Source organism: Suncus etruscus, chromosome 2 (genome assembly GCF_024139225.1).
Source record: "Suncus etruscus isolate mSunEtr1 chromosome 2, mSunEtr1.pri.cur, whole genome shotgun sequence".
Classification (NCBI taxonomy): domain Eukaryota; kingdom Metazoa; phylum Chordata; class Mammalia; order Eulipotyphla; family Soricidae; genus Suncus; species Suncus etruscus.
Window position 1 is genome coordinate 2,727,174 of NC_064849.1, and position 61,327 is coordinate 2,788,500.

The 61,327-nt window shown below is 46.9% G+C and overlaps 1 protein-coding gene across 1 annotated transcript; it reads right to left on the minus strand.

Annotated features, from left to right (window-relative positions):
* Window positions 1-497: 497 nt before the first annotated feature.
* On the minus strand, window positions 498-57,905 carry SBNO1 (strawberry notch homolog 1). The gene is made up of 32 exons (XM_049769186.1): window positions 57,855-57,905; window positions 46,838-46,969; window positions 44,306-44,410; window positions 41,531-41,840; window positions 40,269-40,369; window positions 38,831-38,927; window positions 34,863-35,023; window positions 32,776-32,909; window positions 32,517-32,607; window positions 28,885-29,046; window positions 27,489-27,624; window positions 26,338-26,443; window positions 26,068-26,221; window positions 24,451-24,633; window positions 22,566-22,663; window positions 19,974-20,125; window positions 15,426-15,623; window positions 14,953-15,120; window positions 14,606-14,781; window positions 13,594-13,725; window positions 12,978-13,113; window positions 12,174-12,286; window positions 11,867-11,938; window positions 11,464-11,563; window positions 9,909-9,983; window positions 7,706-7,852; window positions 7,399-7,493; window positions 7,217-7,309; window positions 5,601-5,738; window positions 4,501-4,577; window positions 1,473-1,666; window positions 498-733 (listed from the first exon to the last, which is right to left on the minus strand). Exons 2-32 carry the CDS (start codon window positions 46,967-46,969, stop codon window positions 591-593), a joined length of 4,179 nt encoding a protein of 1,392 aa, XP_049625143.1. The 5' UTR covers window positions 57,855-57,905; the 3' UTR covers window positions 498-590.
* Window positions 57,906-61,327: the final 3,422 nt, after the last annotated feature.

Here is a 61,327-nt window from a genome sequence, read left to right on the forward strand (position 1 = left end):
CATGCACGGTCAGAAAAAAAAAACTAGAAAAGAACCTGAACGCATGATATGCAACCTCTCATCTCATGCTGGAATAAATCTATTGTTTAATAAGTTGGAGAAAGAAACCAAAGGCGAGTCTCTAGTTGTTGACTCGGAACACATGCACTTGGGAGGATCCTCTCCGCCACGGCACAAATGGACTGCATTAACCCTGAGCACTGGAGAACATCAAAGTAAAGCCAGTTCTGGAAGGTCCACGCGATCTGACTGAGCCAATAGTGGTTTTTTAGCCTCAACGAACTCACAAACAGACAAACACACAAGCACACATGCGCGCTCGCACACACCCCCTCTGCTCACTCGAAGGAAAAACGTTAAGGGAAGTACCATGGAAAGCGAAAGGAAAGACAGATGTCCCTATGTCGGCACTGCTCCTTGTCGGCTCTGCCGTCTGCTCCAGACCTGTCCTCATCCCCTGCCCCAAATGAACGAGAGCACAACTGAAAAAAATAGAATTCTTTGGAAACAGTCCCTGATTTTTATGCGAATGATCGATTGACTGCCACAGCACTGGCGATGCATCCGCGCGGAAACCTGCCGCTCTAGGTCTAGGCGCTGCTCAGGCTGGCGATGCTCTGCGGGTGGCGCTGCTGCCACAGCTGCTTCTGCTGGACGGCGAGCTGCTGAGACTGGTCTGAAGTCGACAGGAGATTCACCAGAGGAGACACACAATTTGCTGGAATGATCAGACCTGCCAGTGAAACATCAACATTAAGACATGCTACACGCAGGAGAAACAACCGTGTACTATTTTTTGTTTTGTTATTTTTTTTTTCATTGTCCACAGCCAGTGTTATTGGGCTAAGGCCTGTGTTACAAACCAGTGGGACACTGGCCAAGTAGGGGCAGGTCAGGGTACTAGCAGCCTAGGCCAGGAGCCCTCTGGTGCTGAGGGTGCAGCTGTGAGGTGTGAAGGGTGTGTCCTTGGGCATGATCAGCCCCGCTGGCTCAGCTCCCACCCAAGCGAGATGCTCTCTAACACAGTGCTCCAGAGCTAGAAAGTAAGCAGTGTCTGGAGTTGACTTCTGGCAGTCCAGCAGTAGGTGAAAACGAGCACCTCCATGCCTGGGCTCTGCCAGAAGCACCTGGCCACCCAGCCGCTGGCACCAGGGAGAAAACATGGAAGTGAACGGGTTCTGGTGAGGGTCTTCAGTATACCCAAGAAAGGAAGATGGGAATCAATGGGTTCCCTAACTCCATAATATCAGTAGAGCTGAGCATGGCTGACAGTGGCAAGGAAGCAGGAAATCAATGGTACCCTTTGCCAAAGTAACTGCCAGAATTAACCACCCAAACTACTTTGATCCAGCTTTGAGAAGTGAGAGTGAGCTCTGGCTCACTTAGAGATTAGCTAAAGAGATTATAGGTTGTTGGAAGCAAACTAAGGGGAAAAACTGACTTTGCAACCGCATCTCGAGGCAAAGACTCACCTACTATTCGCTGTCCATCTTCTGTCCTCAGCCGCACTATCTGCATTTTCACATTTGTGCCGCTGACTGAGGCCAGCACACCTTCAACTTTAGTCCAGACGCTCAAGACGGAGCCACACAGCACATAGTACGTGCGGCAACGAAGGCCGATTTCACAAACTAATCCCAGGCTTGCTTTTTTGCAATTGCCGCGCCTACAACAAAAGGGTAGTGGAGAAACATGCACGCACACACTTAATTATTATATGTGTACACACATACACAAACCATAAAGTCCCACACTACAAATGAAAAAGTTGTGACATCATTCCTCTTCAATAATTTCTTAGAGAACAATGTTATACTTTTAGCTGTCCTTTCCAATTCAAATCATTTTAGCTACTTCTGGAACCAGAAATTCCTGTAAAATTAAAGCTAATTTAGGGATCTGGAATGATAGCATAGCACAGGGGTGGCGAACAGAATTTTTACCCTCACTCAAAATGGCAAAATACAGTATGTGTTTAATAGATTATTGGTACAATTAGATGCTTTTGTGTGAGTGTTTGTCTGTTTTGGCAGGTCACTGCATGGTGTGGCTCTCTGACTCTCACAGTTAAATATTTTGGCTCTTTGTGTTGAACTTGTTCGCCACCCCTGGCATAGCAGATAGGGCATTTTGCTTTACACAAGGCTGATCTGGGATTGCTCTCCTCATTGCCCCAAGGCTTCGAAGGGTGATCTAGAGTACAAAGGCAGGGTAAGTCTGGAGGACTGCAGGGTTAGGCCCAAAGGGGCCGGGCGGTGGCGCTAGCCTAGGACGGACCGCGGTTCGATCCCCCGGCGTCCCATATGGTCCCCCAAGAAGCCAGGAGCAACTTCTGAGCGCATAGCCAGGAGTAACCCCTGAGCGTCACAGGGTGTGGCCCAAAAACCCAAAAGAAAAAAAAAAATTCCATTTAGGCAATTATTTTATTATCCACTGGTATATTGTATTAAGTTTATCAATTTTACATTATGTAGAGATAATTCCTATATTCTTAAACAAACAACATTTAATAAGATAAGTGGGAAAGAACTTGACATAATTAAGTTGGCAGGCCATGCCTAGCACTTGCCTGACCAGGGGTCAATTTCTGGCATTACAAGACCCCCAGCACTGCTGTGTGGAGCTGGGGAATTCCCTCAGATCCAGAGGTGCCAAGGATACATGACCGTGGCACCACAGGACCCAAAGGGCACTGCCCTCGCAGGCATCAGAGGTCACTGCACCGTTTAGCTAAGAATCACTTGGGGGTGGGAGTGGGGTGCCGAATTCCTGACCACTAAGGGTAACACCATAGGTCAAATGCTTAAAATTTGTGATATAAAAAATGTTAACATTCAGGGCCAGAGAGCAGTAGTACAAATGGTAAGGCTGCCTTGCCCGTGCTAACCTAGGACAGACTGTAATTTGATTCCCTGGCATCCCATACGGTCCCCCAAGCCTGCCATGAGCGATTTCTGAGCACAAAGCCAGGAGTAACCCCTGCGTGTCACTGGGTGTGACCGAAAAACAAAAACAAAAAAAAGTCAACATTCATGGGGCCAGAGCAATAGTGCAGTGGTCGGGTATTTGCCTTGCACACGGCTGACCCAGGACAGACCTCAGTTCTAGCCTGGGCATTCCATAAGGTCTCCCAAGCCAGGAACAATTTCTGAGCACATAGCCAGGAGTAACCCCCTGACTGTCACAGGGTGTGGCCCAAAAGCCAAAATAAATAAATACATAAATAAATAAGAGTCAACATTCTATAATTAATTTACTTTCAGTTCAATAAAAATCTCAAGCATTCATTCAACAGGAATGTATTGTAATGTCAGGAGCCAGAGACATATGATAGCATACAGTATACAGCAGGTAAGATGCTCGACTTGCATGTAAGCCAAGTTTGATTTTCAGGACACATATGGTCCTCCAAGCAATATTAGAAGTAATCCCTGAACACAGAGCAGGAAGAAGTTAGCCCAGTGCACGAAGTGTGGCTCCCCAAATCCCCCTATGAAAGGCACTTTTTTCTTTTTGTTTTGGACTACACCCAGCAATGCTCAATCCTGTCTCTGTGCTCAGGCATCACTCCTGTTGATGGTGGTTGGGGGATATACTGGGAATCAAACTGGGTCAACCACAGATAAAAGCTCTGGCCACAAAAGCAGGTTTTTCTGCTAAAATGCAAAGCAAACGAAAAAAAAAGTTGACTGTGACACCATGAAAGTTTTGTTTTGCCTTTTAGCCCAAACCGGCATTCTGAGCCGACTCTTGGCTCTGTCCTAGGGGATCATTCCAGGCAGTTCTCACGACCCTATGTGGTGCCAAGGACGGAAACTGGTTTGGATATGTAAGAGCCTGTACCCCGTACTATCTCTTCAGCCCATACACGGCAAGCAAATTGGAAAATGCCCAATCCCAATGTGAGGATGCCAGGTAAATTCGAGCTGGAAGTCACAACAGATAGCTAGAAGTATAATGGAGAAGCAAAAGGACAGGCAACATTATCTTCTGACGGCCAGGAAGGTGTCTTACAATGGGAAGCCACTTTGGTTCTATTTTTGGCATCACATGTACGGTACCATGAAACTCTGCCAGGGGTGACCACCAATACTGTATGTACGGCCTATGGACCATTCTCCAAAGAAGTATGTGACTCACAGATGTGAGATAGACACTTGAAAACTTCACATAATGGTTAATCTGTCCACGTTAATTGTAAGCTCAGACAGATGCAGCAGGAATGATGGCATAGCGGGTAGAGAGAAGTGGTATTTATCTATCTTCGTTCCCTGGGGGAACAAGGGGTGTGTGTGTCACATCCAGCAATGCTCAGGGGTTACTCCTAGCCCTGCACTCAAAAATGACTCCCAGTGGTGATCAAGGGACCATATGGAATGCCGGGAATAGCTCCAGGGTCAGCCGCGTGCAGGGCAAGTAAGCCCCCAGCCCCAGCAGGTTTCTATCTAAGTGGATCTTGGATTACACTTGAATAAACTTAAAAAGCACAAAAATACTAACCAGTAAGCATGCGTGCAAGTATCTGCAGATGAATCATACTGATCTAACCAGTGGACCAGAGCATCATCAGAGACAACCTGTGAAAGTGAGACAAAATATTCCACTGAAACAGTACTTGAAGACAGGTGCTCAAACTGGACCCCAAATCCTTAGATCATCTCTACTCAGAAACGTCAACCTTGGCTTCCACTGGCTGCACCTGGGCGCTAGCCCTCTGCTTGGTCAGGACGAACCATGCTGGGGGCTGAAGTTTCCTAATAGCTAAATTTCAACAAGTGAAAATGACTGGTAAGAAAAATAAAGATAATACAACAAATAAAAATAACAGCTCACAGCTACCAGGAAAAAGTTATTCGCCATTGTGCTAGAAATTGTAGCAAAATAACACAATTCAAAATAAAACCAAGAGTCTCTTGAAAGAAATTTCAGCCTAACATATTTACCGTATTTAAAAAATTACATTTCAAAAACGTGCACACTGAAAGTCTTTTTTAACAATGGATTCAATTACCTCCTGCCAAGTTTCTTAATGGTTGACAACCAATAAAAAGACAAAAAATAAAATTTAATAAAACAGACTACCTTTTCTGAAAATAATTTTTTTTTTTTTTTTTTTTTTTGGTTTTTGGGTCACACCCGGCAGCACTCAGGGGTTACTCCTGGCTCCACGCTCAGAAATCGCTCCTGGCAGGCTCGGGGGATCATATGGGACGCCGGGATTCGAACCAATGACCTGCAATCAGGGGTCCTCAAACTTTTTAAACAGGGGGCCAGTTCACTGTCCCTCAGACCATTGGAGGGTCTGACTATAGTAAAAACAAAACTTATGAACGAATTCTTATGCACACTGCATATATCTTATTTTGCAATGAAGAAACAAAACAGATACAAATACAATATGTGGCCCTCGGGCCATAGTTTGAGGACCACTGTATCTGCATGAAAGGCAAATGCCTTACCTCCATGCTATCTCTCCGGCCCCTGAAAATAATTTTTGAAGAAATATACAAAGGTTGATAAAATTATCAATACAAAAAGGTCTCCTTGACAGTTTCAAGATTTTATAAAACACGTTCATGAAGTACAAATAAAAAAAATACCTTCTTATATTTCTTTTTCAGATCAGCGTAGATTTCTAATTTGAGTTGTTTCCCAGTATTAGGCCTATACACTAAGAAAAGCTTCTTCTTAGGATTCACTTCTTTCACTAAAATGGCAGTTTTCTTGTTATTTCTTATCTATGGGGAAAAATGGTAAGAAAATATAAAGATGTGGATACTGCACAATTTGTTATGCTTGTTTTTAAGGGGGGGGGGGGGACTGGGTTACACCCAGTGATACTCAGGGTTTCTTCCTGGCTCTGTGCTCAGAAATCACTCCTGGTAGGCTTGGGAGACCAAATAGGATGCCAGGAACAAAACTGGGGTCCATTCTGGGTTGGCCACAGGCAAGTCAAATGCTCTACAGCTGTGCTATGCTTTTCTTTTTTTTGTTTGGTTTTTGGGTCACATCCAGCAGTGCTCAGGGGTTCCTCCTGGTTCTCTGCTCAGAAATCGCTCCTGGCAGGCTCAGCGGACCCTAAGGGATGCTGGGATTTGAACCATGGTCCTTCTGCATGCAAGGCAAAGGCCCTACACCTCCAGACTATCTCTCCAGCCCCCAGTATGCTTGTTCTGTAAGTCCATCAGCAAACAAGACCAAGCACAAGGCCAGGTATATACGGAGCAGGAACTGAGAGATGAGTGGCTCCAGCAGAGTGGCTTAACCAAGTCCTGCCTCAGCCACAGAACCATCGAGGCCTGAGGATGATCTCTACCATGACTCAAGGGGGGAAATACCCAATTCAACAGTTGCTCCATGGGCTCTTAAGAGCCTACTGTGTTGGCCCGCAGGTAAGATATTTGGCTTACTCGTGGCCAATTGGTTCGATCCTGAATATTCCATATGGCCCCAAGGCCACCAGGAGTAATTACTGATCACAGACCCAGGAATAAACCTTGAATACCACCAGATGTGGCCTGAAAAGTCTATTTTGCTTAAGTGTTTAAGAGTACAAATGAATCAACTGGTACAAAGTTAAGCCTTTTGGTTTGTCCTGTTTGGCTGTTTGGGGGCCATACCTGGCAGTATCAGGGCTTGCTCTTGACTCAGCTGTGTGGTATTACCTTTCCAGCAATAAGATCACAAGATTGTACTTACAAGGCAAGTAGCCTCAGAGTCATATTATTATTATTATTATTATTATTATTATTATTATTATTATTATTATTATTATTATTTTAGCTTTTTGGGCCTGGGTCACACCCGCCAGTGCTCAGGGGTTCCTCCTGGCTCTGCGCTCAGAAATCGCTCCTGACAGCCTAGGGGACCATACAGAATGCCAGGAATCAAATCACCATTAGTCCTGGGTCGGCTGCATGCAAGCAAATGAACGCCCTACCACTGTACTGTCTCTTTGGCCCCTCACTATTATTTTTAAAACTAAATCCATTTACTAAGATTATATAATGATTCACCAATTATTAAAATAAGACTGCTCAATATACATTAAATGAAAATGTATATAAACAGACAAAAACCAACATACTAACAAACAGCCAAGATAGAAGTGATAACAAGATAACAAGTGAATAACTGGCCCTGGGTCAAATACAACGCTGACAATGACAGAGCATTCTAGAGCCAAACTGTATATACTGAAAGGAAGCAATGTTACCTGCAAAGATAAGTAAAAGCCATCATCAGGTCCAGTCAACTCAGCCCAAATCTTGGTAGCTTCCTCCCAAGACATCCCCCTCTCTACACTTATCTGTAAGAGAAACGGAAAGTGTAAATCACATTCGCACCATCAATGTTGAAATGGAAAGGATGCACTTTATTCAAGACTTTGGAACTCACAGTGTAAAGCTCGACATGGCCAGAGGTAGAGTATCCTGGAGTCAAAAACTTCTTAACGTCACTTTTTCTCACCTTCTCATCTCCAGAACCAAGATCTTAAACACAAAAAATAACATGTAAAAAGAACTTACTAGGAATACAACAAATTATTAAAAAAAGAAAATCTATTGGGCTCAGTCCATTCCCCACACCTCCAAACCAAAAGATCAGTTTGTTGTGCTGAGGGAATGAGTGGTGAATTAGTATGAGGAGAATGTCCCAGTACAGAAAACAGCCACCAAAAAACCTCCACAATCTTCCCACTTACCTAAGATTCCCATGTCATATCTCCCATTTTTTTTGGCATTTTGAACAACTGCAGTAAGCGTGTCTGCAAAATACTGAAATAACGCATTCTGTTGGTGCACCTCCATGCCCAAAATTCTATTTAAGAATTTCCCTATGTTGTTGTAATCTGCAACGATAAGAATATACTTATGACTTTACTCAAACAGTGACTAAAAAGATACTCATTTAAAATTGTAGTCAAACTCATGTTAACTTTCTCCTCCAGCTTCGCTCACAACTGCAGCACTTCTCTACACAGAGATCTACTTGGAACATTTTTTTTCTTTTGGTTTTTGGGCCACACCCGTTGGCACTCAGGGGCTACCCCTGAATGCTGTTGGGTGTGACTCAAAAACAAAAAACAAAAAACCACCAAAAACAAACAAAAAAGAAATCGCTCCAAGCTTGGGGACCATATGGGGCGCTGGGGGACAAACCAGTCTGTCCTAGACTAGCGCTTGCAAGGCAGACGCCTTACCTCTAGCGCCACCACTCTGGACCCTACTTGGAAAATTTCTATTCCAGGAATGAGCACAGCCATAGGAGATGGTCAAAATATATTCAGCCGGAATCAGGATGCAGCTCAAATTGTTGGAGCACATGACCTTGCCTTCTTGAAGCTCTAAATTCCATGTTTGTACCACACAGCCCCCAGTAACAACAGGTCTCACCTTGTTAAGCCCACAGCAGGGCTGTATGTGGTCTATGGCCCTTAAGCACTAGGATGCCCAAACACTGCTAGGAAGGCATTCTCTACCCCTCCCCATTAAAATGCTTGCACACCGATTAATCATTTGTAGCTTCTGGGGCCGGAAAGATAGCATGGAGATAAGGCATTTGCCTTTCATGCAGGAGGTCATCGGTTGGAATCCCGGTGCTCCATATGGTCCCCATATGGTCCCCCGTACCTGCCAGGAGCAATTTCTGAGCCTGGAGCCAGTAATAACCCCTGAGCACTGTCGGGTGTGACCCAAAAACCAAAAACCAAAAAAAAAACCACATTTGTAGCTTCAACCTCACTTACTAAACACGTGAATGCTAACTTGAGAATGTGTATGTGCCAACAGTGTCTTTGTCTTAAAGCTTGAGAGATAATCACATAAACAACCAGAGTTGATCAATGTTCAATCCACAAATTTTTCGGTTTTGCTTTGGCTTTGCATCCCAAGTGCTGCAAACGAAAGAGGCCTGACGGCCCTTGCAGCAATTCTACTGCTTGAGTCAAGTCTTCAGCTTAATTCAAGGCTCCCAGGGGGCAAGCTCAGCTTTGTAGCACTGGGCTAGTAGTACTCGAAAAACAATGGTCCCAGAAATAGAAAAGGGCTCGGCTGCATTCAAGGCATGTATGTGCCTTAATTTTATTAATTCTCCAGCCCCTTAACAGAGATTTACTGTCTTCCTCAGGGAGTGGCTCCTACTGAGTGCTGGGGGAATAGGGCCAGGGAGAACTTGAGGGAGTGATCCCCAAGCACCTCGCTTAGAGTAGTGAGCCAAAAACCAAAGAAAACATAATATTCGGGCGCGGTGAGCACAGCGGTGTTTGCCTTGCAAGCAGCCGATCCAGAACCTAAGGTGGTTGGTTCGAATCCCCGTGTCCCATATGGTCCTCGTGCCTGCCAGGAGCGATTTCTGAGCAGATAGCCAGGAGTAACCCCTGAGCACCGCCGGGTGTGACCCAAAAACCAAAAACCAAAAAAAAAGAACAAAAAGAAAACATAATATTCTAAAGAAGGGCTGGAACACACCAGTACAGCAAGTAAGGCACTTGCCTTTGCATATGGCCAACCTGGCTCCATTCTCTGAGATCCCATATGGTTCCCAAGTCCATCAAGAGTAATCAGGATGGGGCCGGGCGGTGGCGCTGGAGGTAAGGTGCCTGCCTTGCCTGCGCTAGCCTAGGACGGACCGCGGTTCGATCCCCCGGCGTCCCATATGGTCCCCCAAGAAGCCAGGAGCAACTTCTGAGCGCATAGCCAGGAGTAACCCCTGAGCGTCACAGGGTGTGGCCCAAAAACCAAAAAAAAAAAAAAAAAAAAAAAAAAAAAAAAAAAAAAAAAAAAGAGTAATCAGGAGTGCAGACAGAGATGACCCCAAAAAATCCCCAAAAATTCCACTAGTGCCGTTACTGACGAAATGAATTTGAATGACTTAGCTAGTTAAATATAAACAAACAAAAATAATACCTTTATCCAGAGTAAGAATTCCAGAGCGATCTTCTACATTTATGAGGCCAACTCCTATCAGTCCTAGTCGAACATCTATTAAAAAATTTATGAAAAATCTATTTAGAAGCCCAAAATTCAACAAGCTGTTACCTAACTGATGAAATGAGATCAGATTCTAGTGACGACACGCTATATCTATCTTTCAGAGGAAACGGGTCAATTCCACAGACCACAGATCTCAAAGGTCTTTCAGCATCATCAAAATCCCAGAATAATCAACACATTTTAAGTAAGAATTCGGAATTGAGATATTTGGACAAGTAGCTGCCACCCAGAGAATCTAAAAAGGTTAAATATATAACAGATACAGATGAAAATAATATATATAGCAGAGTAATTAACCTTTCCATATTGAGTACCAGTACTGATGAGAAGCTAGGGAATGCGGGTTGATGTCCAGCAGCACATGATTCTTTGTTTGTTTGTTTTTGGGTCATACTCAGGCGGCACTCATAAGTTGTTCCTGGCAGGGTCAGAGGACCATATGGGATGGCAGGATTCCATCCGGGGTCTGTCCTGGTTGGCCGTGTGCAAGGCAAATAAATGCCTTAGCGCTGTGCTAACACTCCAGCCCCCAGCACGATTCTGATCAGTGCCTGATCAGTCACCCCTGGAGCATGACTGGGTGTGCAACTCCCCCCCCCCCAAATAACCAAGGTGAGAACTAGGGATAGGGCTAAAGTCGTGGCTGGATTCCCGGCACTGCAGAGACAATGCCCGCCACCCCCTACCCTAATCGAGCCCAAAGCTGCATCTCTGACCCTACTCCCAAATTGGGAGAACCAGCTACCAAGCCAATCATTTACCTGCAGTGGCCTTTTAAGACTCACTGAAGGGGCCAGAGAGATAGCATGGAGGTAAGGCATTTGCCTTGCATGCAGAAGGATGGTGGTTCGAATCCTGGCATCCCATATGGTCCCCCGAGCTTGCCAGGACTGATTTCTAAGCATAGAGACAGGAGTAACCCCTGAGCACTGCTGGGTGTGACCCAAAAACCAAAACCAAAACTCCCCCCACCCCCCAAAAAAACACGACCTGGAGTGATAGGCCAAAGGGGAGGTTGTTATCTTTCACATAGCTACCTGACCCAGTTTCAATCCCTGGCATCCTGAGAGCAGAGCCAGGAGGAACCACTAAGCAACATCAGGTGTGGCACAAACACCTGCCCTGTAAATCGAAGTAAATAAAACAAGGGCAAGGCCTTGAACACTCTGACAGGAGCACTGGGGGAGAGAGACAGGGAGGATGTAGCCAGACTTGAGTATTGGTAACTGTCAACAGTGGCCATCAGTACTTCGAGTTACATCAATTAAAAACTGCAGACACAGCCAAATATGAGTATAATAAGAAACTCAATCTGTCCAAAAATGTGAAGTACTTCAAATAATCCTAGACCTAATTTTCAAAATTCAATAAACCAACTAAGTTGTGCTAAAACAAACACTAAAACAACATTGCATAGTAGGAAGAATTTAAGACTTCTCTTTCTTGGCTAGAACCATATTTCAATTACCTTTGAAGAATTCTCCAGGGTAGTCCGGAGGTGGTGATACCATGGGAGAATCTAGGTTTACAATGGATTTCATGACTATTTCTAAAGCATTTCTTCCATACTGGAACAAAAAAAATGTTTAACCAGTTAGAAGATGTGGACACAGTTCAATCACGCGATCAACCAACATGCTAAAAACTAACGAATAAAAAATGATGGACTCAGGCCTGGAGAGATAGCACAATGGCGTTTGCCTTGAAATCAGCCAATCCAGGACCAAAGTTGGTTGGTTTGAATCCCGGTGTCCCATATGGTCCCCCATGCCTGCCAGGAGCTATTTCTGAGCAGACAGCCAGGAGTAACCCCTGAGCACCACCGGTGTGGCCCAAAAACCAAAAAAAAAAAAAAAAAAGTTCAAATGTACCTTGTTGTCAAAGTTGAACCTGCTCAGGTCTCTTGATTCCGTTGCTCTTCTGTCACCATGCGTCAGTGCTCCCTGACAAAACATGCAAGTTCCATTAGGACACAAAAGGTTGATCCCACATGGGCCAGAGTGCAGTACATGTAGGATGTAGGTTTCTTGTCACTCTGTATGACCGGTCCTCTGAGCCCACCAGGAGACAGCCATCTCTGAGCACAGAGCCAGAGCAAGCCCTGAGCACTACCAGGTGTGATCCAAGAGAGACTGGTCACACATACCCTATAGACATATCCAGACAACTCAGACTTACCAAACTCTCCAACCTTTTAGCAACAATAGATGCAAATCTTTGCTCTCCTGCCAATTCTGATATCAGAAAGACATATTCCGGTGCAGTAACTTGATTGGATCTATGAGTTCGACCTATGAGTTGTAATGACAACACACAAAAAAAAAGGAATTAATAACTTTTTCCCCTCTGGAGATCACTCCTGGCAGTGCTTGAGGAACTCTATGATGGCGGGGATTGAACCGGGGTTGGCCACATGCAAGGAAAGAGCCCTCCTGCTGTACTACTGCTCTAGCCCCACTTTTATATATATATATTTTTTCGTTCGTTTGTTTGTTTTTGGGCCACACCCGGTGGTGCTCAGGGGTTACTCCTGGCTGTCTGCTCAGAAATAGCTCCTGGCAGGCACGGGGGACCATATGGGACACTGGGATTCGAACCAACCACCTTTGGTCCTGGATTGGCTGCTTGCAAGGCAAACGCCGCTGTGCTATCTCTCCGGGCCCCACTTTTATGTATTTTAAAGCAGGTAAAAAAAAAAGAATTAATGGACCTAGCATGAGGTTTATCTGTGTGATTCTGGCCCCACATGACTCCAAGCACTACCACACATGACCTTCATAACATTGACAAGTATAGAAGGGAAAACAGATGAATTCATGACACATTGACTACTCATGGGGCAGAGAAGGGGAGTAGGAGAAAAGAGGCAAGTTGGTTTGTTTTGTTTCTTGAGTGCCAGAAATCCAATCCAGGGAGTCATTCTTGCAACAAGTGCCCCAATGATTCCAGCTGAGCTAGAAGAAATTCAGAAGAGGAACCTACCAAACTGCTGGATTGCCCTATCAGCACTCCAGGGCAATTCCAAAGTCATATGAACTCTTCGCCTTTGATTTTTAGCTCTCCGATCTGCTTGCAAAGAAATACCTGAGCTGGCCGCTTCTGAGATGATGGCAATATTCTACATCAAACATTTGAAAGAAAAGAACCAAATAAGTTTTGCACAAAAATCGCAAGCAATACCCCAGATGAACTCCTTCATTAGACTATTCACAATTTACATCCTGTTCTTCCCATTTCATAATAGATATGAGTTTAATTAGATACATAGCTGCCCAGAATCAAGACTGCTTTCGTTTCTCCTCTGCAGCCAGTCAGTTTTAAGTGATTGTAAAAGCAGCCAGAAAAATATCCTTAATTGTGAAGAATACAGATGATCTAGGTCGACATGCTGAGTCTAGATTGAACAGAGAGGCATCTGATCCTCAAGCTGGGAAGGTGTGCGAATACCAAGCCCAAGCCCAGCCAGAAAAGAACCCTGACTAGACAGACGCTGAGCAGAGTCAAAATTAGACTCTGAGCAGAAATGACCCAAACACCCACCACCAATAAATGAATGGCATTATTTGTTTTCATTGAAGAGTATACCAGAAAAATGCACCTTTTCTCCATCCATAAATCTTTGTTTTTCTGTGATGTTTAGTATCTCCACAGGGACATCAACTTCAGACCTTGATTCGTAAGAAATGCTTCCATCGTCATTGCTTACGACCCTCCCTTTCCGGCCAGTCATCTAGAAAACAAAGAGTTTCACTGAAGTAGAAATACAGAACATAAGGCCTAGGTCTAGGATGACTTCGTCTGAGTGCTGTGTAGTTTGCATTGCACCTGGGCTTCGCAATAGCCTCTGATTTTAAAAGCTCGAATTCCAACTAGATACTAAAATAAAGATGAAAAATTTAGAAGGGTTGATAAATGGTTAAACATTCTGAGGCTGCACCTGATCAGGCACAGCAGGGAGCATACTGGCCTTGTTAGGCAGCTGACCTAGGTCAATCCTTAGCATCCCATATGGTCCACTGAACACTCCAGGAGTGACTCCTTAAGTGCAGAGCCAGGAGTAATCCTTGAGCATCAGGGGGTGTGGCCCCCACCCAAAAAGAGGGAAGACTTTAGTGCCAAGGCCACAGTGAGTGTGGTCCATGGGATAAGGTACGTGCATTTTAAGTGGTCAACCCAAGTTTGATGACCTGATACATGTATGATCTACAGAGCAGAGACAAAACATGAGAGCAGGAGGCTAATGAGATGCCAGTAGGTCCACTAGAGCCCAGAACACACAAAAGCTGTTCTGACCAGCCAAGAAAAGCTGAGTATAAATGGGTAAGTCAACACTTACCCAAAGAACAAACTGACTCCAGGATATTAAGAGAATAAAATAAGAGTCAGATTATGTGCATGTACTAGCACCCAAAACAACACTCACTCCCTAGCATTGAAAAGTAGCAAAATTGCAGGGTTCTGAGGTTTAAAAGGGTATATCATGCTCACCCCTTACACCACAGGTAACTCTGGTGGGTCCCAAGCACCACCTGGGAGCCTCCAACACCAAAACAAAACTCTATCAGCTAGATGCTATGAAGAGACAGAGCCCTAATAAAATCCCGTTTTACCTCAGCAACATTCTCAGGACCTCCGAGTTCATCGATAAGCTCATCCAGAGTGTTAGGTGGAAGGTCTTCAGCTAATTTTTCCAGCTTATCGAGTAGGTCCTTCTTCATTTGCTGGGCCCGTTCCACAGCGTCCTGACTCGTTATAAGGCTACTGTTACTATTGGAGTTACTGTTAGCTGAATAAAATAAATTTGTTAGAAGCAAATGTGATATAATTATATATTTATAATATACTGTTATATGTCTATGTATTATATAATCACACATAATATATATCTTATTTATTGTATTCCCCCCACCCCTATATTATTTATTTTTAACAGGAAAACAAGCTTTCGAATGGCTACCTGGTGCACTGTTAGGAGCAGGGGAAATAACTGGTGTGGATGAAAAACTGGGTCGCTTTGATCCAAGACCTGATGCTAATAAGGCACTTTGAATAGAATCTGGATCGATGCTTTTCTTTTTTTTTTTATCTTTGTTTTTCTTATGGTCTTTTCTGATCAACCAGGGATCTGAAAGTGAAAGAAATGCATCACGTCATTTCTTACAGTAATCAGCAATTTCAAAACCTGCATCAAGGCACTGCATCTAGGCCTGGGGGCACCACCAGGAGCAATCTCTAGGCAGTCGGGAGTAACCCAGAGCACAGCAGAGGCCACCCAAAAATCACCAAAAAGGGCAGTAGTTTTGAATGCAAGTGCAGTAACTCAGCACAAAAATTAAAAAGTAATAATAACTTGAACATAATTGTAAAATATTAATTCAATTTTAATGACATAACTTTCGATTTCCATTTAAAACACACCAGTAAACTGACCATCTTCATCATCCTCACTAGATTCATCTCTGAAGGGGTTGAAATCATCGTCATCCCCAGAACTCATGTTCTTGGAGCTCTCATAGTCACTTTCTTCGTTGTCAGAGGCATCAGATTCACTCCCACTATCATCAGAACTGCTACCAGCAAGGCCACCGACTTTCCGTGCTTTCTTAGATTCTCGCGTAATTTCTTCACCTACAATACATAAAACCCAAAGAGAGTTTTAGCCCAAACACACGATCTGATCCTAAAGACACAGGAAAATAATGCATCCGATCAGTTAATTCATCTGAGAAGCAGCATCCACCAAAAATACACAAAATTCACAAGCACTAAGGTATTTGGACTCCCGCAGAAATCTGATCATGTACATCAAACTTTAGTAAGAAATATGTGCGGGGGCCGGGAAGGTGGCGCTAGAGGTAAGGTGTCTGCCTTACAAGCGCTAGCCAAGGAACGGACCGCGGTTCGATCCCCCGGCGTCCCATATGGTCCCCCCAAGCCAGGGGCGATTTCTGAGCACATAGCTAGGAGTAACCCCTGAGCGTCAAACGGGTGTGGCCCAAAAACCAAAAAAAAAAAAAAAAAAAAAAAAAAAAAGGGGGCCGGGCGGTGGCGCTGGAGGTAAGGTGCCTGCCTTGCCTGCGCTAGCCTAGGACGGACCGCGGTTCGATCCCCCGGCGTCCCATATGGTCCCCCAAGAAGCCAGGAGCAACTTCTGAGCGCATAGCCAGGAGTAACCCCTGAGCGTCACAGGGTGTGGCCCAAAAACAAAAAAAAAAAAAAAAAAAAAAAGAAATACGTGCCTATGTACAAACTCGAGACTGCCGTCAAAGGGGTGAAGGGGAGCTCAAAGAGCTGAAGCGCACACTTTACTGGCAGAGGCTCAGGTCTAAACCCTAGCACCTCATGCACAGAGTACTATGGACATTCCACAAGTTCTCTTATTGGGAATCCCCCCAGGATTGTAGGCATGTCCCTCAAACAAACTAAAAGTAGTTCAGAAAAACAGATAAAGTATTTCAGTGAGTCACAATTGAGTGTTCTATAAAGTAGAAAGAATGGTCCCAGTAATTATAGGGTTACAGAACATTTAATTTAATAATCAAAGGATAGACAGGACAGCAGGTAAGGCCTGTAGGCCTTGTGTTTTTTTTTTTTTTTTTGGTTTTTGGGCCACACCGGGTAAACGCTCAGGGGTTACTCCTGGCTATGCGCTCAGAAGTTGCTCCTGGCTTGGGGGACCATAGGGGACGCCGGGGGATCGAACTGTGGTCCGTCCAAGACTAGCGCAGGCAAGGCAGGCACCTTACCTCTTGCACCACCGCCCGACCCCAGGCCTTGTTTTTTGGTACATTTTTTTTTGTTTTGTTTTGTTTTTTTTTGGTTTTGGTCCATACCCGTTTGACGCTCAGGGGTTACTCCTGGCTATGTGCTCAGAAATCGCCCCTGGCTTGGGGGGACCATTGGGACGCCGGGGGATCGAACCACGGTCCGTTCCTTGGCTAGCGCTTGTAAGGCAGACACCTTACCTCTAGCGCCACCTTCCCGGCCCCGATTTTTTTTTTTTTTTTGCATTTTTTTGTTTTTGTTTTTTGTTTTTGGGCCACACCCGGCAGTGCTCAGGGGTTACTCCTTGCTATCTGCTCAGAAATAGCTCCTGGCAGGCATGGGGGACCATATGGGACACCGGGATTTGAACCAACCACCTTTGTCCTGGATCGGCTGCTTGCAAGGCAAACGCCGCTGTGCTATATATCTCTGGCCCCAGGCCTATAGGCCTTGTACACAGCCAACCCAAGTCCAATCCCAGCCATTACACGGGGGTGGGGGGGTGGGGGGAATTAGTGTGCCTGCCCTTCATGAAGCTGACTCTGGTTTGATCCTTGTCATGCACTGCACATGGTGACAGCATCAGTGCTGGGTATAGACAGGACTAGCTCATGACCACGACTGGATGTAGGTCAATTCCTCACCCCTCATAAATAGTCTAAGCACACAAACACAGCTGGGAATGGTTCTGGAGAACCCTAAATCCCAAAAGGATGAAACCCGTCTCTCTGCAAGGTAGAAGCAAGACCACTTGGTTTGGTTCCAGGTCTGAACAACCCAGTCCTCTGAGCTCTAAGTGGGAGGCCCCAGAAAAATGACAATCATCAACATTATCATCAAGAAAGAAAGAAAAAGGGCCCGGAGAGATAGCACAGCAAGGCGTTTGCCTTGCAAGCAGCCGATCCAGGACCAAAGGTGGTTGGTTCAAATCCCAGTGTCCCATATGGTCCCCCGTGACTGCCAGGAGCTATTTCTGAGCAGACAGCCAGGAGTAACCCCTGAGCATTGCCGGGTGTGGCCCAAACACCAAAAAAAAAAAAAAAAAAAAAAAAAAGAAAGACAGAAAAATAGTTCAAGGAGTAGCGCACGTGAGTATCCATCAAAAAATGCCCAGTACTACCAGGTGCGGCCACTATAAATTGGGGGGACACCAAATCAGTGGTGCAAGCGGTAGGGCATTTGCATTGCACAAACAAACTTAGGAGGAACCACAGTGCGATCCCCCAGCTTCGCATATGGTCCCCCCTCCAAGCCAGGGGCAATTTCTGAGCATTTAGCAAGGAGTAACCCCTGAGTGTCACAGGGTGTGGCCCAAAAATCAAAGAAGAAAATAAATAAGGGGGGGGGGGGAACTTCTCAAGACCAGGTAAGAGTATAGGTAGGTTCTACACATCTGCATAAGGCTAGCTCAGGATTGGTCCCCAACATCACATATGGTTTCCTGGGAATCACCAGGAAGGATCCGTAAAAACAGAGGCAGAAGTCATGAGGATGAATGAATGTGGACCCAAAATTTTGTTTTTGTTTTTTTTGTCCCACACCTGGTGGTGCCCTGGGGTTACTCCTGGCTGTCTGCTCAGAAATAGCTCCTGGCAGGCATGGGGGACCATATGGGACTCCGGGATTTGAACCAACCACCTTTGGTCCTAGATCGGCTGCTTGCAAGGCAAACACCGCTGTGCTATCTCTCCAGGTCCCCAAATTTAAAAGAATAAACAAATTTTTTTTTCCAGTCAAGGGCAGGCAAACCAAACTTGGTATGCAAGAGCCCCAGGTTTTATCATAGTGGCACAGGGTCCTTAGGTATTACCACAAAACACACTGCTTGGGCCCGGAGAGATAGCATGGAGGTAAGGCGTTTGCCTTTCATGCAGAAGGTCATCGGTTCGAATCCCGGTGTCCCATATGGTCCCCCGTGCCTGCCAGGAGCAATTTCTGAGCATGGAGCCAGGAATAACCCCTGAGCACTGCCGGGTGTGATCCAAAAACCACAAAACAAACAAACAAACAAACAAACAAACAAAAAAAACACACTGCTTGATGTAGTCTCTCAAAGATATAAAGTCCAAGATAATCAACATGCTGAAAGCAGCAAAACAAAAGAAAAACATGCTCATTTAATCACTTCTTTTATTTTGGTTTTGGGGCCACACCCGGCAGCACTCAGGGGCTCAGGGGTTACAGAAATCACTCCTGGCAGGCACAGGGACCATATGGGATGCTGGGATTGGAACCACTTTTGGTCCTGGGTTAGCCTCTTGCTAGATACCACTGTGCTATCTCTCCCACTCCTCCTTTAATCACTTCTTTTTTTTTTAAAGCCAGTCAAATTGAGCAGTGGGGGGGGGGGGTTATATACCATTTAATCACTTTAATTTTTAGTAAACTAGCTTTAAAGAATTTTCCCTTGGGACCAGAGAGATAGCACAGCAGTAGGTGTTTGCCTTGCACATGGCCAGCCCGCCAGGCAACTCCAGATCGCCAGGCAACTCCAGATAGAACTGGAACTGGGTTCGATACCCAGCAACCCATAGAGTTCCCAGAGCCTGCTAGGAGCTCGTGCAGAGCCAGTAGTAATCCCTGAGTGCTGCTGGGTGTGGCCCAAAAACAAACAAAAATCCAAATCTTTCTGTGCTTTCCTTTATCTAAGACTTACTTTCATAGGGCTGTTCTTTTTTTTTTTTTTTTTTTTTTTTTTTGGTTTTTGGGTCACACCCGGCAGCACTCAGGGATTACTCCTGGCTCTATGCTCAGAAATCACTCCTGGCAGGCGCGGGGGACCATATGGGTGCCGGGATTCGAACCGATGACCTTCTGCATGAAAGGCAAACCCCTTACCTCCATGCTATCTCTCCGGCCCCCCATAGGGCTGTTCTTAACAGCTTCTCAGCCTTTTGGCTAAGATCAAGTGCATATGGCTGTTCTTGGTAAGATCATATATAGCCAGAGTTCAATCTACTGCCTAGCAAGAGTTCCATATGAATCACAGCAAGGATTACTGGCACATTAAAAACAACATGAATGAAGATGAAAATCAGCACTGGTGATGTGGCTCAAGGATAAAGCACAGGCAGACAAGCCTGAGACCTAGATACCATCCCAGGCACACCCCTCTTCCCCAGAAACCATTCCCCCAACCCCAGAAAAAGAAAGAAAATCATCAACCAACGCTTCAAAATGCTGAGTCACTCCAAATTTTGCTGAAAAACACACCTTTCCGCTTCTTCGTTTTATTTTCTTTACACGGACTATCTCTTGGTGAGTTATTGTTACTTGGAGCCGTCAAATCAATTCCTAGCAAACTATAAAGTTTCTTCCTATCTGGAGCAGGGAAGTGTTTCTCAATGAGTGACTGCAACACTCCTCTGTGGAGGGAGAAAAAGTGACAATTACAAACTTGGCTTTACAAATAACTGGTATACAAAGCCTAACAGAAATATTTCTCAAATATAAATGACACAATTCAGAAAAAACTTAATTCTGTAGGTCACCAAGATATTACATGATGTCAAGACCATAAAAATTTATTTTTGTTTTGTTTTTTTTGGGTCACACCTGGCAGCGCTCAGGGGTTACTCCTGGCTCTACACTCAGAAATCACTCCCGGCAGGCTCGGGGGACCATATGGGATGCTGGGATTCGAACCACCATCCTTCTGCATGCAAGGCAAATGCCTTACCTCCGTGCTATCTCTCCAGCTCAAGACCATAAGAAATTTTTATTGCCGAGTAGCTACATTAAAAAGTAAAAAGGGGGGGCTGGGAAGGTGGCACTAGAGGTAAGGTGTCTGCCTTGCAAGCGCTAGCGTAGGATGGACCGCGGTTCGATCCCACAGTGTCCCATATGGTCCCCCCAAGCCAGGGGCGATTTCTGAGTGCATAGCCAGGAGTAACTCCTGAGCGTCAAATGGGTGTGGCCCAAAAACAAACAAAAAAAAGTAAAAAGGGGGGCTGGCGTGGTGGCGCTAGAGGTGTCTGCCTTGCCAGCGCTAGCCTAGGACGGACCGCAGTTCGATCCCCCTGCGTCCCATATGGTCCCCCAAACCAGGAGCGACTTCTGAGCGCATAGCCAGGAGTAACCCCTGAGCGTCACCGGGTGTGGCCCAAAAACCAAAAAAAAAAAAAGTAAAAAGGGGGAGGTAGAGTAGTGGCACATCAGTATGGCATTTGCCTTGCACACTGCTGGACCTAGGACAGACCATGGTTCAATCCCCCAGTGTCCCATATGGTCACCCTAGAGCGATTTCTGAGCGCATGCCAGGAGTAACTGGAGTGTCACTGGGTGTGGCCCAAAAAGCAAATAAATAAAAAAAAAAAATAAAAAAAAAGAAAAGAAAAAAGGAAAATAAATAAAGGGCCTGGAGAGATAGCACAGCAGTGGGGTGTTAGGGCGTTTGCCCTGCAAGCAATCGACCCAGAACCAAAGGTGGTTCGAATCCCGGCATCCATATGGTCCCCTGTGCCTGCCAGGAGTGATTTCTGAGCAGAGAGCCAGGAGTAACCCCTGGGTGCCATCGGGTGTGGCCCAAAATCAACAACAACAAGAACAACAAAATAATAATAATAATAATAATACTAAGCTAAAAAGTAAAAAAAGTAAAAAGGGCCAGAGCAATAGCACAGTGGGAAGAGGCTTGCCTTACATGCGACTAACCCGAGCTTACCAGGGACAATTCCTGAGCGAAGAGCCAAGGTGTTCCCTGAATGCCGGAAGGTATGGGCCAAAAAAAAGAACCCATATAATAATGATTTATTTTATAGTATATTTTACTTATTTCAATATATTACTTGAAAGTGTTATTATCCAATTTACATTTTTTTGGGGGGGCCACATCCCTACATTATATTTTTCAACAAAACATCTCATTTTAGGCTAATCACTGCCCCTTCTCATAAGCTACATGTTATTAGTGAAAATTATCATAAACAAAAACATTCTAGATGATACTAATTGGCAAATGCATGTTTTGCTTTTATAGTAATTATCAATTATATTAATCTAAAAACAGCTATTTGAATGATTTCTCTAAAATTGCAACATGACAATTTTACCACTGGAGTTAGAATAGAATATTCCATGATTGTCTCCCATTTTTGTTGATTAGATATTTCTTTTTTTTTTTTTTTTGGTTTTTGGGCCACACCCGTTTGACACTCAGGGGTTACTCCTGGCTATGTGCTCAGAAATCGCCCCTGGCTTGGGGGGACTATATGGGATGCCGGGGGATCGAACCGCGGTCCGTTCCCTGGCTAGCGCTTGTAAGGCAGACACCTTAACTCTAGCGCCACCTTCCCGGCCCCTGATTAGATATTTCTAAACTTTAGTAAACCACTCTCCTTCTGATAACTGATAAATTAAAATTCACAATTCACGGGGCCAGAGAGATAGCATGGAGGTAAGGCGTTTGCCTTTCATGGTTCAAATCCCGGCATCCCATATGTCCCCTGAGCCTGCCAGGGGCGATTTCTGAGCCTAGAGCCAGGAGTAATCTCTGAGCACTGTCGGGTGTGACCCAAACTACCCCCCTCCAAAAAAAATCACAATTCACAAAACTGAAATCAAATTGTTACATAATTCTAAATTGTACATGATCGAAAGAAATTCAAGCCTTTTTTTTAGTTCAAATAATATGTATGATATTGTCAAAATGTTTAACGTTTTTTTCAGTACTGCTCTATTCGCAACAGAATTATTATGGAAAAAATTCACAGAATTATAAAATCTAATTCCAAATAAACTTTAAAAGGTGGTATTAATAACAATCTTGTCTTGAAAAAATCTAAGTGAAAGCTAAAATAACATTACTTGGCAGTTGAAACAAAATCATTCAATTCTCCTCCACCCTCTTCCAAGGCTTCTAATGTCCTCGCTTCTCCTGTGGACTGCAGACCAATTACAACACACTGGGGGTGAAAAACAACAACAACATATAAATATGCATAATAAAATGATGCATGTATTCCTTTTCTTTTTTGTGGGGTGAAACATCACACCTAGTCAACTTAGCTAGCTCAGTGCTCCTTCCCAGAAGGACCAGGGACCAAGGAGGCCTGCATCCTGTACAGCTCCTGTCCTTGCTCCAACTGTAGCTTCTTTTTAAAGACACAAGAATAAATAGCTGTTTTAAAGGCTTCAGGGTGGGGGAAGGGGAAGAGAAAAGGGGAGAGGATAGCAGGAGAGGGAGAGAGAAGGGCTAGTGAACGTTTTTCATGAAGAGATCTGGTTCCATTCCTCACACCATATGGTCCTCTGAGCATAGCCAGATGTTGCCCAAAAGCAAAAAACAAAAGTAATAGGGCTTCCCACAAGAATAACAATCTACTTTCCAATGGGTTGGGAAGACAGTAAGATACTTGCTCAGGGGACCACATGCTGGAACTGAAACTGGCCAAGGGCCAGTCAAGTGGTCCTAAATATGCATTTTTATGGGGTCAAGGTCTACCTTAAAGCTACTGAGCATTTGCTGCATGTGTAGATTCTGTGGTTGATCCCTGGCACTACTGGGTATAGCCCTACTGCAAGGGCAAAGATTGCCAAGAGTGGACTTTGAGATCATTGGGTATTGTTTGGGAGGCTGAAAAAAAAAGTATTTTTCAGGGGCCAGAGCAGTGGCACAGCAGTAGGGTGTTTGCCTTGCACGCACTAACCTAGGAATGACCACGGTTAGATCCTCCAGCATCCCATATGGTTCCCCAAGCCAGGGGTGATTTCTGAGCACATAGCCAGGAGTAACCCAAGTGTCACCAGGTGTGGCCCCCAAAAAAAAAAAAAAAAAAAAAAAAAAAAGGAAAGTATTTTTGTTTTTTTTTTTTTTTTTTTTGGTTTTTGGGTCACACCTGGCAGTGCTCAGGGGTTATTCCTGGCTCCAGGCTCAGAAATTGCTCCTGGCAGGCACAGGGGACCATATGGGGCGCCGGGATTCGAACCGATGACCTCCTGCATGAAAGGCAAACGCCTTACCTCCATGCTATCTCTCCGGCCCGGAAAGTATTTTTCAAGGGCCAAAGCGATAGCACAGCGGTAGTGCTTTTGTTTGCCTTGCACAGGGCCAATTCCGGTTCAATTCCTAGCATCCCATATGGTCCCCTGAGCCTGCCAGGAGCAACTCCTGAGCACAGAGCCAGGAGTAACCCGGTGCTGCCAGGTGTGAACCAAAAATAAAAAAAGTACTTTACAGGTTTTTGTTTTTTTTTTTGGTTTTTTGGTTTTTGACCTCCTGCATGAAAGGCAAACGCCTTACCTCCATGCTATCTCTCCGGCCCCTGGTTTTTGGTTTTTGGGCCACACCCGGCAGTGCTCAGGGGTTACTCCTGACTGTCTGCTCAGAAATAGCTCCTGGCAGGCACGGGGGACCATATGGGACACCGGGATTTGAACCAACCACCTTAGGTCCTGGATTGGCTGCTTGCAAGGCAAACATCACTGTGCTATCTCTCCGGGCCCTACAGTTTGTTTTTTTGGGCCACACCCGTTTGATGCTCAGGGGTTACTCCTGGCTAAGCACTCAGAAATTGCCGCTGCTGGAACGCCCTTGGCTAGCGCTTGCAAGGCAGATACCTTACCTCTAGCGCCACCTCGCCGGCCTCTTATTTTCAAGTTTTTCCTAATAATTTCACCATTATCTTTTAAAAAGTGAAAATGTCTCTACACCCAAAGAACTGAAGAAAAAGAGATTGTCTGTTCAACTAACCTTTCCATTCTTGATTTCCTCTCGAGCTAGTTGCACAACTCTCTTCACTTTAGATGCTATGCACAGATACTTGAAAAATCGCTGGTGAGCGGACCAGAACTGGCCCCACATGGACTTCTTCATGCGCTGCTCAGCATCAATGAGATCTGCAGCCTGCTGAAACCGTTCTCTAGCAATGACCCACTGAAAAGAGGAGCACAGTGAGTTCAGGCATTTGACTTTGACTACGAATTATAAATACAGAAGTGATCTGGCCGATTCTATACCAAGAGTTAGGTTCAGTATCATGCAACATTCACTTGAGGAAGCAAATCCAGACCTTTCAAATCCTTTTACAAATGCTCATATTGGGGCCAGAGAAAAGAGTAGAGTGGAGAGGGTGCTTGTCTTGCACACAGCCAACCTAGTTTCAATGCCTGGCATACCATCACCCAAGCACCATAAGGAGTAACCCGAAAATAGCCAGTGTGGTTCCAAAACAAAACAAAACAAAACAAAATAAGAATGCTCATGCTTAGATTTCAAACTCTTTTTTTTTTTTTTTGGTTTTTGGGCCACACCCGGTGGTGTTCAGGGTTTACTCAGGGTTTACTCCTGGCTGTCTGCTCAGAAATAGCTCCTGGCAGGCACGGGGGGGGAGGGGACGAACCATATGGGACACCGGGATTCGAACCAACCACCTTTGGTCTTGGATCGGCTGCTTGCAAGGCAAAAGCCGCTGTGCTATCTCTCCGGGCCCAGATTTCAAACTCTTCATTTAGTTATTGAAGTCACTTTTGGAAGGCTAATGCTAGGAGTTCAAAAACTAGAATCCTAGAAAAATTACCTAATAAATGAAAAACTTAAGAAATCCGGAAATGGGCCGGAGAGATAGCATGGAGGTAGGGTGTTTGCCTTGCATGCATAAGGATGGTGGTTTGAATTCCAGCATCCCATAGGGTCCCCTGAGCCTGTCAGGAGTGATTCCTGAGGGCAGAGCCAGGAATAAACCCTGAGCGCTGCCGGGTGCGAGCCAGTGATGTTTGCCTTGCAAGCAGCCAATCCAGGACCTAACAAAAAAAAGAATAAAAAGAAAAAGGAAAGAAACTTGGAACCTGGGGCAGGGAAGGTGGCGCTAGAGGTAAGGTGTCTGCCTTGCAAGCGCTAGCCAAGAAGGACCTCGGTTCGATCCACCGGTGTCCCATATGGTCCCCCCAAGCCAGGGGCGATTTCTGAGTGCATAGCCAGGAGTAACCCCTGAGTGTCAAACGGGTGTGGCCCAAAAACCAAAAAAAAAAAAAAAGAAACTTGGAACCGGGGGCCGGAGTGATAGCAGAACAGTAGGGTGTTTGCCTTACATGTGGCGAACCCAGGACAGATCCAAGTTTGATCCCGGCATTCCACAGGGAACCCCAAGCCTGCTTTCTGAGCACAGAGCCAGGAGTAACCCGAGCGCCACCAGGTGTGGCCCCCAAAATAAAAAAATTTAAAATAATAAAGAAATTTGGAGCCAAAAGAGTAATTAATCTAATTTTATAATATTACTATACTCCTGCAGATTGAGAATTGCCCCAGACAAAATGGATGCACTATCAGTAATATCAAATAGCACTAGAAATGAAGAAACGGACCGCTCACCAGCTTAACTGCTTTGTTATACATTTTAACATAGCTCTGAGAAAGAAGAACTTCCTCAATCTTGAAGGTCACTCCAGTGAAGCTCAGCTGCCGTGCTATGTACATCCCTCTAAGTTTCATATCCATTGCGACTATTTCCATGGCACCCACACCCCTGAATGAAGTTGAAACACACAGTAGCAAGCATTAAATATAGCAGCGCTTCGGTAGTTAGGAATAACACTTATTTTCGATGATTATGGAAAAAGTGTGCGCTGTAGGTTCTGTTACCTCCGTTCAACTGCTTGGATAAAATCACTGAATTCTCGAAATGGAGTTCCCTCACCCCATATTCCAAGGCGGTTCATGTAGGCCATGTTTCTTGGTTCAGAAGCACCTGGAACAGCCCAAAAGAATTAAAGCTGAAAATAAAGTTAATGTTTGGGGCCCAAGAGAAAGCACAGTGGTAGGGGGCATTTGCCTCGCACGTGGTCGACCCGGTATGGGTGTTCCCGGCATCCCATATGGTTCCCAAGCCTGCCAAGCGCAATTTTTTTTTTGTGTCACACCCAGTGGTGCTCAGGGGTTACTCCTGGCTGTCTGCTCAGAAATAACTCCTGGCAGACACTGGGGACCATATGAGATACAGGGATTCGAACCAACCACCTTTGGTCCTAGATCAGCTGCTTGCAAGGCAAAAGCTGCTGTGGTATCTCTCCAGGCCCCAACCAAGTACGATTTCTGAGCAGAGCTAGAACCCCTGAACGATGGTACATTACACCTGCTTTGCAGGCAGTCAACCCAGGTTCAATTCCCAGCATCCCATATGGCCCCCATGCTGGCCAGAAATCATTTCTGAGCACAGAGCACAGATCACTACTGGGTGTGGCCCAGAAGACCAAAAAAAAAAAGTATCTGTGCCAGGTCCTGACAACAGGTACATACTAGGAAAGTCCCCTACGCACGATCTTCTCTAAGAGACGGGGGTCTGGGCCACACCCACAGGCACTTAGGGATCACTCCTAAGGATGCTAAAGAAACCGTAGGCGGTGCTGGGGTCTTTATCGGGCACCAAGTCCAATTCCCACGGTACTATCTCTCTGGGATTACTTACTTTCGACTTTTGGGCTTCATTTGCCCTGGCAGACTCCGGGCTTACTCCCGGTTCATTGCTCATGGGTCATTTCTGCCAGTGCCTGGGGGAACTATGTGCAGTGCAATGGAGAGGGCCTGGACCCGCTTCCTACAAGGCAAGCATCTTGTATAGGTAGCTCTAGTCCACAAAGGAAGGTTTTATATAATAACAATGGTTTGTAGAGCAGACCATCTACCTCAATACACTTGATTCCGTGTACTTGCTCATGACACACCACCAAAAGTCCAGTTTCCACCACCTAAATTAACCCGCCTTTACCAAATACCCTTCCCTCTTGGTAACTCACCAGTGGCACTAGCATAAACAACTCGGGCTTTTGGCAATTTGTTCTGAAGCTCCAAAACTGCTAAGCCTGTTTTGGTTGGCTTTGAAGAACCAACAGGACATAAATTTTTTGCTTTGTGACATTCATCAAACACTATCTGTGAGCAATGAGTCAAGGATCACATCACATCAGCAGTCAGTATCTCCACTCTTTTAGAAGCGTTGGCTTCCAATGTCATAGGAAAGGTCCCCTGGGTGGTAGAGTTAATAGCCGGGTGTCAGCTTACAGAAGTGTCTAATGGTGACTTTCATGACAACCTGCAGTGGGATGCTGCTGCAAATAAGCAGAGTGTTCACTGATTGAAGCACATACCCAGCTGCCACACAGGACATATCACAGTCACCTGGGAGTCACTTTTAAGACACAAATACAAAATAAAGCCTTAAGTACACTTCTCTACTTCATCCGCTATATTCCTGGGCTTCAGTGGCATCCACAGGTGATCTAAACCTAACATCAGATACATACAAATGGTCTGTTCTGGGGTGATGCCTGCTGGTGTTCGAGGGCTCTTCCTGACTCCGGGCAGTATTCGGGAAAACCAAACATGGTGTTATGGATGGAACCAAGTCACTGGCAAGTGTGCCTAACCTGAGTCTCTGTCCAGCACCAGATACACCCTGAACAGAAATGGGGAAAAGGACCGGGGGTGAGAAGGACTGCCCATGCCACAGATAATCCTGGAAGAGACTCTAAGTAGAAGCATGCTGGGTAGCCAACATTTTTGGGGGGTGGGGGTGGGGATCACATCAAGCAGTGCTCAGGGGTTCCTTCTGGCTCTACACTCAGAAATCGCTTCTGGCAGGCTCAGGGAACCATATGGGATGCCAGGATTTGAACCACCAAACGCCTTACCTCCATGCTATCTCTTCGGTCCCTGGATGGCCAACTTAACCATCATTTCAAAGACAGAAATTCTCTACTGCAAGTCGTTGCCATGTAAAGAAAGATGCAATATGCGGAGCCAGAGAGATAGTATGGAGGTAAGGCATTTGTCTTGCACGCAGAAGGATGGTGGTTCAAATCCCGGCATCCCATATGGTCCCCCGGGCCTGCCAGGAGCAATGTCTAAGCATACAACCAGGAGAAACCCTTGAGTGCTGGCGGGTGTGACCCAAAAACAAACAAGCAAACACAAATAAAGATGCAATATAACTCTCTAAAAGGAAGCTACTATTCAGCATTGACCCACATATTAATATTTCTCTAAAGCAGGAGCCAAGGTAGTAGCTTCCTGTGACAAAGACAATGAAAAACCACTTCTGCACTACTCAGACTCCTTTATTCCAAATGGTCATTATCTTTCTTTAGTTTCCGAGTCTTCAAAAAATAAACAAGTATTTGTTGCAAAGGATACAACTCCATCGAAGTCATCGCCACACCAGTGCAGCAGTTGTTTCAATCTAGTTTTGTATTTACCACCAGACTGACTTTCACCAATCAGGGAAGAATAGGTAGCAAAAATAACACCTTTTTTCACACTTCCATTGTGTTTTGAAGATATTTTTCCATATTTAAACTAAAAAAAGAAAAAAGGAAGTTTAATATGCTTTTCTCTCTAAAATATTTATCCTACCCACACTCGCATGGCAAGAAACACCCAGACTATGATAATCTTCTAGAAAGTCGAGGCCCCGAAGATCATTCACCAACTACGTATGTATTCACACACACACATTTGCATATACACAGACTCATGTATAATATTAATTCATTAAAGATCAAGTTTTTGTTTTTTTTTTTTTTTGGTTTTTTGGGCCACACCCGTTTGACGCTCAGGGGTTACTCCTGGCTATGTGCTCAGAAATCGCCCCTGGCTTGGGGAGACCATATGGGACGCCGGGGGATCGAACCATGGTCCTTCCTTGGCTAGCGCTTGCAAGGCAGACACCTTACCTCCAGCGCCACCTACCCGGCCCCAAAGATCAAGTTTTGATCTATTTCAAGTCTTATCTCCAAAGAAAAACACTAAACCAGGCTCTGTCCTCTGTGGAAAACACCAGTATTCATTGTGTTCTACATGCAATATTGAAAGGTTCTAACAGGGGGCCGGGCGGTGGCGCTGGAGGTAAGGTGCCTGCCTTGCCTGCGCTGGCCTAGGACGGACCGCGGTTCGATCCCCCGGCATCCCATATGGTCCCCCAAGCCAGGAGCGACTTCTGAGTGCATAGCCAGGAGTAACCCCTGAGCGTCACCGGGTGTGGCCCAAAAAACCAAAAAAAAAAAAAAAAAAAAGAAAGGTTCTAACAGTTAATGTGTCTTTCCTAAATTACAATATTACAAAAACATTTCTTTTTTTTTTGTTTGTTTGTTTTTGGGCCACACCCGGTTGACGCTCAGGGGTTACTCCTGGCTATGCGCTCAGAATTCGCTCCTGGCTTGGGGGACCATATGGGACACCGGGGGATCGAACCTTGGTCCATCCAAGGCTAGCGCAGGCAAGGCAGGCACCTTACCTCTAGTGCCACCGCCCGGCCCCTTTTTTTGTTTGTTTTTGTTTTTGGGCCACACCCGGTGGTGCTTAGGGGTTACTCCTGATTTATCTTCTCAGAATAGCTCCTGGCAGGCACAGGGACCATATGGGACACAGGGATTCAAACCAACCACCTTAGGTCCTGGATCTGCTGCTTGCAAGGCAAACGCCACTGTGCTATCTCTCCGGCCCCTCAAAAACATTTCTACATGTAATATTAATAGTCATTCACATGACTTTATCTGCCAGTAAATCCCCACACAAAGCCTTTGGTGAGCAGGAAATACTCTGAATTTAGGGCTTTCACTGACTTATTTCCAAAGGACAAGCAATGAGAAAATTAAAGGAGCTTCACCTGTGCACTCTCATTTTTTTTTGTTTTGTTTTTTTTTTTTGGGGGGCCACACCCATTTGATGCTCAGGGGTTACTCCTGGCTAAGCGCTCAGAAATTGCCCCTGACTTGAGGGGATTATATCGGATGCTGGTGAATGGAACCACGGTCCTTCCTTGGCTAGAGCTTGCAAGGCAGACACCTTACCTCTAGTGCCATCTCACCGGCCCCACTCTCCTCATTTTTAACTCCAAAATTCTGATTGCAGAGCTACTATCTCTTCTTTCTACCTGAGATAGTCCATTTGCTAAGTGGATTATCTTTTTTTGTTTTTGTTTTTTTGGGCCACACCCAGTGACGCTGCTCAGGGGTTACTCCCGGCTATGCGCTCAGAAGTCACTCCTGGCTTGGGGGACCATATGGGATGCCAGGGGATCGAACGAACCGTGGTCCATCCTAGGCTAGCACTGGCAAGGCAGACACCTTACCTCTAGTGCCACCACGCCGGCCCCTAAGTGGATTATCTTATTCAGCTTGGGGCATGAGGGGGTGGGCACTTTGAGTAGCGAGGACAGGGCCACAAGGTAGGAGGGAGCAAATGAGGAGGGGGTACATACATACCCCGCCCATCCCAGTACCTTGAGACCTTTCCTTGATGCACTGCAGCTCCTTTCCAGGATCCCTGCACAGCACAGCTCAGGGTATGTGGAGTTTTTGCTTGGATTTTCTTTTTGGACCACACTAAGTGATGCACAAGGGTTACTCTGGCCTCAATACTCAGGAATTACTCCAACACAGTGTTTGGGGGACTTTACAGAGTGACCAAGATTGAACCCAGGTCAGCAGCAACCATGGTTAAGTGCCCTACCCACTGTATTATCACTTCAGCCCTATGCATTTTCTACCTTTCGTTTTTTGGGGGCCACACCTAGCAGTGTTCAGAGGATCATATAGGATGCCAGGGATAGAACCAGGGTTGGCCACTTGCAAGGCAAGTTTCCTACCCACTGTACTATCTTTCTGTCCCTCTGTATCTGATATATTTATGGGCACTTTTCTCTCTCAGGAATTAGTCCTGAGTCTCTACCACATCTGAAGCTCGTTTACAGAATTGTTTTGACCAGGCATAGGCACATAAAAATCCACTGACTTGGGGCCGGAGAGATAGCATGGAGGTAAGGCGTTTTTTGCCTTTCATGCAGGAGGTCATCGGTTCGAATCCCGGTGCCCCATATGGTCCGTCCGAACCGTGTCCGTGTCCCGTCCCCCCCCCCCCCCCCCCCGTGCCTGCCAGGAGCAATTTCTGAGCCAGGAGCCAGGAATAACCCCTGAGCACTGCTGGGTGTGACCCAAAAACCACACACACACATACAAAAAAAATCCACTGATTCTCTAGATATCCCAATTTCCTGGGGGATTTGTTCCAGACCCCACCACCACACTGTAACAAAATCCATGATCCTCAAGGATTTTCTCTAAACTACTTATAATAACTAAGACAACATAATGCTATATAATTATACTGTATTGTTTAGAAAATAAATGACAAGAATAAAGTGTCTCTGTGTTCAATGCAGATACAACTGTTACAAACCTAAGCTGATAAATCAGCTGACTCTGAATCCATGAGGACAGATGGTCAGATACACAAAACCTCAACCAGTCCTCTGTACACAGATACTGGCTGGCATGCTCTTGTGCACAATCCCTGCTTTCTCTCCAGCATGACAGTCAGAGGCATTTCACCCAGAAAAAAGTTACTTTGCAAACAAAAATAACAGAGAAAACACTCCACAGCAAAAACCAACTCTATTTTATTGGATACGATATGCTCCACTTGGCCAAGTATTAAATGTAGTAATTCACAAACAGTAAACTAGCACTCCAGGCTTCCTGCGAAATGCCTTATTAGATCATCATTAACAATCCAACAGAGTGGGGCCAGAGAGAAAGCATGAAGGTAAGGTGTTTGCCTTGCACGCAGGACAGTGGTTCAAATCCCAACATCCCATATGGTCCCCGAGCCTGCCAGGAGCAATTTCTGAGCCTACAGTCAGGAGTGACCCCTGAGCGCTGCGGGGTGTGACCCCAAAAAATAAATAAACCAATCCAACAGAGTAAAACTATTATTCACACCGAAGATGAATTACTAGTTACTGAAGAACTGAATCCCAGTTTTCATACCTTATTTAATGAATGGACCGAAATGTTCTTCGCCCCAATATCCCTCAAATCTCTTTCAGCATCATATTTTAAATCATTGGAAACACTGAACCTGTCATGCAAAAGAAAAACACGTATTAAATTCTTACTCCATTATCTTACTAATACCAAGCTTTGACAGCTGAAAACAAAGCAAACAAAACCTACTAAAACTCATATCCAGAGAATGAAGTAATTTACTCATAGATGGAAATGTCCACACCCCGCCCAAAGCACTCACCATAACGCTCTTTTTCTACTCAGCAAGTAATTTTCGTAGATGATTCCTGCTATGGTCCTTCCTTTACCTACACCTGCACCATCTCCGATTAAGAAGCCAGCACGATCTCCATTAGGCAGGAAAGTTTCATGTTGCTTTAAAAAAAAAGGTAATTTCAAAATGACTTCAAGATATCTTCTATGTATTATGACAAGTCACTCTAATACAGTTTCAACATATGACCGATTTTGATCTCGGGCCAAACCCAGTGGTTCTAAGGGCTTACACTTGACGCTACACTCTGGGATCACTCCTGGTGATATTTAGGGAACTAGACAGTGAGCTGGAGATCAAACCACATTAGTTGAGGCAAAGAAGTGCCAGGAGTGAACACGGGGCCAGGAGTAAGCCCTGGAGACCACTGGGTAAAAAGCCCCGAAAGTAACAAAATAAAAATGAGTATAATTGACACTGTCAGAAAAGCTGGCTCAAAGACTGGAAAGCCAGTACGGGGGAAGATCCAAACCTTGCACACAGCCATCCCAGGTTTTCCCCAAGCCCACACAGATCTGATTAAGGAGCACAGACCAGGAATAAGTCCTGAACACAGCCAGGTACAGACTAAAATCCAAAGGAAAAGTTGGAAAAATACCCAACACAGAATAATATCACTGCTTATTAAATAAGTAGCCAATACTGTGGATTTTCAAACATTTTCTAGCTTTCTAGAGAGTAGGGGTAGGGAATGGAGGTTAGAGGGACATACAACAGTGAATAGACTTTGGACCAGTTAAGAGTACAAGATTCAGGGGCCGGCGAGGTGGCGCTAGAGGTAAGGTGTCTGCCTTGCAAGCGCTAGCCAAGGAAAGACCGTGGTTTGATCCCCCAGCGTCCCATATGGTCCCCCCAAGCCAGGGGCAATTTCTGAGCGCTTAGCCAGGAGTAACCCCTGAGCATCAAACAGGTGTGGCCCGAAAAAACAACAACAACAAAAAAAACAAGATTCAAATGTGTCAGGCCAGGGTTGAAAGCCAGCACTACAAAAAAATAAAATATGGGGCTGAAGCAGTGGCGCAGGGCATAAGATGTCTTTCTGCGTTGTACACACTAGTCTAAGACTGACCGTGGTTCTATCCGCCTAGCGCCCCATATGGTTCCCCAAGCCAGGGGCGATTTCTGAGCACATAGCCAAGAGTAACCCTTGAGCATCACCAGATGTGGCCCCAAAACCAATAAATTATTTAATTAATTAAATAGCTGTAGCATATCTGGATGTATAAATGTTTGTGATCTATATATGCATGCCTATAGGTTAGGCGCCCAGTAATGTAGCCATGTTAAAAGATCTACTTCGTAAATGTTAGGTTTAGGCCACACCCAGAAAAATCTCAGGAATTACTCCTGGAGGACTCAAGAAACCAGATGGGATGCTGAGTATCAAGCCCAGGTCAGTCATGTGAAAGTCAAACACCCTACCGGTTTCACTACTGCACTGGCCCATACTACTTTAACAATTTTTTGGGGGGGGTCACACCCGGCAGTGCTCAGGGGTTACTCCTGGCTCTACACTCAGTAATCACTCCTGGCAGGCTCAGGGACCATAAGGGATGCCGGGATTCGAATCTCCATCCTTCTACATGCACGGCAAACGCTTTACCTCCATGCTATCTCGCCGGCCCCTACTTTAAAATCTTAAAAGCAATTCTCAGTGAATACAAAAAAAAAAAAAAAGATGCATTCACATTCACTAAAAATCCACTCCCTGGGATTGGCGCGGGGGCGCTAGAGGTAAGGTGTCTGTCTGCCTTGCCCAGCGCTAGCCTAGGACGGACCGCGGTTCGATCCCCCGGCATCCCATATGGTCCCCCAAGCCAGTAGCGACTTCTGAGTGCATAGCCAGGAGTAACTCCTGAGCGTTCCGGGTATGACCCAAAAACCAAAAAAAAAAAAAAAAAATACACTCCCCACATTTGTATTAACCTTTTATTTTCTAGTACATAAACTCTTAAAAACCACATTTACAAGTTACTCATGCAAGATGTATCCTTATGATTATATAGACTAAAATTCAAAGATAAATCTTTATGTAGTTATGAAATATTGCTTACCTGGGCTGCATACGTAATTGCCTCAAGCTGTAATGCTGATAACCAGCCATTATCAATGGTTTCTTCGGAAATAGATGTTTTATACCAAACATCAGGAGGTGTGACACTAGATAAAGAACTAGTTTCCACCACAGCGTCTGGGTGGCGTAGGCCAATTTTTACTAAAAAGAAATTTTAAAATATTTGAGGTTAATTACTCTAATAATTTCATTTTATTATCATTTATCATAACAGCAAAAATGAATTTTAACTGGTCCAAAAACCAAAAAAAAAATCCATATTAAGAAGCTCATTTGTGGGGCCGGAGAGATAGCATGGAGGTAAGGCGTTTGCCTTTCATGCAGGAGGTCATCGGTTCGAATCCCGGCGCCCCATATGGTCCCCTGTGCCTGCCAGGAGCAATTTCTGAGCCTGGAGCCAGGAATAACCCCTGAGCACTGCCAGGTGTGACCCAAAAACCAAAAAAAAAAAAAAAAAAAAAGAAGCTCATTTGTTGGGGCCAGAGAGATAGCACAGCAGTGTTTGCCTTGCAAGCAGCCAATCCAGGACCCAAGGTGGTAGGTTCGAATCCCGGCGTCCTCCGTGCCTGCCAGGAGCTATTTCTAAGCAGATAACCAGGAGTAACCCCTGAGCACCGCCAGGAGTGGCCCAAAAACCAAAAAAAGGAAGAAAAAAAGAAGAAAAAATGCTCAGAAATCGCTCCTGGCAGACTCGAGGGACCATGTGGGATGCCAGGATTCAAACCACCAACCTTCTGCATGCAAGGCAAACGCACTGCCTCCATGCTCTCTCTCTGGCCCCTCAATCATACATTTCAACCAGTGAAACATTTGCAATATTACCATCGTAAAACATCTTTTGAAGAAAACCTTGGCTATCAAAATTTACAACAAGACTTTCTAGACATGATTATGATTTGGGAGGGGGCACACCCAGTGACGCTCAGTACTCTGGCTACAAGCTCAGAAATGGCTTCAGGCTTGGGGGACCATATGAGATGCTGAGGATCAAACCGAGGTCCATCCTAGATTAGCGCTTGCAAGGCAAGCCCTACTGCTTGTGCCACCGCTCTGGCCCCATGACTATGAATTTTAAAAAGCACTAACTCAAAAATGTAACACCAGGCCGGAGAGATAGCACAGTGGTGTTTGCCTTGCAAGCAGCCGATCCAGGACCTAAGGTTCGAATCCCAGCGTCCCATATGGTCCCCTGTGCTTGCCAGGAGCTATTTCTAAGCAGATAGCCAGGAGTAACCCCTGAGCACCGCCAGGTGTGACCCAAAAACCAAAAAAAAAAAAAAAAAGTGTAACATGAAGAGTTTATTTCTTTTGCTTGTTTGTTTTGTATTAGGGCCATACCCAATGGCACTCAGGAGTTACACCTGGCTCTGTGCTCAGAAATTGCTCCTGGCAGGTTCGGGGACCATATGGGATGCTGTTGGATTGAACTTGGGTCCATTCCAGGTTGGCCGCATGCAAGGCACACCCCCTACTGCTGTGCTATTGCTCTGGCACCAGACCATGAAGAGTTTTAAAAAGTTTTGTTTTGTTTTGCATGGGAAGGGTGGTTAAGTCACACTCAGCTATGCTCAGACCATATCGACCATGTTCAATACAAAGTATCAAACCAGAGTCTGAACTGTGCAAGGAAAACGGTTTTACCCTGCACTATCTAGATGGTTAGCAAATTCTTAAATACATTAAATATTTTCTAACTTCCAATGGCATCAAATGTCTAAAAAAAGCTACAGAAAACTGGTTTCACATGGGGCTGGAGTGATAGCACAGCGGTAAGCGCTCGCCTTACACTCAGCTGATCCAGAACTGACCGAAGTTGGATCCCCCCTCTCCCCCGGCATCCCATATGGTCCCCGAGCCAGGAGAGATTTCTGCGTACATAGCAAGGACTAACACCTGAGCATCACCGGGTATGACCCAAAATAAAAACAAAAACAAAAACTGGTGTCCTATAGATAAAGCAATATTGTACATTAAATAAGCCATAAAACAATTTATAAAAAAGCAAGCAGTAGGGGCCAGATAGCATCAAGGTAAAGTGTTTGCCTTGCATGCAGAAGGACGGTGGTTTGAATCCCGGGATCCCCTATGGTCCCCTGAGTCTGTCAGGAGCGATTTCTGAGCATAGAGCCAGGAGTTACCCTAAGCGCTGCCGGGTGTGACCCAAAAACCAAACACCAAAAAAAAAAAAGGCAAGCAGTAATCTACATTTAATTGTGAATGAATTCTAGTTACTTTTCAGTTCCAAGGATTAAATCCATAGCACTAACTGGACTTAGATGTTATGGGGGGGGACTCTCATTAAGTGACAGCCAAAGTCCCATCTCCAGGTTTTTTTTTTTTTTTTTTTTTGGTTTTTGGGCCACACCCTGTGACGCTCAGGGGTTACTCCTGGCTATGCGCTCAGAAATTGCTCCTGGCTTCTTGGGGGACCATATGGGACGCCGGGGGATCGAACCGCGGTCCGTCCTAGGCAGCGCAGGCAAGGCAGGCACCTTACCTCCAGCGCCACCGCCCGGCCCCCCATCTCCAGGTTTACAAAGACAAAGAGATGGGTCAAAGGACTGGCACTCATGCTCTTCTGCACGTACAAATCCTGATATTAGTCCTGGAGGGAAAAGGTCTCTCAAGGCCCATCAAGAGCAACAACCCCAAACACTGGCAGGTCTGGCCCAAAACTCAGACACTAAATAAGTAACTCATCAGGGAAATTTTCATGTAGATAATTTTGAAGATTATTAAAATTTATTACAGGGGCCAGACAGATAGTACAGTGGGTAGAGAACTTGCCTTGCACACAGCCAATAAGATTCAATTCCCCAGCATCCCACATGACTCCAAAGCAAGGGTAGGAGTGACTGTGAGTAGAGTTAGGAGTAACTCCTAAACACAGATGGTGTGCGTTTGCCTTGCAAGCAGCCGATCCAGGACCAAAGGTACTTGGTTCGAATCCTGGTGTCCCATAGGGTCCCCCGTGCCTGCCAGGAGCTATTTCTGAGCAGACAGCCAGGAGTAACCCCTGAACACCGCCGGGTGTGGCCCAAAAACCAAAAACCTATTACAAGGGCTGGAACAATAGCACAGCGGTAGGGTGATTGCCAAGCAGACAGGCAATTTGGGACATCGGGTTCAATTCCTGGCATCCCAAAGGTCCCCTGAGCCCAAGCCTACCAGGAGTCAGGATTTCTGAACACAGAGCTAGGAGTAATCCCTGAGCACGGTTGGGCGTGACCCAAAAACAAGAAAACAAACAAACAAAAAAACTATTACAAAACTAAAATCTATTACAAAGGGCTTGGAGTTAGCTCAAAGAGGACAAATTAAATGTTTTTCAGGCAGGACTGGTTTCAATGCCAAGCAATAAACCAGATGCAGCACAAAAAACTGACATGGGGAGGGGGGAGCTATGACAAAGCTCAAAACTGTTGACTCCTGGGGCCAGAGTGGTGGCGCAAGAGTTAGGGCGGTTGCCTTGCATGTGCTAACCTAGGGCGAACCATGATTCAATCCTCTGGCATTCCATATGGTTCCCCAAGCCCGGAGCAATTTCTCAGCGCATAGCCAGGAGTAACCCAAGCATCACTGGGTGTGCCCCCCCCCCAAAAAAAATTGTTGACTCCTGAAATATCCAACACTGATAGGTTATAACAGACAACAGTGTGTACAGGAAAGTTACCAACAGGAACTAGTAAAAGTATCATGAATTTAAAAAAAAAAAAAAAGTATCATGAATTTAGGGGCCGGTGAGGTGGCACTAGAGGTAAGGTGTCTGCCTTGCAAGCGCTAGCCAAGGAAGGACCGTGGTTCTATCCCCCAGCGTCCCATATGGTCCCCCCAAGCCAGGGGCAATTTCTGAGCACTTGGCCAGGAGTAACCCCTGATCATCAAATGGGTGTAGCCCGAAAACCAAAAACAAAAGGATCGTAAATTTGACAAATCCCAAAAACCTACATTTTATGGGCATATACTCTGCGTAGGTTTCTGCATGCCCCATTTCTTCCTCATCTTCTTCTTCTGGTTCATCATCTTCTTTCACAACAGGAACTTTCTATAACAAAAGTGCATATCATTTCTCAGTAGATCTTAGAAACCCAAGAAACTAACAGCAAACTCTTCTATAGGAAAAGACCATCATCTTCAGTCTTGAAGAAAAGGTGACATACCGAACTTTAATATTCACAAAAATATTCCCAAAAATCGAAATCTGGGGCCCACTTCATGACTTTTGCTTCTTTTCTAGTGACAACCACAAACCATTACCATCCAGTCCCTAATTATCACCCCCAGCAGGAGGTTGAAGATAGGACAGAAGATCGACCTTGTGCTGCAGGCTTCAATCCTGGACTCAACCCACATCATACCGACACCCACACTTTCTGAGGTTTACTTACTGAATGCACACACACCTGGACTCAACGCATCTCTCCCTTCCCCTTTCCCCTTCTCTAACACACACACAAACCAAATAACATGCTTCCTGAGGTTTACTTATTGAACGAACACGAACACACACACACACACACCTATTACCAAATGCCATGCTTCCTGAGGTTTATGTAACACCCACACATCCGCTACTAAATATGCATCCTGAGGTTTCTTTACAGAAGAACCCCCTGCCCACAGTGCTCTCCCCTTGTGTCTGATCACAGTTCCCACATCAGTATTGGGCTCAGGAAATAAGTCACAAGGCTGAAGTGAACAACTTTGCACAAGGAGTCCTGGGTTCAAGCTTCGATGCCTCCTACCCAGTATAGCACAAGCACACACAAAAATATCAGTCTCTCTCTCTTTTTTTTTTTTTTTTGTATCAGTCAGTCTTTTTTTTTTTTTTTCTGTTTTTTTGGGTTTTTTTTGGCTACACCCAGCGGTGCTCAGGGGTTACTCCTGGCTGTCTGCTCAGAAATAGCTCCTGGCAGGCACGGGGGACCATATGGGACACCGGGATTCAAACCAACTACCTTAGGTCCTGGATCAGCTGCTTGCAAGGCAAACGCCGCTGTGCTATCTCTCTGGGCCCGGTATCAGTCTTAACAAAGCTCACTGACTCTGAGCCAGAGATAGTAAACATGCTAGACACATGTTACGGATGCAAGCACCCATGTTTGATTCCCTTTGGTTTCCCAACAGTTTATGCAGCTAGGGCTGGAGAGGGGGGACAGTGGGAGGTACATTTGGCTTACACATGGTTGACCCGAGTTCCCTCCTCAGCATCTCAGAGGATCTCCTGAGCACCACCCGGAGTAACCCTGGAGAATTGTGCCCCACCAGAAGTTCAGGTAAGAGGGAACCCAACCTTTCTTCCACACACAAATGAGACATGTTTAGAAGACTTCTAGTCAAATGTGCTTTGTTGAAGAACTATAGAGAAATGCCTTCTGAAACTCACCATGGTTGGGGAAAAACTCCTCATCTTCATGTCGTTTATCCATATTCTTGCTACTTCTTTATTGGATGACTCCTTTTTTACTGTACCATTGCTTACATCAGCTGAGGGGAAAGTCAATGAACATTTTAGAACAAATTCTATCTCTATTCCCAACTTTAACCTGACCACTTCCAGGTGTGGCCTAAAATACAAAACTAAATAAATAAAAATAAAAATTTCAGGGACCACAGCAGTGGCACAAGCAGTAGGGCGTTTGCCTTGCATGCACTACCCTAGGATGGACAGCAGTTCAATACCCCAGCATTCCATACAGTCTCCCAAGCCAGGAGTAATTTCTGAGCGCATAGCCAGAAGTAACCCCTGAGAATCACAGGGTGTGGCACCAAAAGGAAAAAAAAAACGTTTCAATACAGTGGGGCCAGAACAAAAGCACAATAGCCAGAAATGGTACTTGCACTCAACCAACCCAGGTTCAATTGCCAGAATTCCATATGGTCCCCTGAACTTGGCCAGGAGTAACCCTTGAATGGCACCAGGTGACAAAACAAACACACACAATATTTTCTTTTCTTTTCTTTCTTTTTTTTGTTTTTGGGTCACACACGGCAGCACTCAGGGGTTACTCCTGGCTCTACACTCAGAAATCGCCTCTGGCAGGCTCAGGGGACCATATGGGATGCCGGGATTTGAACCACCATCCTTCTGCATGCAAGGCAAAAAAATGTCTTACCTACATGCTATCTCTCCGGACCCACAAAATATTTTCAATAAAGTTTCCCCCTTTATAAACCAAAAAAACAACCTGTTTATCACTAACTTAAATTGTGATAAAGGGTGAAAATATTCAAAGCTATCTGTCTGGGTCCAGAGCAATAGCACAGCAAGGAAGGTATTTGCCTTGCACGCGGTCATCCTGGGTTCGATCCCCAACATTCAATATGGTTCTGAACCCTAAGTCTGTCAGGAATAATTTCTGAGTATAGAGCCAAGAGTAACCCCTGCAGGGTCTAGCAATGCAGTGTGCCGCCCACGCCCCCAAAACTGTCTATATAAAGAAACAATGCTGTGTTGAAATATGCTGAGGCCAGAGCAATAGTTCAATGACCGGGTTCAATCCCCAGCATCCCATAGGGCCCCCTGAGCCTGCCAGGAGTGATTCCTGAGCATTGCTAGGTCTGTTTCCCTACCACCACCACCACCACCATCACCACACATTAACATTTCTTCAGCCAGGGTGCTACTGGTGAACAAGAAAGACTCACTGGCTGCGGTGGCCACTGGCGGAGCAATGTTGGCAGGGGGCTTGAGCTTCATGAGCTCATTCAGGCTGCTGTTCTTCAGCAGGTCCTTCAGCTGAACCTGTTCTTTGGAAGGTGCCGAGGTCATGGCATTCCGCATGGCTGGTGTGGAGACGGAAGGCCGTGTGCTGGCTGTGGTCTGAATGAACTTGGTTAAAGTGATGGTTTGCCGATTTGTTGTCGCAGGTGGGGTTTTGGTCATTACAATGGTAGAGCCCAAGGTTGGAAGCTGATTTATCTGATTGAGCACAAAAGTTGTAGTAGATGGAGGCTGCTGTTAGCAAAGAAAAACACATGTCATACCACTGAGAAATATTTTCCTCTTTGATTCCAAGTACTATGAACAATACACAGTCTGAAATCCTTCTCTCTCCCACAAAACACTGACGCTTCTTCATTTGGGGGGGGGGGGGTCACACTTAGTGATGCTCAGGGGCTACTCCTGGCTCTGTGTTCAAAAATCGCTCCTTGCAGGCACAGGGGGACCATATGGAATGCCAGGATTTGAACCACCATCCGTCCTTGATTGGCCACTTGCAAGGCTGTGCTATCTCTCCGGCCCCGTTTCTTCATTGTTCATAAAACACGATGGCCATAAACTATAAGGTTGAAACTTCACTGTGAAAGAAAATGGGCCGAAGAGATATAGCAGTGGGAAGGGCACTTGCCTGGCATGTAGCCAAACCAGTTTCGATCCCCTGCATCCCATGATTCCGAATACTGCTAGGAGGGATTCCCCGAGTGCAGGAATAAGCCCTGATCCCCACCAAGTGTTACTAGTATGATCTTTTATATAACAAATGATGCCAGCAAACACCAAAATAGATCATCTAAAGCAAATAATATAAGAACACTTCAAGGCGAGGACTATGCACTTTTTTTTGTTTTTTTTTTTGGTTTTTGGGTCACACCCGGTGGTGCTCAGGGGTTACTCCTGGCTGATTCAGGACCTAAGGTGGTTGGTTCAAATCCCGGTGTCCCATATGGTCCCCCGTGCCTGCCAGGAGCTATTTCTGAGCAGACAGCCAGGAGTAACCCCTGAGCACTGCCGGGTGTGGCCCAAAAACAAAAACAAAAAACAAAAAACAAAAAACAAAAAAAGAAACTGAAGAGAAGAATAAAAGTATTTCCAGGGGCCGGAGAGATAGCATGGAGGTAAGGCGTTTGCCTTGCATGCAGATGGTTGGTGGTTCGAATCCCCGCATCCCATATGGTCCCCCGTGCCTGCCAGGAGCAATTTCTGAGCGTAGAGCCAGGAGTAGTAACCCCTGAGCGCTGCTGGGTGTGACCCAAAAACCAAAACAAACAAAAAAAGTATCACTAAATATTACCAGGACTGGCACCCACGACTCCTAAGCAATACTAGGAGGCCTCAAAAAATTCATCAAAGAGGCCGGATAGCGAAGTGGTAGGGCGTTTGCCTTAGACACTAAGGACAGTGGTTCGAATCCCTGCCAGGGGCGATTTCTGAGCATAGAGCCAGGAGTAACCCCTTAGCGCTGCCGGGTGTGACCCAAAAACCAAAAAAAAAAAAAATCAATGGAGAAAGAAAGTATTCTAGAGACTATATGAGTGCTCAGAAGACCATGCAGAGCCGCACTGAATCCAGGCCATGAGCATGTGAAGTATGGGCCCTCGTCCTCTTGGTTATATCTCTCAAGCCCAAGTCATTGGGCTTTTCTGGGGAGTGAGAAGGAAAAACATTCAAGCGGGGCTTAGAGGGCATGGGGAGGGGCCACTCCAGGGATAGCTGGACAATATGGCTCAATGCTGGGGCTCAAGAGTGGTTGGGAGGGGCCGGGCAGTGGCGCTGGAGGTAAGGTGCCTGCCTTGCCTGCGCTAGCCTAGGACGGACCGAGGTTCGATCCCCCGGCGTCCCATATGGTCCCCCAAGCCAGGAGCGACTTCTGAGCGCATAGCCAGGAGTAACCCCTGAGCGTCACCGGGTGTGGCCCAAAAACCAAAAAAAAAAAAAAAAAAAGAGTGGTTGGGAATTAATATCAAGGTCCTGTCCTATCTGGAGGTGCTGAGGGCCAAGCAGTGCCAGTGATCGAATAAGGGACGGACCTCACACAGATAAGATAGGGAGGGAACCATCCCCCATAACATATCCTCCCAATGCCACTGAAAATGACGGAACAAAAGAATTGTTCATTATTTTGATGAAGTTAACTAGAAGAGTGAAAAGTGTACAGAGCAGATGAAATGGAATAAGAATGGGGCAGGGCTGGGGCCGGAGAGATAGCATGGAGGTAAGGCGTTTGCCTCTCATGCAAAAGGTTATCAGTTCGAATCCCGGCGTCCCATATGGTCCCCTGTGCTTGCCAGGAGCGATTTCTGAGTATGGAGCCAGGAGTAACTCCTGAGCACTGCCGGGTGAGACCCAAAAAAAAAAAAAAAAAAAAAAAAAAAAAAAAGAATGGGGCAGGAGAATATATCTGTTTCAGGGGCCTGAACGATGATAGCACAGCAGACAGGGCATTTGGTTTGCACGTGGCCAACCTGGGTTGGATCCCTGGCATCCCATATGGTCCTCTAAGCCTGCCAGAAGTAATTTCTGGGCACAGAGCCAGGAGTAACCCCTGAGCACCATTGGGTGTGGCCAAAAAGAAATAAAGACCAGCCTCAGAACGAAGGCTGCAGCTCAAGAGCAGAACACTTGCCTTGCCCGTGCAAGGTGTAAGCTTGAACCTCAGCCAATTCATTGACAATGTCAAATCTAAGTTAAGTGACACTTACCCTGACATTTAAGAGTGCTGAAGTTGGTACCGTCTCTGGTTCTTGTTTAACAGGAACTGCTGCTTCAGTCTCCAAGCCTAGTTCTATTGTACTAAGTGGTACTGACTTGAGACAAAACATAAGAGAAAAAAATAATGATGGCAACGAACTGTTTCAAGAAAAAAGATAGAACTATTTTCTCACAACAAAAGAAAGTTAAACTGAAGGCAAAATCACTGATAACAGCTACTTAGTAAGGAATAATTGCAAGCATGATCTTAAAAATTGTTTTCCTGGGGCTGGAGAGATAGCATGGAGGTAAGGCGTTTGCCTTTCATGCAGGAGGTCATCGGTTCGAATCCCGGCGTCCCATATGGTCCCCTGTGCCTGCCAGGAGCAATTTCTGAGCCTGGAGCCAGGAATAACCCCTGAGCACTGCCGGGTGTGACCCAAAAACCAAAAAACAAACAAACAAAAAAAAATTGTTTTCCTTGCAGACAGTGGACCCAAGAAGGCCCCTGTTTCCCAGCATCCCCATATGGTCCCTCGAGCCTAAATTAACTTGGTGTTTTTCCTTTTTTTTTTTTTTTGCAGGGAGTGAGTAGGCGGGTGGCCATCAACACCTGGCTCTGGGGCTGGAGAGATAGCACAGTGGTGTTTGCCTTGCAAGCAGCCGATGCAGGACCTAAGGTGGCTGGTTCGAATCCCAGTGTCCCATATGGTCCCCTGTGCCTGCCAGGAGCTATTTCTGAGCAGATAGCCATGAGTAACCCCTGAGCACTGCAGGGTGTGACCCAAAAACCACAAAAAAAGAAAAAAAAAAGTTTGAGGACCCCTGGTTTGGACATACAGATGAGGAGGAAGAATCCAGTTTTGAAGGATTTTAACCTTTGTGATTTAGTTTGATTACCTGTTAAGCTATGGTTTTCTGCATTTTATTTAAAGTTTTAAAGTTATTGCTGCTAGCTTACAGTTTTTCTTTAGCAATAAATATTGAAAAACATTTATCCAGGGGCCGGAGAGATAGCATGGAGGTAAGGCATTTGCCTTGCCTGCAGGATGGTGGGTGGTTTGAATCCCAGCATCTCACATGGTCCCCCGAGCCTGCCGGGGGCAATTTCTGAGCATAGAGCCAGGAGTAGCCCCTGAGCGCTGCCAGGTGTGACCCAAAAACAAAAAAACAAAACAACAACAACAACAAAATTTATCCTACTGATTCCTCAATTACTGTATTTGTTTTGGGTATATATCTTTATTTTTGAAATTTACCAGTGGCTGCTGCATTTTCCACCTCGTCTTATACTCGAGTCTTCCCAGTCTTCTCAGTTTTTAGGGTAAAATTAGGGGGGATCGGCTTATACTCAAGAATAGGTCTGACCTTTAAAAAAATTCAGTATTGGACCCGGAGAGATAGCACAGCGCTGTTTGCATTGCAAGCAGCCGATCCAGGACCAAAGGTGGTTGGTTCGAATCCCGGTGTCCCATATGGTCCCCCGTGCCTGCCAGGAGCTATTTCTGAGCAGATAGCCAGGAGTAACCCCTGAGCACCGCCGGGTGTGGCCCAAAAACCAAAAAAAAAAAAAAAAAATTCAGTATTGTATCGGGCGGCGAGGTGGCGCTAGAGGTAAGGTGTCTGCCTTGCAAGCACTAGCCAAGGAAGGACGGCGGTTGGATACCCCGGCATCCCATATGGTCCCCCCAAGCCAGGGGCAATTTCTGAGCGCTTAGCCAGAAGTTACCCCCTGAGCATCAAACGGGTGTGGCCCGAAAAACCAAAAAAAAAAAAAAAATTCAGTATCGTATATGTAATAAAGCATGTCTCCAATGAGTGACAGAGACTCTGAGTTCACTCTCTAGAATACACATAAAAAAACTCCAAATGGGTACAGGATTGGCACAATCCCTATCCCTGCATGATCCCCAGGCAGCACCAGGTGTGGCCCAAAACAAACAAACAAAATAATAAAAGCTTCACGTTGAAGAGAAGACTCAATCAGACTAGAGCATATGCTTTACATGTAGGATGCCTGGGTTCAATCCTAAGCATAGCAAACTCTTGCGTACACCTGCAAGCAACCCCCAAGCACTAAGCCAGAAGTAGCCCGAGCACTTTCAGTAATAAAACCTTTTATGGGGCCAGACAGATGGTGGGTAGAGAACTTGCCTTGCATGTGGCCAATTGGTTTGATCCACAACATTCCGCACCTGCTCCTGATGGTATCATCAGGAGTAAATCCTGAGTAGAGTGCCAGAAGTACCACTGAGCATCACTGGGTAGAGCCCAAAACTCACCCCCCAATCATAAAAATAAAAGTAAAGTCTAGTATTATCTACTCCTGTAAATAGTACAGTGGGTAAGGTGCTTGCCATGCCCATGGCCCACCCAGGTTCAGTCCCCAGCACCCCCGATGGTCCCCGAGCACAGCCAGGAGTGATTCCTGAGTGCAAAGCAAGGAGAAACTCATGAACACTGCCAGTTGTGATCCAAAAAACACCCCCCCCCCCGATTTTAATTAAGAAATATGTTTTCAGAGGCCTTACTTCAACTCTTACCTGTTGAACTGGAGCAGAAGGCATTGGAGTTGCAAGACCTGCATCTCCACCGTCAATATCAAAGAGGTCGTTTGGACTGATTCCACTCTCACTCAAAGCAGCAAGCAGTAAATCCTGCCCTGGCTCCACCATCTTTAAAATTAAATATTAACATCAAAAAAATGATTATTCCAAGTATATTTTATTGTGTACAGAGAATATAAACCTACACATAAAAGTAAACATTTTAGGGGTCAAAAACACAGCACAGAGGCAGGGCGTTTGCCTTCCACACAGTGGATCTAGGACAGATGGCAGGTTGAATCCCAGCATCCCATAAGGACCCAAGCCTGCCAGGGGCGATTTCTGAGCTCAGAACCAGGGTTAATCCCTAAGTGCCCATGGCCCACCCAGGTTCAGTCCCCAGCACCCCCGATGGTCCCCGAGCACAGGCGGAGGAATAATACAGTGGGTAAGGTGTTTGCCTTGCGTGCAACCAGCCCGAGTTCAATCCCCAGCATCCCCTAAGACCCCCAAACCTGCCAGGAGCAATTTCTGAGCACAAAGCAAGGAGTAACCCATCCCTGAGCTCCTCCAGGTGTGGCCCAGAGGGAAAAATAATAAACATATTAAAATTCGGGCTAGCGAGGTGGCACTAGAGGTAAGGTGTCTGCCTTACAAGCACTAGCCAAGGACCTCGGTTGGATCCCCCACGGTCCCATATGGTCCCCCCAAGCCAGGGGCAATTTCTGAGCGCTTAGCCAGGAGTAACCCCTGAGCATCAAGTGGGTGTGGTCGAAAAAAAACAAAAACAAAAACAAAAAAAAGAAAGAAAAAAGAATAAACATATTAAAATTCAACGAAGAAATCCAGAACAAGGCTGGCCCAAGTTCAATACCAGGAATCCCAAAAAGGCCCCCAATTTCTGCCAGGAGCGTAAAACCCAGAGCAAGCCTTGAGCACCACAGAGTGTGGCCCAAAATAAATGACTTAAAATTTCAACTAAGAATTGTTCTCGGGGCCTGGAGAGATAGCACAGCGGTGTTTGCCTTGCAAGCAGCCGATCCAGGACCAAAGGTGGTTGGTTCGAATCCCAGTGTCCCATATGGTCCCCCATGCCTGCCAGGAGCTATTTCTGAGCAGACAGCCAGGAGTAACCCCTGAGCAACGCCGGGTGAGGCCCAAAAACCAAAAAAAAAAAAAAAAAAAGGGCCCGGAGAGATAGCACAGCGGCGTTTGCCTTGCAAGCAGCCGATCCAGGACCAAAGGTGGTTGGTTCGAATCCCGGTGTCCCATAGGGTCCCCCGTGCCTGCCAGGAGCTATTTCTGAGCAGATAGCCAGGAGTAACCCCTGAGCACCGCCGGGTGTGGCCAAAAAACCAAAAAAAAAGAATTGTTCTCTCGGGTTCAGTAACTTGGATGACAACCCACAAAGCATGAGTATAACTGCCGGAGTCACTACGCGTCTAATGCATGATCCTGGCAGTTCTGCAGTCTGGGAACCAAGTCCTTTCCAACCACCTCACAACGAAAAGGGTGCAATCACCGACAAGCACCACATCTCACAGCCACGCCAACACCACGGGCAGCCCCACACTGTTCTTCAAAGGTCACCAAGAGTGATTCCAGAGCAGAGCCAGGAGGAAGCCCTGAGCACCACTGGGGCTGGCCCAAAAATGGAAAGGAAAAAAAAAAGTTAATGGATCTTCAAATTCTGTGGCCTCAAGTTCAAACTCTACTGTGTCCACATGCAAGCACTGTCCCAGCAGCTCTGCCCTGCTGGGGGCCCAGCAAGAACACTGTGTGCATCTGTTGTAACAAAGTTGGCGATGGAACACTAGGACCAGGACCAAGCCAACCCCAGGGAATACCGGACTGCTCCTAGCCCTGGGACAGACAACAAAAGGGAAAGCAGAGCTCTTTTTTTTTTTTTTTTTTTGGTTTTTGGGCCACACCCTGTGACGCTCAGGGGTTACTCCTGGCTATGCGCTCAGAAGTTGCTCCTGGCTTCTTGGGGGACCATATGGGACGCTGGGGAATCGAACCGCAGTCCGTCCTAGGCTAGCGCAGGCAAGGCAGGCACCTTACCTCCAGCGCCACCGCCCGGCCCCAAGCAGAGCTCTTTTAACTGAGAAAAACACCTAAGGAGAACATGTACATCCAAGTCACATAGCTTGTGTGCTGTTGAGGAAGTTCCAGGGAACTGAAAAACTGAAAAACCGTAATGCACTAAGTGTCTTTTTTTTTGGTTTTGGGGCCACACCCGGCGGTGCTCAGGGGTTCCTCCTGGCTGTCTGCTCAGAAATAGCTCCTGGCAGGCACGGGGGGGGGGGGGGGGGGGGGGGGGGAAAGGGACACGACCATATGGGACACCGGGATTCAAACCAACCACCTGAGGTCCTGGATCAGCTGCTTGCAAGGCAAACGCCGCTGTACTATCTCTCCGGGCCCGCACTAAGTGTCTTAAGACACTTGCCTTGCCTCTGGTTGCCCCAGATTCCAAGCCCAGCACTGATCCCTGAGCAGCACCAGGAGTGACCCTGAGCACATGCCAAGAATAACCCGAGAACCTCCAGGTGTAATCCAAACTTCCCCTAACCTCCCCCAAAACGCAGAAGTTCAAGTACAAAAATTAATGAGGCTTGGAAACACCTATTTCCATGTGCTTATTTCTTACTTCCACTCTGGAGCAGCCTATGCTCTATTAAACAAACAAAACCTCTTTCTCTCCTCTCCTCTTTCTAACAAGTTTCATTCAACTGAGGCCAGGGCGATAGTACATCAGACAGGGTATTTGCTTTGCATACTTCCGACCAGGGTTAAATCGCTGGCACCACATATGCTCCCCGAAGTAATGCCAGAAATGACCCCGATTATATAGGGATCAAAAGCCAAAAAAGCAAAGGAAGGTGAAAAGAAAATAACAATAACTATCTTTTACAAGACTGACCCTGTATTCTTAAACAGTAGGATCCCAAAGTTCTGGACAAGATAGCAGTGTAATTCAAAAAATGAAACCAACTCAGAAAGCTTCGATTATCTGCCCAAGGACACCCACCCACAAAGGAAACACAAGGGAAGACTGGAAAAGAGATTTTTTTTCAAACTCCCAAAGCTTCTGTGTTCATTTGCCAATGTCAGTGTCAAATCAAGTCTGATATCACAAGAGATCTAGTCAACACTAAACCTGAGAATAAATGAGTTTAAATTTAAACTCCGGGCCAGAGACAAACTTTGGAGCTCTCCTTTGTATACAGGGAGGGGTCCAGGGACTGCTAGGTGTGCCCCAAAAGCAATCAATAAAACTAAGCAAACAAAGAGGATCAGACCCCAAGATGGGATGAGCATGAAAGGCAGACAACAAACAGAATGTCCCACCTCAGAATAAAGTTGACCATCTTTCTAAAACAGACCTAAATGATCAATCGGACTATTTTCCTAGAACAACACAAATACTGTACCTAGAAAATCACACCCAGAGTGCTCAGGACTTTCTTCTAGTGGGGCAGAATATCAAACCAGGGACGGCCACACGCACTGCAAATATCTGATCCACTGTACTAAAACACTTTGACCCGGGCCTGGAGAAATAGCACAGCGGCGTTTGCCTTGCAAGCAGCCGATCCAGGACCAAAGGTGGTTGGTTCGAATCCCGGTGTCCCATAGGGTCCCCCGTGCCTGCCAGGAGCTATTTCTGAGCAGACGGCCGGATGTGGCCCAAAAACCAAATAACCAAACAAACAAACAAATAAACAAAAAAACCGTTCTGACCCATTTAAAAACCTTTTTGGTTTTTTTTTTTTTTTTTTTTTTTTTTTTTTTTTGTGGTTTTTGGGTCACACCCGGCAGTGCTCAGGGGTTATCCCTGGCTCCAGGCTCAGAAATTGCTCCTGGCAGGCACGGGGGACCATATGGGATGCCGGGATTCGAACCGATGACCTCCTGCATGAAAGGCAAACGCTTTACCCCCATGCTATCTCTCCGGCCCCCCCATTTAAAAACCTTTTTAAAGCCTCCTTCAGGGGCTGGAGCATACTAAGGTGTTTGTCCTGCCTGTGGCTGCCCCAAGTTCCATCCCTGGCATCCCTATGGTCCTCCTACACTGTCAGGAATAAGTCTTGAACATTGCTGGGCGTGTTCAAACAAAACAAGGCTTCAGTTCTAGCAGTAGTAAAAATTTCTGAAAGGAATAGCATTTTCACATTTAACCTAAAGTATAATATAAAAGTAAGTACAATTTGGGGCCGGAGAGATAGCATGGAGGTAAGGCATTTATTTGCCTTTCATGCAAGAGGTCATCGGTTCAAATCCTGGCGTCCCATATGGTCCCTCGTGCCTGCCAGGAGCAATTTCTGAGCGTGGAGCCAGGAATAACCCCTGAGCACTGCCGGGTGTGACCCAAAAACCACACACACAAAAAAAAAGTAAGTACAATTCGGTGTTAAGAGAACTATATTACAACGGGTCTGTCTCAAAGGATTTTTCATAGATCCTAAGGGAGAAAAAAATTGCATTTTTGACCAAACCGAAAAAAAAAAAATCTTGACCAAACACAAACAATGGATAACAAAAGAAGTTTCACTTGTAACTAGAATACACTGGAAATATCACCCATATCAAAAGTCTACCTATGAACTATGAACGCACTAAGCTAAGTAACAAATGAGCACAGCAAGAGATGGCTATCATGGCAGGAAGAGAAATGGAGAACAATAAACCAATCAGGACAATGAGAGGATACAGGCCCAGGAGACCACGGCAGAACTTAACAAGGTTTCTCCAATGGAAACCTTAAGCAGCTCTTGCCAGCTCCAGGCAGATCCACTGGAAGTATCTCACCCCAGCACACCAGGAGGTTGAGGAGACCAGAATCCCACAGTTCCCAGTTCCATAACCAGTTATCGCCCCCTAGTTGTATGCAACTGCTACAGCCAAGTAAAAGAACCCTTCTGTGACTGCTCCCTCACCTTCCAATGGGAATAAAACAGACCCTACATAAGACTGCAAAGGAGACGCATTATACTGCTTGAAATAACTGTTAGCAATAGCTCACTGTCAAGGACCGGAGTGACAGTACAGGGGAGAGGGTGTGTGCCTTGCACACAGCCGACTGGGTTTGATCCCCTGCATTCTATATGGTTCCCCAAACCTATCCAGAGCTATTTCTGAGGGCAGTCACGAGTAACCCCTGAGCACTGCTGAGTTCCTGGGTGTGGCCCAGAAACCAAAAATGAAACAAAACAAAACAAAACAAAACAAAAACTTACTATCTGGGGAAACAAAAACTTACTATCTGGGGCCAGGATGGTGGCACTAGAGGTAAGGTTTCTGCCTTGCAAGTGCCAACCTAGGATAGACCTAGGTTCAATCCAATCCCTCCCCTCGGTATCCCATATGGTCCTCCCCAAGCCAGTAGCGATTTCTGAGCTCATAGCCAGGAGTAACCCAAGTGTCTATGGGTGTGGCCCCAAAACAAAAACAAACAAAAAAAACTTACTATCCACACTGCCAATGCAAGGCCTTACTTTTAAGTAGAGAAGCTCTATTTGTTGGCAATCTATTAATTAGCTAACTTCTAAATTAGGGGGCCAGAGCGATGGTACAGCAGTAGAGAATTTCCTTGCACATAGCCAGGAGTAAGCCCCCAAGTGTCTTTGGACACAGCTCCAAGGCCAAAAACACTTCAAGTTAGTCCTGTACTAGTTCTCTTGCTTAAAACTATCAGGCATCGGGCCCGGAGAGATAGCATAGCGGTGTTTGCCTTGCAAGCAGCCGATCCAGGACCAAAGGTGGTTGGTTCGAATCCCGGTGTCCCATATGGTCCCCCGTGCCTGCCAGGAGCTATTTCTGAGCAGACAGCCAGGAGTAACCCCTGAGCATCGCTGGGTGTGGCCCAAAAACAAACAAACAAACAAAAAAAAACTATCAGGCATCCACTGGTCTAATTATGATTTATCTAGAAAAAGTGGACACACATTACTAAATGTATTCTAACCTAAACCAGTACCGTATATTTTTTTGTTGTTATTGGTTTATCAGAAGGGGTGGCCATCAGTGGTGCTCAGGACATTTTAACCCTTGCTCTGTGCTCACTGCTGCTGGATGGGGTAGGGTCTTAGGGATCAAACTCGTCAGACCCACTATACTCTGCAGTATAAAAAAAAAAAATTGGGAGCCAAACCCAGAAGGCTGAAGGGGCTCGCCCTGGTTCAGTGCACTAGATACACTCCCCAGAATTGCTTGGGAGACCTTTGCAGTGCCAGGAAAAGGGCTTCCAACATGCAAAACATATATTCCAGACTACTTAGCCATCTCTCCAGCCCTCAGAAGCCATGTTTTGTTTACTGGGGAACCCCTATATTGGTCCAACACCCAGTTCTTCTGTGCAGAGCTTATTCCTGGTTCTGTGCCCAGTGGTTGAGGATCCATTGGGGATTCTGAGAAGTGAACCCAGGCCAATCATGTGTAAGACAAGCACCTTACCCACTCTTCTATCTTTTGCCCCAGTATTTTTTTGTTTTGTTTTGTTTTTTTGGGTCACACCCGGCAGTGCTCAGGGGTTACTCCTGACTCTCCTCCGCTGAGAAATCGCTCCTGGCAGGCTCGGGGGACCATATGGGATGCAGGGGTTTGAACCATCATCCTTCTGCATGCAAGGCAAATGCCTTACCTCCATGCTATCTCTCCAGCCCCATGCCCCAGTATTTTTAAATGTCATTACATAAAAGAATTAATCCATGTTAAGAGTAATAAAATTGGGGTCTGCATTCTAATTAAACAGCTCAGGGTACTGTAGGGGCCACTCCCAGTTTGGGTGCCACTTGAGCTCAGTTGTACTTGGGGGCTAATCCATGACAGGGATCCAGCTCAAGTCTCACACCTAAGCATGAACCCCTAAGCCTATCTCCCAGGCCCCTCAGAAATCACTCCTGGCTGGGGCCAGAGAAACAGCATGGAGATAAAGTATTGCATGCAGGATAGTGGTTCAAATCCTGGCATCTCATATGATCCCCCGAGCCTGCCAGGAGCGATTTCTGAACATAGAGCCAGGAGTAACCCCTGAGAACTGCCAGGTGTGACACCTCCCCTCCAAAAAAGAAGAAATCACTCCTGGATTGGGGGACGCCAGGGATGGAACCACAGTCCGTCCTAAGTTAGCACTTGCAAGGCAGGCGCCTTATCGCTAGTGCCACCAATCCCGCCCCTGAAATAAGCATCTTTTGTTCTGGGTCAGAGAAACAGTACTGCAGGGAGAGGGTGTTTGATCTCTGGTACCCTATGGTCCTCCAAAATCACCGGGAGTGATCCCTGAACACAGCTACTAGTAAGCCCTGAGCACAGACAGCTAGGTGTGCCCCCCAAAAAAAATGCAAACAAGGCCGGGTAGGTGGCGCTGGAGGTAAGGTGTCTGCCTTGCAAGCGCTAGCCAAGGAAGGACCTCGGTTCGATCCCCCGGCGTCCCATATGGTCCCCCCAAGCCAGGGGCGATTTCTGAGCACATAGCCAGGAGTAACCCTTGAGCGTCAAACGGGTGTGGCCCAAAAACAAAAAAAAACAAAACAAAACAAAAAAAAAACAAAGATTTTGGGGCCGGGCGGTGGCGCTAGAGGTAAGGTGCCTGCCTTGCCTGCGCTAGCCTAGGACGGACCGCGGTTCGATCCCCCGGCGTCCCATATGGTCCCCCAAGCCAGGAGCGACTTCTGAGCGCATAGCCAGGAGTAACCCCTGAGCATCAAATGGGTGTGGCCCAAAAACAAAAAAAAAAATGCAAACAAAAGAAAAGACCTGTTTTGTTTTAAAGTGTATCATTGTGAATCGTAGTTTCAAAGCATACTTTGGAGGCAGAAAGACAAGATAGCAGATAGGATCCCAGTTAGATCCCAAGTCATCCCATATGATCCCCCAACACCATCAGAATTCATTGAGTATTGAGCCAGGAGCAAGCCTGAGCATCACAGGTGTGACCTAAACCCTCCCAAGAAAACATACCTTGAAATCGCTGCTTTGTAGTACCATTTGTAGCACAAGAAATATTCAAGATAACATGTTAGTTTTTCTAACAAGTCCTACACATAAAATTGGAATTCCTTTTAAAAACGTGTTTTAGAGCTTAGGACTATAGCTTGCAACAGTCAAGCACTTCTCCCTTACTTTTTGGAAGGTGGGAGGGGAGTCTCCCAAATGGTGCTGAGGAAACCTGGAGACCCCTCTTCAGGGCCAAGGTTCAAGGCAGGAGCCTATGGAAACCATGTTTCACCGGAGAGAATTTTCTCCTGCACAAGTAGCCAAAGTTCATGTCCTATACAGCAAAAAAATGGTAAGATTTTTCTTAACTATTCTTCCCAGCTACAAAAAATTTAAGGTGTATATGGGGCCGGATCAATAGCATATCGGTAGGGCATTTGCATTGCATGCAGCTGACTCAGCCAGCGTTCTATAGGGTCCCCCAAGACAGGAGAAATTTCTGAGCGCAGAGCCAGGAGTAACCCCTGAGTGTCACTGGGTGTGGCCCAAAAACCAAAAAATTTAAGATGTATCTGAAGGGGCTGGAGAGATAGGAATGGAGGTAAGGCATTGCCTTTCATGCAGAAGGACGTGGTTCAAATCCCAACATCCCATATGGTCCCCTGTGCCTGCCAGGGGCGATTTCTGAGCAGAGAGCCAGAAGTAACCCCAGAGCGCTGCCGGGTGTGACCCAAAAACAAAAAATCAAACAAACAAAAATTCAAACTAGTCCCATAGATATGGCCTGAATATAGATATATTAATAACAAAAGACATTGACTGGAGTGATATAGTACAGCAGGTAGGACATTTGTCTTGCATTCAGCCAACCCGGCATCACTGAACACCACCAGGAATAATTCCTGAGCAGAGTCAGGTGTGGGCCAAAAAATAAATATGTAAAGAAGACATTAGCAGAGAGGCAGTTGGAGTGTGGTAGTATGCCACTTGCTTTACATGTCACCGGTAGATCCTGATTTAATCATCCCTGTCTTTGCACCCAGTTGCCCACATGATCACAGGCATGAGCCCTGAACAGAGTCAGGGACAGTCCCTTAGCAATGTTGGTTGTGGGACAATAACAAACAACAGAATGAAGCCAGACATAGCTCAACCTGCTGAGCGGGGCCCAGACTCTATCCCTGGCATCGCATAGGCCCCAGACCCACCAAGGCTGGGAGTAACCTCTGAGCATAAAGAGAGGAGCAGGGAAAGAAAATGACATGCGCCTTAAGAAAGTTCAGTTGCAAGAGGGAGGCTGAGAGTTTGCTCCCAAATCCAGGAGTCTCCGCTTTCTGGGCCCCCACGAACAACAACAACAACAGATCCTCAGCATCCAAGCAACACCAGAGTGTGTTCATACCTCCCGTGAGCACCACATAGAAAGCGGCCAGTGTGCCACCTCCAGTTGAGTACCACAACAAAAGCATCATGGCAACAACGGGAAGGGAGGGAGAATGAAAAAAATTAATTTAGGTCACCGCATCATTCTGGTTATTTACTGGTTTTTGCCGCTCTGGTTGTGCCAAAAATTGAACCTAGTGTCTCATACATGTACAGACAGTATCTTACAGCTGAGGCAAGGCCATTTTCTGGCTATTGAATGTGAAGCAGAGTCTTGTCAAAGTGCCTTCACACCAACTTTAGGTAGGCAAAGTAAGGGGACTCATGGAGCTTGAAAAGAAATAAAGTTCCGGAGTAGTCAGATCTCAACCCTTGGGCATTAATGTCCTTCACTGTCAGTTAATTCTCAAAGTGCAATTTATAGGTTAAGAAAAGAAACACTGAAACAGACTGAAGTGATGGGGGCCCTCGTATTTGCATTACTTGCAGCCACCTGGGTTTGAAACCCAACATCCCAAATGGTTTCCCAAGCCTGCCAGCAGAGTCAGGAGTAAGTAACCCTGTGGGGCACGCTCGGTGGTGGGCTCAAAATCCAAAAACAAACAAACCAACAAACAAAAACCACTGAAGAGAATTTGCAGCTCAAGTCTTTGAAACAAGCCGTCTTAAAAATACACTGGGTGGGGGGAGAGAGAGAGCTTAAACCTTAATTATAGAAAAATCTTTAAAACACATAAACCTAAGACACTCCCTCAGTGAGGGGCTTGTCAACCAACATATCTATCTACCCCTTTAGTGAAAGTTCTTAAGGAAACGGTTGAAGGTCAGCCACCGCAGACATAAAAAGTCAGGACCAGATAGGAAGGACAGCGGATAATAGGGGGGCGGCTTGCAGCCTTACACTCGGCCAAGCCGGGTTCAATGCCCCCAAGACCCCGGGACCACCGAGGGTGACTGACCCCTTCACGGGCAGATCCAGGGAAAAAGCCCTGAGCTCCTGAACAGGGGTGGGGGGGGTGGGGGGGAGAGTGGCGGCGGGCCCAAAAAAAGCAAACAAACTGAACAGCAGCGGCGTCACCTCTCTCTGGGTCGATGTGAGGACAAAAAGGTCCCGCGGACACAATTGCTTCTCCCCAAACTCACTCTTCTCCATCCCGAGCCCACTGCCCCCGCTGAGTGAGAGGCGCTCAGCACCTCGTGGGTCGGTCAGTCGGTCGGCGGGTCTGTCTGTCCGTGCCTGCGCTGCCTAGAGCGCACGGAGTGGAGAGGACAGGAGAGGGTCCCCGCACAGCACAGCTTTGACAGCTCGGCAGCCAGCAGCTCGGGGCCTCCCCGAACCAGACAGCGACTGGGATCGGGGTGTCGGGGGGCGACGGCGATGGCCGGGGGGTGTCGGCGCCCCCCGACCCAGAACGCCGAGTGCAGCGGGGATCGCGGGCGGCCGGTGTGGCCTCCGCACTCCCGGACCCACGTGTGCGCAGAACTTCCGGGCCCGGAGCGAGGAGGGAGGCAGGCACCGTCCGGGCTTGGGGTCCGGGCGCCCCGAAAGCCGCCGGCGGCCGCGGCGCCGAGAGGACGAGCCGGAGCTGCCCCTCGGCCCGTCCGGCCCGTCCGGCGAGCGCCCCGACCGACCAACCGCCTCCGCGCGGGGCCCGAGCGGGCGCTGCGGGCCGGGCCGGGCCGGGCTTACCTTCTCCGCGGGGCGCGGCGCCCGAGCGGCCGGCTGGCTGGCTCCCCGCGACGGGGCCGCGAGCGCTGCGACGAGGCGAGGCGAGGCGGCCGGGGGCGGCGGCGGCGGCGACGGCTGGGGCGGAGGAGGAGGAGGCGGCGGCGGCGGCGTCCGGCTCTGCCTACCTCCCCGCCGCCATCTTGGCGCCCCTCCCCCAGCCCCCGCCCGCCGGCGCGGAGGGGCGGGGCCGCGGCGGCGGCTGCGCGCGCATCGCGCCGCGCGCGTTCCGCTTCCGCTTCCGGCTGTAGCCCCGCCCCGCGCCCCGCTTGGCCCCGCCCCCGCCGCGGCCCAGGAAGATGGCCCCCGCCTCGCGCCGCGCCGCGCCCCACCCCCCAGCCCGCCGCCGCCGGCCCGCGCCCACCCGCCTCGCACGCCGCCGCCGCCGCCGGCCTCCCGCCGTCCCCGGTACCCGCCGTTCGACGCGAGGGCGGCCGCCTGGAAGCGAAACGGCCCCCATGGCCGCGGCGCCCGGGTGGGTGGGCGAAGGGCGAAGGGGGCCGGGTTTCCAGAAGGGGGAGGGGGAGCGGCGAGGGCCGCCTCGGGGTCACGTGGCCGCCGCTTCCGCCGGCGCCGGCGCAGATCTCGCGAGAGTTCCTTTCGGAACTTTTTTCTTTGCCCTCAGCTGACGCGCATGCGTACGCGCACGCCCCCCCCGCGCACGAGCTGTCGGGAAGAAGGTCGGCGCATGCGCGTGCCGGGCGAAGGGCAGCTTCGGTCCCCGCGTTCTTGTCTCACCCCCAGCGGTTTTCCTGGGTCGCCCCCGAACGACATCGGTGGTTCTTGCAACTTCATTGCCAGGCCCGGGCCGGCCTCCGCTGCCCCGCAGGAGCCCCCAACAGACCCGTGTCTCGGACCTCGCTGACACTGTCTCCCGGGCAGCAGTTCGACGCCTGCCGGCTGCAGAAGCAGAAGCAGAAGCGTCCTTGGCACTAGGGAGAAGAGGGACGCAGGAACTCCTCCGAAAGGGGATGATGGGTGGGAGACCCGGCATTGATGTCCCCGGGTGCTGCCCCCTCTCCCCGCACCCAACAGAAATCGGGGTCCAAAGGAAACGGAGAAAAACGTAGGCGAGGCCGGATGAGTTGGGAAAGTCGACTCGAGCTTTACAGGCTTCCCACCCACCCCCAGTTCACATGGTGGTTGACACCCCCTAGGTAAAATCCTACAAAGGGAAAAAGGGAAGTTGCTTCTGTGAGAACGAGACCTCTGTCTTCCTCCCTGGTTTCCCTTCATTTATGGTCTGGTGTCAAGCAAAGAAGCCTTTAACGGATAAGACGTATTAGGAGGAAAAAAAAAGATCTGCAAGGGTCGATGCATCGGTGACTTCAGAGCAGGGCCGAGCCCTTCAGCTTCTCGGTAGCCCCAAAGTTTGACATAGGACTACGTACTAGATTCTGAACGTGGATTTTTTTTTTTTTTTTTTTTTTTTTTTTTGGTTTTTGGTTTTTGGGCCACACCCGGCGGAGCTCAGGGGTTATTCCTGGCTGTCTGCTCAGAAATAGCTCCTGGCAGGCACGGGGGACCATATGGGACACCGGGATTCGAACCAACCACCTTTGGTCTTGGATCGGCTGCTTGCAAGGCAAACACCGCTGTGCTATCTCTCCAGGCCCTTGAACGTGGATTTTGAACTTAAAAATCTCCTTAACGGGCCGGGCGGTGGCGCTCGAGGTAAGGTGCCTGCCTTACCTGCGCTAGCCTAGGAGACGGACCGCGGTTCGATCCCCCGGCGCCCCATATGGTCCCCCAAGCCGTGGGGCCGGAGCGATAGCACATCGGTAGGGCTTTTGCCTTGTAGGTAGCTGACTGGACTGACATGGGTTTGATCCTGGGCATCCTGTATGGTCCCCTGAGCCTGCCAGTAGCCAGTTCTGAGCTCAGAGCCAGGAGTAATCCCTGGGTGCTGCAAGGTGTGGCAACAAAACAAAACAAAAAAAGCCCCTTAACTTTTACTTGATTTTTTGGGGATTAGTTTAATTTGTTTGGGGGCCACACCCGGGGCCTTTTTTGGGGTTTTCCCTTGGTCTCTGCTCTGGGATCACTCCTGGCAGGGTTCATAGCAACATCTGGGCTACCAGGGATAGAATGATAGTTTCTGAGCATTCAAATAAGTCTTGCTAGCTTCTCTGGGTAAATCTCTTCACCTTGAGCCAAAGTACAAGTGTCTTGGAGCAGTTTATATTTTTATATTTATATATATATATATATATAATATATAAATATTTTATATTTATATTATATTTATATTTTTACTCTAATGCTATTAGAGGCAGCAGATTAAGAAAAATTCAAGTTCAGTCGGGATATATATAAACTTTAGTCACACAGATATGACCTGAATCCTGTGTGCCAGGTACTGTGTTAGAGGCTAAGGAACAGAGATTCGGGAAACAAGTTTTAGAACAACAAATGGGTCTGGAGAAAGTACTAATCACTAACCTGCAGCTGGCACCAGTTCAATTGAAGCCCTGCTAATGGTCCCCCGACAGCACTGCCAGGGGCAGTCACTCAGGGACAGAGCCCCCAGTACTGCTATGAACTCCAGGAATCCCAGCCTTTGAGAAAATGTCTTTTGCAATCCAGAGAACAATTAACTTCAAACAGCTATTCAAAATGTTAACTGTGAGAGAAAACTGACTTTGTCAGGAAAGTCTGAGTGGTATATACAGGAGATTTGGAAAGTCATTGGCCAGGCCAAGGTAGAGGGAAGCTTTTTGTTTTGGGGTCACACCCAATGCTGCTCAGGCTCCTCCTGGCTTTGCACTCAGAAATCCCTCCTGCCTCCAGGAACCATATGAGATGCGAGATTCGAACAGCTGTCTCTCCTGGATCAGCTGTGTGCAAGGCAAACGCCCTACTGCTGGGCCATCTCTCCGGCCCAGGGAAGCATATTTCTAGTGGAAGAAACAGCACAGAAACGCAAATGGCCTGGCCCAGGTGGGAACAGAGTGGGTAGGAGGCTAGAAAGGAACATCCTCAAAACATCCTCCAAGAAACCAAGTTTCTTGGTGCCACCGTTCTGAGCTTAAGGCTCTGGCCTGTGGCTGCAGCGTAAGACCAATCCCTCCTCCACCAAATGAAGCCTCAAAGCACCACTGGGCGTACCCTCTCAGGCCCCCAAAAAGCTCCAAGCCCACTTTTCCCCCTCAGCTTTGTGATGCGCTGCAAGACATTTCCACTTTGCCAACAATAAGTGAGTCTGGGAAGCAGCAAGTACTGGAGGGAGCCGTGGAGGCCCTAGCAGGGGAATCCCTGTGAGCAGCAGCCCAGAGGCACTTCTGCAGGCCAGCAGCTGCCCAGCCAGCCACTTCTTCCCACACTTGCAAAAGTGCTTTCTGCGCTCACTTTCCTCCCAGATACAGGAGCTGGTGCTCTACGGCTTCTACCTCACTCTCAGCTCAGGAGCTCGCTAGTACCAACTAAACAAGCCCTCC

Excerpts from the sequence above, each read along its gene's own strand:
- SBNO1 (XM_049769186.1), bottom strand. The coding sequence starts at position 46,969 with ATGGTGGAGCCAGGGCAGGATTTACTGCTTGCTGCTTTGAGTGAGAGT. Across the intron at positions 26,444-27,488 it reads TGTTTATGCTAGTGCCACTG|GTGCTTCTGAACCAAGAAAC; the intron begins GTGAGTTACCAA and ends GGGCTGTTCCAG. Across the intron at positions 15,624-19,973 it reads TAAAACGAAGAAGCGGAAAG|GTGAAGAAATTACGCGAGAA; the intron begins GTGTGTTTTTCA and ends TATGTATTGTAG.